The following is a 72,089-nucleotide window of genomic DNA, read 5'->3' as shown; positions in this document are numbered from 1 at the left end:
CACTCAGATTGTAGTAGTCACTCAAAATTTGGTGAAGTACGTATACCATATGAATTCCGTACTCTTACCTTAAATCTAAACCTGAGATGATCGAAAGTTATACAATATGATATGCGTGCAGTAGATTTTAAAGGCGTTAAAATAAGAAAGAAATCATCTAGGATGTGCGAAAATGATTGCCATAAAATTGATGAATTATGATTCTATCTACAGCTGTAATAGAATTCAAGACTTATGACTTAAAACTTTTCTCTATGATTATAACATTTGTTGTGCTTAAAAAATTAATTTTAACTTCTCGCGTCTACATATATGGCATAGATAATACTTCAACACAGTAAGATGGATTCCTAAGCTTGAGTCTCAAAAGTTTGAAACTTTTGCATTTCAGGTAAAATATTAGTAAGGCCTTAAAGAAATCATGTCCCAGTGTCATGTGGGGGGAGACAAAGAAAAATCTTAGCAAGGCATCATTACTGAACTTATGTTATAGATTTCAATATAGATTTAAACTTTTATTTTTAACTTATAATTTAAAAATTAAATTGAATTAATGGAAATAATTTTAAGCAATGATAAGTTTTTGTTTTGGTTTTTTTTTATTTTCATTTGGCCATACGTGAAAATAAATGTTAATCGAGTATTTCATTTTTGACATTAACAAACTAATTTTACCAAACAATTTGTAATTTTTAACAAACAATTTTAAAACAAAATTTGACGGAGAGACAACTTTTAAGGTTGATAATATAAACATTATTTATTAAGTAAAGTTGGTTACGAGTTGTTAAATGGAAATAGCCATTTGTATTAATTCTGATAACTGCTGAAATTCTTGGGTACAATCAGCGCTGTAATATGCCCAAAATCCTTTTATTTCATTCCTAATACAAGATTAAATCTACTAAGCAATCATATTTGATATATTGTTAATTATTTTTTTTCCAACTTCTACTATAATTTACACTCAATGTGATCGTAATACAAAACGAAGCATAAAATGGAATGCTCAGAAACAAGAATGAGTATAATTGAGTTAAGTAATGTGTGAGAATATCTTATTAGTAATGACGGACCCGATGCTGGTAAATAGAGCCAAGATATTGCTTATTACCGATGGTATGCCCAAGATATCATAATGGTTGTTGCCTTAGAATTTCTACGAAAGTATGCCAAACGTTTTCTCTCGTAGCTTCACTCATTAAATATCGTTCCCCGAATATGACGATTCGCGACCTTTTTCCGGTGTCTATGGCCATTTTTCCCAGTTTCTAAGAGTTTTCAACAGATGTCTCGTTGCCAGCTTTACATCTTGTCTGCGCGCCACTTTCCTCAACCGTATGGAGAGAGGCCAGGTCCTGGGGTGGGATAGCATGCGGCCTTGTTTTCGCGTCTCCTGTTTCTTGCATTCAATGAATACTTAAAAGAACCCCAGAAAAAAATCGTGGAAATGAAGAAATAAATTTTATCATCTATCGTTTTTTAATTTGGAGCGTTGTGTAGTACGGGAAGGAAAATTGGTACTTGATGTAATAGAATGAGAGTAGATTAGAGGCTTTTGAAATGTGGCTATGGAGTTGAGTGAAATAAAGATATAGGACAGAGAAGAAGTCTATTGACCAAGCTCAAAATTGGATGCGTTGATAGATGAGGCTACTAGAGAAAATCCGAAAAAGGCAGAAATAATGTGTGAAGGACATACTGAAAGGCAATGGCACGCTGAAGGTTATGATGAGAGGGTATTTCGGCAAATTGGTCCCAAGACAAAGGCAAGAGCTGTTAAGAACATTTCATTAGGAACCCTTGGAACACCCAGCGAACAGACCCGACTTAGATCCCAGGGATTTAATCTTTCCGGTTCCCTAAAACGTCATTTTTTTTTGAAAATGTTTTGAAAATGATGTTGCGGTAGTCCAAAAGGTTACTCGTTGGCTGCGACAGAAAAAAATACTGATTTTTCTGCTGGTTATCAAGGGGTTTTTGATAGATGGGATAGATGTTTGAATGTACCAAGTGAACTTGTAGAAAAGTGAAATGAACTTGAGGAAGTTACTTTTATTATTTTTGCCTTTATCCAGCTTTGCGAGTTATTTATTTACTAGCCCTCGTAGAAGGGAGACTGTTAGTTAAACCGAAAGGATAAGGAAGAGATTGTACTAGCTAAACAGTATGGATAATAGATAATATTGGAAAAACAATGTTCTCATAATACGAAAAATATAACCGCGTGGAAGCGTTCAAAACCTATTTTCTAAAGTAGAATAGCATAAATTAATGAGCTATTTATCAAATTCAATTACTTTCACAAAAATACACAGGTGAAACGCCATGATCGTAATGCCTCCGGTGCCTTATGATAACATCAGGGGAATCTTTAAAAAATTCTTTACGCGGTAAATATAAAGTATTTTGCATTATCCGGGTACATAATATGGTGTATAGTAACAGGAAAATATATTGTTCAAACTTTTCAACAAATTTAATGTACATGAAGTTTTCCGGGCAAATCTAACGATCAGATGCAGAACAGTAAATTTTACTTGAGGTTTTTTGTGCTTGTGAATTTTAGCTATACATTTAAAAATTATATCTATCTGAATGTTCCGCCACTTTTATTTACAGTAAAATGTGTAGTGCGTAATTAAAACTCGATCAATTTCACAAGACTTACGTAGGTATAAAGATATTTGAGCACTTTCGGATCGAATTTTCAAAATATTTCATGGAATAAAAACATACGCAATTCGTTTTCGAGAGAAAAAGAATTATTTGAGCATCAAATCTCTCAGGGAAAAGTCAAAGAGTAAGTATGTAAAGATTTTTTGTGAGGAGCATTCTCACTCACTTGGGTTAAAGTAACTCAAAGTTTATGTAATGTAAACATTTTGAAAATACCATCCTAACGCTCCTTAAAATGAAATTATGAAAAAGTAATAACTTAGGAAACCTTTTAAAAGGTAAATTTGGTACATATATGAAGTTACTAATCCTTCGTTTCACTTTTTTTTCAGATGCAAGGTCATTCAGAAAATTTTGTTGTATTTATTTGCTGATATTCTCCAAAGAATAATAATTTTAAATGTCCTAAAGGATAGAAAAAGCTTTCTACATACAAATATACGATGAAACGTTATTATTAATTTTTGCAGAAAATATAAAATAATAGAGCAATGTACTTTTTATCGATTAGAATGATATGATTTTTGAATTCAATTCTCCGTAAATTACACTCGTAGTTTGTTCATTAAAATATATTTTTTTGAATCGAACAGAGATCATATCAATGTGGCAAGGAAACTACCTATTGGATGATTGTATTTCTTAAAAATTCAAGACTCATTTCAAGTCTCATCTTGAAAATATTCTCAATAAATTTCAAGGAAACTTCCAAGAACGAAAGCACAGATTTTCTTCAAATCTACGGCATTTGAACTGGGGTATTTTCACCGTACTCCAAAGCAGCCAAAAGAACAAAGGTGTAAGCCAATGTTTTTCAATTCATAGCCACCTTGGTTAAAATGAGGATGAGAATTGAGGCTATTTATAGCGCGATATATAAAGTGCCCTTTCGTCTCACTGCCTCGCACATTTATGGGCTTCACGTTACTCGGTTACAATTCCAAATGTAACTTGGTGGCACTGGCGGGAGATGTGCAAAAAATGATGATTGTGTACAAGATAAAGAAAGAAAACTCTTAAATAATACCGTAAAAAGTCCCATTTTTCTTGCTCTCTAGCCTTCTCTAGAGAATTCACTGAATACGTCGTGCAAAATAATGCACTAAATTATGGTTCTAAAAAATTTGAGTAATTTCATGAAACTAGGAACCTGGAATACGTGGAAATTTAATTAATGTCATTTTAAAGCCCGGCTAGCTCAAGTCTGCGCAACTTGATTACCCAAAAAATTGTACGTCCTTTTATATTTCCTAGTATTTACATAATATCATGTGATGAGTCATTCGGTTCAAAAATAAAATGTGAGTCACCCTAATGAATTATTTTTTACGCCTAAAAAATATTTTACTCGACTCGACGAAATATACTATCTAAATAAAAAATCTATATTAACGTCTTGAAAGTTTCCCTACTTTAGTACATAATGAGGTAATGACTAAATCCAGAACATATTTCTCTTAGATCTTTTTCCAAGGTTAGAAATTGAATAAATGTACTGGAATATATGCAGGATAAAGTGATTCAATCAGTTTGAACTCAGAACTGGTTGCTTATATTCAAATAAGAGACAATTTTTAACATTCTTTTTCCAATTAAAACAAAAATATGATGATGATATAATCAATAGAGTTTGTTTTTATTGTTAGCACCCACGTGAAGCATTTGGTATCTCATAATTGAATTCTATGAATGGACATAGAAGGCTTCTTGATATTATCTGAAAGATTTTTTCATGGAAATTTTGAAAACAAATTCCCATTAAACTTAAGTAGGAAATATTTGTTTAAATTAGTTTTTAGAAATAATTTTCAATATTCAAAGGCAATAAATTTCCGTGTTTACCTGTGGCAATTATAATACTCACGCTTGATGCTAAAGTTACAATATAAAAAGAAGTCCCGTTATTTAAAAAGTGTTGGATATACTGGTCATGATATGTACAACTAAATCACTCCGCATTACTATTCTTTCGGGTTTTACTCGTGCATACACAGGGGTATCAATTCCCATTACATTTTCACTTTGGAACGAATGATTAATATTCAAATGGGCTTCAAATATTAACGATTTGGACATTCGAGATTTGATAGTTAGTGCGGGATTCTCCATGAATAAATGAAAGGGACTGGCATCATTAATGAACAATGAAGCATCGCCAACCTTTTGGATGGAATCGTCAGTAATTAGTTTTTTGCTATTATTTAAGACTCAAAATTTTCGTCATTTCCGTTTTTTACTGCGATCATAATTGAAAGCGCTCATTTTTTTTAACGGAACGCATCAGAGAGGAGGCATTCAAATCAAAGCCGAAATGCAGTTCACACTGACGAATGTATAAATTCTGTGTGAGGTACCCTGATTAAACATGTTCAAAAATGAATCAAAAAATAAACTACCATTATTCCAAGAGAAGCATTACCTACAAAACATACTGCTCTTTCTTTCACGTTAGAAAATGAAGAATCAATTATAAATCGTATTTCAAATGTACTTCACTCATGCATTACCACTAGCTAAACTAGATGGAGTAAATGACACAGTTTCAGGCTTCACACGGTGGAAATCCTTCATGGCGAAAGAAGACCCTTTGCTTTTCCACATGGAATTTTTTGAAAATATTTTTATTACGACTAGGTTCCGTTACAGAGTAACATCTGCAGGACTGGAGTAATGTTTTTACCAAATAAACTATATACACAATACTGGTAATCAACATAACAAACGTAGAATCGGTGAAATACTTAGGGGTAACGATAACTAGATCACCGAGGAATTGTAGATAAAAAGTTAAAATTCTTAAAAAGAATACTTTGGAAATGTAATGAGAGGGTTAACGAGCTTCATTACTTTACGTTAGTTAAGCCCCACCTAGAGTATGGTGCGAGTTTATGGGATTCTCGCAAGGTAGGCTTAATTTTGGAACTAGATCGAGTGCAACGTAGAGCGGCTATGTTTGCGAAAAGCTGTAATGAACAAGGGAGCAGGGTCACGAAACTATTGAAAGAATTAGGATGGGAGCCTCTTGATGACTCTGAGTTGAACTACAAGTTAAATTTATTGCGTAAATTTGGGGCAGGTTACTTATCAGAGTATGTTAAAGACATTACAGTCCCTGACTTACTATGGTAGGTCAGATCACGTACGTAAAATTAAGGAGATTGATAGTTAAACGGATAGATATAACATATCGTTTTTTTAATCGTACCAATAGAGTTCCTACTTGATATGGCAGCAGGCGCGAAGGAGATAATTACCATTGATAGGGTATTTATTTTATCTGCATGCTTTTTTTGGTAGACCTATATTTTAACACTATCCCCGCATGATTGAAATGTATGTATCCTGTTATTGAATATTTTTGCATGCAAGTGTCTTCTTTCTTGTGATAAACTGTGTTCGAGTGCATGATCAAACTGATATTTGTGTAGGGGTGTCATGATTGCGATTGTGCATGCATGGCTGCCGACCTAACACTCCCCGCCACACGTCCTTTCGGCGTTTGGGGTTATGTAGATGTAAATGTTTTAATTTCCTAATGCTTATCCTATCGTATCCTATTTTCATGATGTACATGATTTTAAAAAGTACATGAAACAGGCTAAGGCCATTCCATACAGCGACTGGTTCGTGCAGTTGCCTACACGGCAGTTGTTTGGGTATTTTATGCTCCGTGTCAAGAAAAAAACTACCGAATATACAACCGAAAAATATTGAATCATCTTTCCTAGGCACTTAAATAAAGAAAATTTACAGGTGAATTAAATCTGGAAACTACGAGACCCAGCGCACAGGAGGAAGGGATGGGACGGCCGATAGCAGTACGAGAGGCAGATCCACCGAGGTCGCAGAGTAAGCAAGATAGGAAAAGACGGCAGAGGATCGCTATTTTCACTCGTAAAAATTAAAAGATTTGGTAAAAGAAAACGAACGTTTGTTCTCATTAAAACAATGAAGGATACCACTGTAAACATGGCACGACCACTCTACGATTTTATTTTGACATTAGAAGTTTAATTTCCAAAAGGGAAACTACGTTCAAACAATTATCATCTCAGGTAAAAATGGGACTCTTCATGCTGGACATTCTAACATTAGAAGATAAGCGTGAATAAGATGGTAAGAATGAAAATTATATGAAATACGTATTACGTCCAGAATAGCCATCATTTTTAGGGAAATAGATGGCTGTATGGACCGTAAACTAATCTTGTTATACTCGCTTAAAATCTAGGATGCTGTACTGAAATATGTCTACTATGAAATAAAAATATACTGTAGAAAATTAATTTCTCAAAAAGATCCCAGTGTACGTTCTCAGTCATTGGGATTCAAATGCGTGCATGCAGACCTTACTCGAGTAAAACACATTGAATATGCAGTTTCGAATATATTAGAAATATTTCATAATCCCTATACTATTCCGGCATCATGGAATGTGATATCAAGTTGACAAGGTTGGAAATGTGATTCCTATAATGTAATTGGTAAGTGGTCTTTTGCTAGTTTGCCTCGTTTGGCTTTGAATTGACGCAGACTAGGAAAGGCTAAAGATGCCTAAGCCTCACCTTAAAATACAAATCCCGGCATTCTGAATACCTTATACGTTCTATCTTTCTTGATTTTGACCAACCTACTCATCCCTTTACCTTCCTATATAGCTGGCCAAACTTCCCCTCTCTCCTCGACAAACCTAAGCATTCCATTGCCAATCAAAATGCTCTCTATGCTCAATCAACGATCATCTTTCCTTCCTTATTTCGATTAAAGATAAAGTACATGCAGACTCATAGTCACAGTGGCTACCAAATGGAATTATTTGGCAACTATTCAGCTAGAGAAAATAATTCTTAACGTGCTTGGAGAATAAATTTGCTATTAAGGGGGTAATAATGCGATGTTGAGTGAAGAGGGTACTTGCTATGCGGAGAAAGAGTAATTGGAGGCAGATAAAACATTCGAAGGCCAAATAAATTATTAGAGTGATCTGAATTAAGTAGCATATTTTAATCGTTGATATTTTCCTCAAAATTTTCAACACTATCGTTATTACATTCTGAGGAATTTAATGCACAATATTTGATGGAACCTTAATTTGGTATGAAAAGACAAGTGCAGCTTTACCTTTAAATCTGAGTCAGTCCCTGTTAGTGATAACATATAGTAAGTTTCATGGCTTATCCATAATGTCTCGATTGTTGCATTTCCTTCCTGTATTTCTACAGATTTCTTTAACGCAGAAAAGCAATTTAGTACTAACACCCTAAAGGCAAAGTGCGAATTATATCATCCACGTAACTAAAATAATTTTGTAGTTTGATAACATATCAGAGTATAGAATGGTCTACATGAGTGGCAATAAACAAAGTCTATCAATATTCTATTAGTCAAACAAATAGTGCAAACGTTAAAAAAATCGAATGTATGGAAAAGGTCTCAAAACATTTAGTCAAAAACCATAGCACATACGGTGATTCGGCGATTGGCCAATACTATTTTCCTCACTTCATCAATGTTTTCGTCTGTTGACGTGCTCGGGCGTCCTGTACGCTCTTCGTCGTTCACATCTTCTCGACCCTCTGAGAACATTTTATATCACCGATAAACGTTGCTTCGGTCCAAGGTAGCTTCTCCATACGCCACAGTCAACATTTGGAATGCGTCCGCGCATTTAATTTCGTTTTTCGCACAAAATTTGATACAGATTCTTTGATCCATTTTTGGAACAGGGAAAAATCGAAGACAAGCCAAAACATGTCCGAGCAAAACAGCTGTCAACAATTAACTGACCATTCAAAATGGCCGAACTTTTCGGCATAAGTGATAGACATAAGCACCAACATAACGCCTCAAAAAATCGAAAATCAAATATACGTAACCCGCGAAACTTCAAAATTCGCAATACTTTTTGAACAGACCTCGTATTGTGCAATGTAGAGTAATCAAAAGAAAAACACGTTATACTCCTGTCTGGCGAGTAAAATTTATGTAACCTAGTCAAATATTCTCTAATTAGTTAACAATAATTCGCCCGCCATTACTTCCCAGGCCATTTTTTCTAAAGCGAACATAAGGCATCAATTTAAGACTGCTGCTTAAATACTACGGTTTAGATATGTAATGTATAGGTGGAACAACTAAGGATCTTTATTATCCAAATTAATAGTACCTTAAATAAGGGTGCGGGAAAATTGAAGGATGCAAAAAAATAGAATAGGTGTAATTACCTAACTTGGTAGAATTCACATCACCAGCGAACCGATGATCCAGGTTTAAAAGCCAGTTGAGAAAAATGAGTTACTGTTCAAGAATTGAAACACATTTTTGAACGACATATGAAGCGCATCTCTGGAAAAAATTAATTCTAACATAAATAAACATGGAGAATTACTGTTAGAAAACGCTTTGATTGAATAATTTTCTTATGTTTATTAAAAATGAGATTAAAAGTTAGAATATTACGATCGCTAATGCCAAAATATCACTGCCGCCATTGCTGAATGGAAGTTGGCTCTTTTCAAAAGTTTGGGGAAACGTGCTTCTCCGAACTCATATTGAGTCGGTTTTGGGTAAGATTAACGTTCGCTTTGGGATCAATTCGCATTTGGTGTGGTTTTGAGTATGGAATTGGAGGGGTCTTTGTCTCCGGTGTGCTAGTTGGTTTTGATTTATGTCCGAATTAATCCTGTTCATCTGCCTCCATTATGTGAAGCTAACTTAAGAAAATATCGATGGGTTTACCTTGTATACATATTTATAAACTTCACTTAAAAATTTGCTCCAGGTTACTTATCAATACATTCGTTAATCTTTGAATTGCGCTAAGGTACAGCGAAGAGAGTCCATTGTAGCACAAAAAGTTTCGGATAAATTTGTTTTATCACGCCTTTTTTCACTCCTGAACGGGGTAACAGTAAAAATGACAACACGTATGAGGATAAAGCACAAGTTAAAAGAGATTATATGGTTTTATCCTTTCACGCATTTCTTTTTTTGGTGATTTCATACTAATTCTTGCAATATCATTTTAACTTATCGGCTCATGCCAAGTCTCTATTTGACCCGTTAGAATATATCATAAAGTGATTTTTTTTACCTCTTATATAATTAGAAACTCATTGGTTCCTATCCAAGACTTTTTATATTCTTTCATTTTTTAAATTTTTCATTTCATTTAACAATGAAGTGCATATTATTATTTTTTAACTTTCAAAGTGAATTCCTTTTGTTCTTTCAGAACGAGTTAATTTGCTATAAGAATTTCTACTGTCAAATTTTATGCTAAAATAATGGAGGAACTATGCGGAATGGGAATAGTTTAAAAAATTCAAATTTTATGTATGTTATGGATATAAAATGATATTACATTTTGAATTGGTAATTTATTTTACTTAATACATAATACTTCACGAAGAAATGGATTTACAAAAAAATGCTAAATAGATAAATTCTAACTTAAATGTATCAAACAGTGGCGATCATGTTTTTATTTCCATAATATGTCGAATCACTATCTATGTTTGATATAATTTTGTTTTAATATTCTGATAGGAACAAATTCTATATTAGAGAAAGCTCATACTTGTTCAATTTACTTTCAATAAATATGAATTCATTTTGAGATAAGTGCTTCAATTGCTTGGGTAAAAAACTCTTTTAAAAACTAATTCCATTCAATTATCACCCGCGGTTTTCAACGCATAAAAGAAGGAAATGGGGAAAGAAGTATGAGAAGAACAGGAGATAGGAATGAAAAACGCAGGGAAATATGAAATTGGTCATTATTGGCGGATTAACAAGCTTTAGTTTTCCAGTCAGCCGAGGGATCATTGAATACAAGGAAATCAATTAGTAGGCATGGAAGTATAATCCTAGTAAACAAGAAAAAGTTAATGAGGTTTTAAGGGAAGATAAAAACTGATTTAAACATTAAAATAGGAGGTCATTAACTAGAGCAGGCGAAACAGTCTACCTTTCCTGGAATAGTTTTGGATCAACATGGGAAAAGCAATGGAGAGACATGAGGAGAAGAAGAATTACGTTCCTCTAAGCAGCTTTAATACGTAAGTGGGAATTGATGACTGGAACCTTGAGTAAGGGTGTTAAGAAAATGCATGCAAAACTTTTGAAATGGAGCGTGGTTGCGTACGGTGGGGAAACATGGCCGTTTGAGCAAGTTGATAGGTATTGATTTGAGGTCTTTGAGACGTGGATCTTTCAGTGGATGGAAAAAGTAAAATGGACATAAAGTAAATCAAACAAGGAAGCGCAAAGCTTAGTGGCGTGGGGGGGTGGTGGTGATAGAAGATTGTTGGGAGATATGCAAAGGTAGGCAGGAAAGGGGAATGCTGGGCATTTTGATGGGTGAAGGAATGTTGAAGACTAATACCGAGGGGATAAAGTGAGGCAAATAATATGTGGGGAAGGAAAAGGATTGACTCATTAGACGGATTTAAGAGAAGCAGAAAGTATGTGGGCTGGAAAAAAAATTTACTGGAGTGTGAGAAGTCAAGGCTTGTTTCGTTTTGCGAGGCTAAGAAGTATAGCTGTGAACAGCCAGTGTCTATCCAAAATCTACCATAAATGGCAGACTGGCATACAGTGAATAAGTCTTTTTAAAAATAATCTGGATTACATTTCGAGTATTATTTGATGGTTATTTAGGAGCTCACTGTTTCTCACTATAAATCTTTCCTTTACAATTAAAAACTGGAATTACCTCATTATTTACGTGTCCATCAGTTCCTTGAAAATGGAAGGAATTGCAAAATATATATCTTCGATTCCACCTGAAAATCAATATTAATGCAAATAAATTTTTCAGTTGACGGAAAAAGTATGCCAATAGGAGAAATATAAGTCCTTGAAATTTTGCTGAGAGAAATTCAACTTTGAATTAACTCTAGACCGAATGCTTTTTGACTAGTCTTAAACGCACAGTAAACTTACATAGTCTGTTATGAACGGTCAAACATGCAGCATTATTTATTTTTTTAAAGAGAACTTTTAAATGCGATTACCTTAACAGTGCAAAAATTCTGTTTCTACAATTACCCACAGCGAAACGTGAAAATGATATTTTTAAGCCGCCTTTGTCAACGTATTTATGACCAGTTTCCTGTAATTGAGTAGACACGGCAGTAATTACTCCCTTATTAAAGACCGTCGAAGGACATTCCCAAGGTGCAAATTATCATCAAAATGCCGTGAAAAAGTTTCAAGTGATCTTTATTTATATCTAAAAGAATAGCTCCACGAACGAAACGGAAGAAAAAAATAACATCGCTGACCCGCAAAATGATTCTTTTTGAGATGCGATATTACGGCATGGCTGCTGAAGGACTTGCGGCTGGAAAGAGAATACCTACGTCTCGGTCGTTACAATTTGGAGAGTAGATATGTATTAATTTTTTAAAACACGATGGTGAGTGTTTCCGTATTTTTTTAACGAGTGAATGCGTTCACCAGAGGTACATGTTCCTTTTGGGAAAATAAAATATAAAAAGAGACGGAGAATGAAGTTAGGAGGCGAAAGAAACGGCGTCTTTCGTGCAAATGCTCAAGGCACTCCGAAATCTCTAAGCAAAGCTAAGAGTTCAGAGGGGGGGTCGAGAACTCGAGGCTTAAACTGTGTAAAATAGGTGCACAAATTCCTCATGGATAAGGATTTTAACGATGAAATTTCCACCCGATAATTTAAAATTACAGTTCAAGTATGGGTGCCTCTTGTCCATGTTCTCCCCTCAACGCTAAAGAAAGTTTTGATTAATTCATGTAAAGCCTACATTTATTTTTTAATTAAAACTCTCTTCAAAGCCCTGCTTCATAAAATGGCAAATATAACTCAGGAGAAAAATTTCTGGTCTGCCTGATCAGAAAGTTTGACAAACATTGGTAGTGAGTGCAACACCCGTCAAAAGTAGGGAACACTAAGGGCTGTTTTTTTCGAATTTTACAGCTATTCAAATTTTTAACTCTATATTTGAAGTATTTTTTGTGATTGGGAAAAATAATCATATTTAATTTGCTTCAATTGCAAGCAACCATAGCTATAATAATGACTAACCAATCCACTCAAAAGGATAAGTGGAGTTATGGAGCTCATAAAACAGTTTCTAAATATTACCATCGGCTGAATGATACCAAGACTATAGCGCTTATTGCATTACGATACGTGGAATCAGACTTATTGACGAGTCATAAAAGCTTGAAAATAAAGTAAAGTGATTTACCAGGAATAAATCTATGCATGAAAAAATGTTATCTAATTTCACTTGCTCTAAAAAAATTGATTTTTAAGAATCGCTAGTTATCTTTCGTGTAATGATATCCAGGCATCAATTTAAAGTACAACAGTTATTATTTCTTATTAGTCATTAATAATTTGTTGATTCGAATTTCAAGCTTTTCAGGTTCAAAGTTCAAGCTGACGTAATATTCGTCGAAACATGAAAAACCAAAGAATACACATAATAGAATAATACCCACATTTAGGGAAAGTTATTACCAAAACCGATAACTATTAATATTAATAATAATTATTGAAATAGCCATGCAATTATTACTACCTAGGTAAAAATGTCCCTGGGGACGTCTTTCAAAAAAATATTTCAACACAGAATACTGACTTCATATTCATAAACGCAAAACGCCATTGTAACAGGAGAGCACCAGAGAGAGGGTGGTATGGGTACTTATTTTATCCATATGTGGTCAAAATTGTTTATATACTTAAAAGTAATGTTTCTTAAATTTGTTTCGCAAGTCGAAATTGGTATCGCATTATTATTAACTTTTCGAGAAACTTTTTGAAATTATTGTTAAATGAATTTATGGATAGAAGAAAAATTATACAACTATAGTATAACGTTAAATTATATCGGAAAAAAATATCAGCAGCAAAACGAAATATGATTCGAATGTGTTGATAATTCCTATGTTTTGCATTGGAAAATTGCAATTCACTTATTGTATCCTTTCGAAATGAGAAGATGGATAAAAATGAGTATAATTCAAAAATATGTATTAATTTCTTTTATGGGGACATATGTATATTGGGGACCGAGGTATTTTTAAATAGTGGCTAAATCAACGAATTTTTTCTTGTAATTATTTTACTCAAATCAGCATTATCAACCTGAATCCCAATCATATAAACATGTATACCCAAATCAGCATTATTAAGATAAAGAGAACGATAATTTGTATTCCATCCATTGAAATGTGATTTCCATATACCTTTTTAGGTTTTGTTAGATATGCGATGATTCATTGCAATAAAATACTTGACAAAATGCTTGCAATTTCTAATCTTAGGTAACAAGTTCAAAATAGTCTGAAACTAAAGTCATAGATGGAAATAATTGCTAGCCTACTTACGGGATAGAACAGAAATTATCCTAAAATACTGCGTAAGATTGGCTTGGAACTGGGAAATAAAAAATAGATAAATATTGAGGCACGTTTCAAACGATGTAGACAAGAAAGACTTATCAATGTGTGAGTATATATAGAAATATGTATATGTATATATATATATATATATATATATATATATATATATATATATATATATATATATATATATATATATATATATATATATATATACCGTGCTTCAACATCAAGAACGGACGATAACATCGACAAAATCAATGCCCTCATTCGTGAAGACCGTCGCAGAACCATTTAAACATACTCTTTTTTTTTACTTTGAAGGAAAATGTATTAATGAAAGGGGCTCATATGAATTATTAACTTTTATTAGGTTTAAGAAAAAATTAATCTAAAATTTTAAAAATAAATTTAATTATTGAAATAAATATTTTGCAGCAAATATTTCACACAAAAATACACTGTTATTGACATTAATTAAACAAACTTTACAAAACCTACGCAGAAAAATATGAAAAGCACCTAAAGATTGAGAAATCATCTTTCCAAGTCTCTTTCAGTATTTAATAAAGGGTAGGTTTATACACAGAAAGATTCAAGGACCGCTATTTTGAGAAAATTGATTCCAAAAATTTATACGGATAATCAACACTGACGCTGTTGCCATGTCAAATTTCGAATCGTATTTGTCAAAAGTAAAGGCGAATGTGCCGTATTATGGAAAACATTGTCGTTGTTTTCAGAAATATTGCTTCCAATCCTCTTGCAATTCCTATTCGTTTCATAACGGAGCAATAAACACGTCAAAGCCACCGATCAATGCCTGGTGAAATAGAAAGGATTAACAAAGCCTTGGAGAATCATTTATACCGCTGTTTCGACGGCAAGACTCGAGAGAAAGAATAGAGAACTCGGAAGAATTCGTTGGAATCTCATCCGTCTTTTCATCCTTGTTTTAAAGTATGATTCTGGGAACAATTATAATAAGAGTACGAGGCAAAAAGGACATACTCGTATTTTGGCCGTTTCAGGGTTGAAATTGGCTGAAGAAATAAGAAAGGAGGAGTTAATTATCAGAGAGGGGGAGGAAGGGGGGAGGAGGAGTTAAAAACGCCTAAACACGTGTATCCGGATTTTTTTTTTATGAATAAGTGCTGAAGTTAGCCCTTTATTTTTTTACGCTCTACTCTTCGCACCCTCGCTCTTCCTTAAAGGGGGTGTTGAAGAATCTTTTGTAGTCCATCTTCTCCCCGCTTTGCCACCATGACTCGTCCTGTATAGCAACCATTTCCAGCACTAGTATAAGAAGTCAAGTCAGACAACCCCAAAACCCAGCCCTAGCCCACTCTTTTACCCCATCACTTTCCCTCTCGCACACTCCCCTCTTCAACCTAAATTTCCTCTCTCCCTCTTTTCCATCCCTTTAGCCATAAAAAAACGTCTCTCCTCAGTAATATTTTTACGAGGCACAAAATTTTTATCATTCATTTTCATAAATCCGACGAGGCCCCCTCTTGATGGGCTGGGGGGATGGGTTAGTCTTATCAACGCTGCATATCGACCACCATACGTTCTTTACCCATGTACAGTATATATATATATATATTAATATAAGTATATATGTGGGTGTTCATACATATATATATATATATATATATATATATATATATATATATATATATACATATATAAATATTTTTGCACTCGTGATCTGCTCGATTCTGCCTTCTCCACCTCTCCTGTGTTTGTCTTTTATATGTTCTCCTATCCTCTTTTATTACATATACATATATATATATGTATATATATATATATATATATATATATATATATATATATATATATATATATATATATCGGAGAAGGCAGAATCGAGCAGATCACGAGTGCAAAAATATTTCCTTGAGCAGGATTTGAACCTAGGAACTTTCGACTTGCCGGCCCGATAATGTTACCATTTGAGCATGTATATATATATATGTATAAATATGTATATATATGTATATATACATATATATATATATATATATTAATATACGCACACACACAAACGAAATGATGGCAATGAGAGCACTCTCTCTTATCGCAAAGGAAAAAATGTGTGAATAAATAACCTGTGCCTTTCTTTTCCCGCAGAGACTTTCAAAAAAGAAGTTATTTCGATTACCCCCGACTGATCTCCCTAAATAAAAAATTATAAAAAGAAAACCCAAGGGTAGTTTTTATTTTACTCCTTTTTATTATCTAAGGCTCAAAGAGAAGGATAATTGGATTGAAAAGGTAACAGCTAGATAAGGGGCTGTTATTAAAGGACTTGTTGAATTACCTTTCACCATATTACAACACATGCCCTTCGGATTTAATTATTTTGAGCAGAATGCTTTTGTGTCTGAAAGGACTTGGGAAAATTCCTCGTTGTTATGGAGAAGCCTGAGGTATTTTATTCCTTTTTCCAGGGAAGAATTAATTTACACTTGTTCTTACTTGTTCGTTGGCTTTCTCCATATATGTAGAGTTAAATAAGAAAATAGTGTTTACATGGTTATATTTTTAAAAAATACGATTTGTTTAAAGAATTCTTTGCCTTTGCTCGAAGCAAGAGAGGGAACATTGGGACGTCATTTTTTCAACCACCTCCAAACATCTTTACCATTCTTTCATTGTTCATCTTTCGCGACTTACTCATTTCCGTCAACTACGCCAATGTATGCCTACACAAAGTATGTCGCTCATCAAGCAATGCATATTTCTTCGTCATAAATTTTTCCGACGCATCCAGCAGTAGACGACTTTTAGCGCCGCAAATCAACTACATGCAAGCTAGAGATCTCATAAACAAGATCGCTTCATCCGATCAACTTCAAAATCAAAAAATTGGTGGGGCTCCCAGGTGGACAAGCATTTCCAACTTTTTGTGCCCACCTGACCTCCGTCCTCCGTTCATAGTTTTCCTCACATGCACATTTCATCTTTGATAATTCAAAAGATGAAAAGGCATCACATATTGGCATAGATTCTCGAGGATCAGATTTCTGGCGTATTTAAACCAGAAATGGCTGAGAGAAAGATAAAAATATGCGAGCTATCGCTATCATGGGAAAAAATATGAATTCTCCCTGTATCATACTTTACGAGTATGGTTCTCGAGGCTCTAAGGATTCTTGGTAGTTTTTAGTAGAATCTAAGTATATTTTTTTCCATAGCTAGGTTGTTTAATGTCAATCGCCTTTGTAATGATGATCATTTTGGGGCTTTTGAGGGTCAGAGATCGGCTTTCAGTGGCTTCTATTTTAAAATTCCAAGCATTTTTCCTTGTAATGAAAGCCTAGACGCAACCATACCTAATCAACTTAAATAAAAATCCCTATTTACACAATGAATGACTTGTTCATAGCATAAAAAATTGTAGTTGTAGCATGGAAAATCCTTTTCTTTCTTTCACTGCTCCTTTTTTTGGTGAAAAAATTCAAAATATCAACTGGCAAATCTCGTTCAACTCATTAGCCACACCGTATCATTGTGCAACAATCTAGACACGTTTTCTGCCACTTAGAAAATAAGATAGTAAGCCTCATTTATACACTCTTACGTAAAGATTCATGTGCATCTACGCAAAACCTCGTAAGCTACCGAATGACGGGGTGGGTTAGAACACCAGCCATTTCAGACACAATGGAAGAAACGTTTGGGTTTACTAGGATTAATTTTTTGCTAGGTCCGTTTGGTCATAAATAATATAAAAACCATAAACACAGTAATCAACCCGAAGGTTGGTTTGGTAGGTGATGGTAGAGTTCACCCTCTTACTAAACCCGACGGGGTGTGAAATTCACACATCAGGGTAGGGGGGCTAGTTCCTTTCCCTGTGCCGGCTATGGTTTCCCCGGGAAGGTCTGGTACCCGAAAAATCACATAGCTTGGATGGAGCTGCAGGTGCCCTGAGAGGCTTGCCCGGGAATCGAACCCTGGCCCTCCGGCCCGTAGTCCGACGCTCTACCCTGGACTACCGCGACCCACTTATAAATAATATATTCATAGAAAAAATTTTTATTAGTGGTGTTATTTTCCAGGATGCCTTCTTCAATTTTTAACACAGTAGCCGCTCACTTCTAAGCATTTTTCGTAACGCTGTACCAGGTTCTTTGAGCCCTCATTATAAAAATTAGCCCCCTGGGAATCGAACCAGTTAACAACAGCGGTCGTGAGTTTCTCATCATAATCAAAGCGCTGTCCACTGTCTCAAGCGGAAGAAGAGAAAATTTATGCAAGGTCGGCATTGGGGATAAAGGTCCAGAAATGCCCAAATAATCAACATCATTTGCTCTTTGTGAGGGTCGGTTAGGATTTTGAGTACCCATATTGCAAATAATTTTTGATATCCGAGCTTTACCGTAACTATCATGTAAATCGTGTAAATGGTGAGTCCAACTACAATAATTTTATCAGCCAGAGCAGTAGTCGTAAATTGTTGATCAGATCGCAATTCTCGGTCCACTTGTTGAACAAATTCATCGGTCTGGAGACATGATCTGCCACTGCGCTCTTCATCATGCATCTTTGTGTGGCTATTTTTGAAGCCTTTTTATATATAACCTTTCCTTCATTATTTTCTGTAGGTCCATAAACTGGGCACAACTTCCGATGAATTTTGGCAGCTGCTTATTCTTTTGGAAGCAAAAATTGAATCACAGCTCGTACTTCCGAACTGGCGGCGCAACGATTTTAGCGTATATTATTATCTGCATTTACCGACTAGCAAATGAATTAAAAACTACTGAATCAAAATTTTATTTGTTTAAAAAATTGGTCAATCCAGCATGATGATAGGTGCATTGGAGATAGACATGTAGAAGACTTTTAAAATGTAGTTCAGAAGGATGGAAAAGGTAAAATTGACTCAAAGAAAAACAAACGAGGAAGTGTTAACCATATGAAACCACGTTCCATACCTAAGTTTTGACGAGCCGTGCCTCCATTTATGAACTACTATTATAAATATCATAGATAAGCCGGTGAAATAAAGCTTGATCATTATCCAAAAAATGACAAATTAAATGAACGCAGGCCTCTTTTCAAATTTTTCACAATTGTATTTTTTATATTTTAATTTATCATAGGCCCAATGTTATGCGCAGTGAAACGGGTACGAGGTGAAACACGGGGCGAACAGGCGATATGTAAATTTGAGTACAGAAAGGCATAATCATTCGATTACTAGGAAGAACCATTGTCATTTGATCATTCATTCTTGGCTTTATACGTTTTCTCAGAAATGCAAAGCCCATGGGACTTGAAAGAGCGAGAGAATAATCCCAACGAGCGTTGTGGTAGTCGATAGTCGATGTTTGCCATTCCACGAAAACTCTGCCTGATTGTAGTTCATCACTTTTTTCAGATTATTTTTCCCAAGTTGCGTTATGAAAAGGCTAAGTGCATAACGTATGATATTTACACGCAAATAGACTGGTCTTCCCAATTATGCAACCAGAAAATTCTTAGATTTATTAAATATATCTTTTCAATGGAAGTTGGTTGATTAACGGATCGCGTATAGTGTAGGGAAGCTAGATTTGCAAAACGTTTTTACTGTAACAAACTAAGTACTGTATCAAAATCATTAGAGGATCTAGGCTGGAAATTACTCTGGAGCTAAGGCTAAATTACAAACGAAAGCACTTGCACAAATTGGAAGGATTTCTCATCAGCAGTGATGTTCAAAATATATTATTATCTCCATCGTATTGCGTTAAGAGAGATCTTGTAAATTAAATTAGAGAGATTAAGTGTATAACAGATAGATTAAAGATGTTATTTTTCCCACGTACGATAAGGGTTCAGAATATCCCACAGCGCTAGGGGAGGGGAAAGTATTTTGCGTCAAAAGTAGTCTTTATAGGTGGCTTGCAGGGTGCTATGTAATATTAAAATAGAAATAATGGCAATAATAAAAAATAATACTAATGGCCACCCCTCACAAGTATATATAATTGCTCCCTCCAGGCGCAAAAAGGCTTGAATCATTATTCAATCCTTTTCCATGGAAATCATTAATGAAAGGTTGAAGTTCTTGTTACTAGTTAACGTTTCAGCATGTGCGTCTGCTATCATTATTGAGTTAGCGTTGACCTTCAATAAAACCGATTTAAACCACAGTTATTCCTCTCTAGTTTCCTTTGTTGCATACTACTTCTACAATTTTTCGTCCTCTGAGAGGTCCTTCTTTTGTAATTGTTTTAACGGTAAACTACCCTCCACTGATTGGTTTCGGATGCTGCTCAGAGTATATTTCCTGAAATTCTGGAAGAATTCTTCCATTAGTTATCGTAATCATGTTCTATTGTTTTTCATTCGGTTAATTGAAATTTGCGACCATTTGACTATCGTGGAAGTTTACCCTTAACCTCAGTGCTTTCTGCTGGCCAAAAACATTATATCACTTCCACACCTACCCACAGTTCCCCTCCTCTTCCATAATGAATAACTGCACCTGCCTCTTCCATTCTAATTGATCCAATTATAGGTTTAAAGTGAGGGTGAAATCAAGAATATTTTTGACCACTTTTTTCTATTGATGTATATATTTGAAATGAATTTGAAAGACAGAGGATTAATGTACATACCCGCAAAAATTAGTCGTTAACGACTAAAGGGAACTATGTACTATGTACATACACTTTAAGAAAAACTTGTGTTACCATTGAATCGGTCAATGTCAGTATTGACGTTGTGGAACTAATCCATTACGGAAAGAAAAATTTCGAAAAACTTCGTCAACCGCAAATACATAGCAACACATCGTAAGTACCTGAAGATGATACTATGCATTGAAACCTGGGTCATGCGATTAAAACTTTAAATAGAAGCTCATTCATCAATAACCTCACTAGGCAATGGGCCATTAATCAACACGTCATAGTAGAAATTACGGTACAAGGGAGCATATGCAAGTGGGATTCACAAGGAAGAAGAAGGGTTAAACACAGACCGCATAAAAAAAATTCTCAGCACTTTAATATAGGGTGCGTTCCAAAAGTAATGCAATTATTTAAAAAAGTAATTTATTGAACACAAAAAACTAACTTCTTCTAAGTACTGTCCTTGGGTCTCTATAAATATTTTCCAGAGACTCTGCCATAGCTGGTACGCGCCCTGGATGCCGTCTTCGGAGATCTCTCGCAAGGTCTTCCTCACGGCCGACTGGATCTCTTCAATGGATGAAAAAAGGGTTCCTTTCAGGGCTGTCTTAATCCGAGGGAGCAAAAAGAAGTCTGCTGGGGTGACGTCAGGACTATTGGGGGGGTGCGGCAGTCTTGACCCCTAGTGTTTTGCCAGGAACTCGCGGACTCGTAGCGCGTTGTGCCTAACACCTTGGGCACGAGCTTGACGCATACTTTCCTCATCGCTAAATCTTCAGTAAAAAATGCGAGACACAACAGTCGATGAATAGCTCAGTTCATTGGCAACTATCTTGATACTCAATCGACGGTCAGGAACTAACAATTGTCGAACACCATCCACATTGTTGTCGGTTTTGCTGGTTGATGGTCGCCCAGAGCGTTGTTCATTGTGAACCTCTTCCTTAAAGGCCTTTAACCACCTCGAAACTTGTGAGTAGGACAGAGCTGAGCCCCCGTAAGTCTCACGAATTCTTTTGATAACCTCCTGAAGAGATTTTTTCAGTTTAGCACAAAACTTAGTAATCGCGTAACGTTTCTCGATCGTCGATTCCATTTTTTTCGTGACACGGTCGGCGTGCAGAGGTTTTTTTCTATTACTGCATTACTTTTGTGACGCGCCTTATATTCCTAGTAATTTTAATACCCTTGCTATATTTTATTTCTTATAAATTAATTAAATAAGGAAGGCAAAAAACGAAGGGGTGCAGTCTGGGTCAGAGAAAGGTATAGGAAATTTGGAATCTCTTATCTTTGAGTGAACGAAATATTAAAATCCCTTCAATCAGTCTTTCCCGTAATCCTATTTCCTCCAGCATTTTCCTATCTATATTGTACCACTCTATCTAACACCTCCTTGTTCATCTTTATTATTACGGCAATACATTCCCATTCCCGGCAACGCTCAAATCTAGGAATTTCTACCTAGGGACTCAATATAAGATTTATACAAAGGTTTTTAGAACATTTTCGTTTTGCTTTGATGGTGTGAATCTTTCTCAGCGTCGAAGGTTTTGGAGTTTTCTCAGATAACGAACTCTTTGACTCTCGAATTACGGGTGGAAAAGGAGGGCTCTGGATTGTAGGAAGAAATCTCTGCTATGCGGGTCATCCCCCTATGAAGGTGCTAAGCGAAGAATTAATGACTTTCCGAATGTAGGAGGTAATTTGAGAGCTTGGAATTCGTCCTTTTGGCGAGGGCTTTCTGTGCTCCTAAGTTTTCCAGCTGATTCGTGTTCCCCCTTGTGTGCCAAGGATGCTCCTGAATCGTATCTAAGGTAAACTGAACCTAATACTGTTTTTTCCGTTAGCTTTTTTCATTGCCATAATCGGATGAATGTAACTCCCGGATGATGAATTTGAAGCCCTTACGCTGAGAGGTGAAAAATGCATTTATTTTGGAATAAATTGAGTAAAGAAGAATTGCGGTGACGGAAAAATACGGTGGAGACTGGAAATTCTAGGAATGTGTAAACGGATATAATTCTTCAGTACATTGATGGCATTTTGTTCCTCACTCCTGTAAACCACACCAGAAAGTTTTTGGTAAAATCCTCAAAAATGGAAATCACACATAAAAATATGCAATGGATGAGGATAAAACGCTTTAATTTATCCATTTCAGTTTTAAAAGTACTACCAGTTTTAAAATGACTAACTACTAGTTTTAAAATAATCGTAATGAATCTTATTTATTTATCTAACCTTGAATCATGTTCTGTCAGAGAAGTTTGCCGCATTTTTCCGCAGGTCAACGGAGATTAAAGCGTTTTCAAATCATTGAAACTTAACTTGCTCTATATTCTGCTTTGTAATTGATTGACTGAGAGGTCTGTGATGAGGACGCCTTATCTCTTAACAATGATGTAGGTAACATTTTCAGAATATTCAGACCAAAGGTCTCAATAGTATACTTAACTAAATAAAATTAAAATTTACGTTGTCACTTCTCTCACAAGGAAATACGTCTCCGGCAATTACTTAATATATGCTTATAGCTACGTATTTATGTTACCATGAACTTTCCTACCGTAAGATCTTTGAGAGAAAATATCTTGTCCATGGCAGGTAGGCATTTGGGCAACTAATCTCGTGTATTCACCTCCCCTGTAAAAAATTGACCTATTCACCATAAATTAATCACATCCATTTACATGAACTTTTTTTTTAGAAATTGTCATGGAATTTAATGTTTTATTCTCGTTACCTGGTTTAAATAACATAATAGTTTTGTGCTATCGAGGTGTTACTTTCCCATGTCCACTAATAACATCCATTTTCTACGGACAACTCTTTACATAGCAATATGTTTCACATATTTCTCTGCTACTACTAAACCACTAAACTACATATGGTCCTTTATGTACTTACATACTTATAACAATTATTTTTCAATATAACTCATTCATCGACAACCTCACCAGGCAATGGACGATTAATCAACACGTCATAGGAGAAAAGTCCACTTATCTAACAATGGTAGGAAAGGGAACGCATCTGCATTTCCTATTGTACTTTCCTTTTTATATAATGTCATATCGATATATAGGAAAATCTATTGCCCTAAGTTTTAGTCTTACTGAAGCAAACTTGGGGCATAGTAGGCAGGATTAAGTGTGGACTACTGTGGAGTGCAATTTCTCTCTAGGATGCATTTCCTACCATTTCTAACTAAACTAATCTCTAAGGTTTCGCATTACACTGGTGATTAATTATAATGTGCCGTAATATGAGTATTTGAAGAAAAGTAAAATGCTTTCCATAGATTTTACCAACTGATCTTAAAGGAGCACCTTTGGGTATCGCAAGCGACCACAGCAGTTAACACTTGCTTAGATGCTAATAAAGTTTTTTTGTAAAAAAATATGTTCAGCTGTATCATGAGTTCCTTTATATATTATTGTTTATTTCAACACCTGATAGGCATGAGTGCTTATATAATAGATTCAACATAATGGAAAACTTACGCATAAAACTATGACGATAACTAATGGAACAAAATATTACTTCAGCTGAGTAAAAGTAGAATGTAAAAACGTTTTAAGGCTGCTCAGTACTTGATCTGGAAACGCAGCTGCAGGTTTTTCTCCGTAACACAATTGCGGGTTTTCAATACAAATTAATTCCGCACTTTTATAATTGCGCATTACCAAAAGCATGATTGGTGCACTTATACACTCACCATAAAAACCAGAAGTTTGTTTTTAAAAATATTAACATTTTTTCCAATAAGCTAATATTTTGATGGCGAAGCAAAGTGTCGCAATGAAATTGATATTTCCTGTATTCACTAGCAAAATCAATCCTTCATCTATTCATATCATCGTGTGCAGTAAAACTATGATTTAGTACGGCAGTAAATGTTATTTTATACCTTGCTTTGCGCTGTAACAATTTAATAAGAGAAAAACGTCTTACTTACGATTTCCGCCAACTCAAGACTCAGGTCCTCCCCAACTCCTTCAACTTCTTTACAAGGTAGCGCTCCCCTTTGACCGAGTCTTCGTTTATTAACTGTCATCCTGAGTGATGTAGGAAGCTTAGGAAGCTGTCGAGTTGTTTACGGTTTCGGAAGAGATATACTCAATTTGTACCTGGATTTCGGCTAAGTTGGTGGTTGCATTGCAGTCGATACGGTTCCCGCTACGAAAAGAAAAAATTGAGTATAATTAAATCAATATATTAAGGATCGATGTATAGTAAGTGTCGTGGCACTTTCCGATGTCCATATTTAAAAATAAAAGGCTAAACTTAATTAGTTTTTGAGCGATATCACCAACGAAAAATACGGCAGAATATTATTCTCATCACGTCTGTTGTAGGCCAGGTAGCGGAATTAACAAAAAAGGCTCCCAATATGTTATACAAAATATTTAAAATTTTAAAGTTATGTTTATGGATAGTAATATTTATCGAAGGGAATTGGTAATGTATTTAGAGAAGAATACCCCATCAGAAATTGAGAAATGCACCATGTTTATCAAAACATGCCAATAATGTAGTGTCTTACCTATAGATTCAGTCAGATTGTGTTTTATGAGCTCCGCAAATACACAAATTGGAGTTAAGCTTTTAAAATATTAATTCGAAAAATGAATCAAAAATCTATCTATCTAATTCTAATCTGACTAGTTTTAAATGCAAAAAAAGCAATCATGATTAGTAAATGCTTCAAGGTAGATAAAAGTTTTAAACTTGATAAAAGAGTGGTAACGAATACCTCTATAGGCATCTTGGATTTATGGAAATGTTGCATAAACATTCCGAAGTCTTGTTACAAATAGAAACAAAGAATATTAAAAGCAAAATAACGACAAAAGGGTACACATTCGTTCAATTAAAATCCGAGGGATTTTTCGTGCATTAGATGATCTACCTGAAAAACCGCAGACGGCAGAAAGTATGGCCCCTTACATTGATGTGTGAATTGCACATGTCACGAGGCTTAGTATCAAACCAAAAATATAGTGGACTACTGCGAATAATCAAACACCCATTTCATTTCCTGCAGTACCTACGTTAAAACCAATCCTCAGATGCCTTTAAATCAAATTCGACCGCGCCCTTATCCGCTGAAATCTTCCGAAATTACCCGTATTTTGAGTGGTGATGAATAAAACCATAGTGTACCAAGTGAGTACAAAATTAAACCCACTGCAGTACAATAACTGAAATGATCATTTCAGCAATTAAACATTTTTGAGAAGATAGCTCGTTATGAAATGTTGACAGGGAGAAAAACTAATTAAGGCAATTCTTACAGTTGTCTTAACAAGGGGTGGATAAAGAGAATGATGGCGTCCCAAACCCACCCAAAAAGTAACCTTGAGAGGAACCACGAGTATACACCAGTTAAAAACCAATGTAGCATTAGAAAGTCTGGAATTGCTCCAATAGTAGTGGTAGTATTTAGGGGAGACGACCGACAGCTGAGGTCATATGCGCCATTAGGGATGTACAGGAATGGATGAAGGGTGGAGAGAAACCCGGCGTCGGCATTAGCCTACTGTTCACAAAAGGCGCAAAGGGGTCCGCAGTTTAACGTCCCATCCGACGGACGGTTTACTCACTCAAAGTGCCCTCCACAAAGCACCTCAGGTAGGGATCGAGATACCTCTGAAAAATATTCAAAACCGCCGGGATTTGAACCCGGGCCCTCTGGGTAGGAAGCAAGTACGTTAGCCCCCGCACCATCTCGATCCCTCCTCCAATAACAAATTATTATTTTATTATTATTATAATTTTAGATATCGCGTGATGATGAACTCATTCACCAGCCTATCTCATTAACCATAACACTTTGCTGAAAATAAAGGGAGGATGTGAAATTGGTTGAAAATGCGGTTAAGATATACCTGGAGTGACTCTGCATAGCTAATAAATTAAATAACGACACAGAAGCAAGGCATACAGCAAAAAAACGTAAATAGAGAGCAAAATAAGGTGAACGCGATGAATTTTTAGTTGGTAAGTTGGTGTAAAATGTTTTATGCACTTCAACAGTTTGAACGCGAAATATAAAATATATACTAATCTACAAATTAGTTGTCCAAATGCTTCAATTTATGTTATTTAAGCAGGGTATTGCTAATTCAATATAAAAAGAAAGAGTCGAAAACAACCAAATTCGAATCGACACTTTGCTTGTGTCTAAAATCATCGTCTCCTTTGAAGATGGAGACTTAAAGTCTTCCAAGGAGGATCTCCGACTCGAACCACTAGTATAGCCACCCTCCGAAGTTTTCCTACCCGGTGAGATCCATGAGATTGCATACATATTTGAAAACTTGGGAGTTCATGGGATCTACATCAACAACATCTTCTGACGCACCAATGATTCATATGTAACCTCGAAACACAACTCCTGAGGCTAATATTACGGATAATATTCCTGCATAAACATACCCCTCAAGTTTAATGGTAGGATTATGGGAATATCGTTCATCTTGTACAGTTTCTCGTTCATGGAATCCGCGGGCGGCAACACGCAGCCGTAGCAATTTGGCGCATTCATGTTTTGGCCCGTTTGGCTCTTTGGCCCTTAAGTACACGTATCTTGGGGTATTTTGTCCGAAGAAACTCCCGAGGGAGACAGAAAATAAAGAAGTAATACAGATTAGTTTTCGTTTCAAGGGACTCTTGATGTGGAAAACAAAAGGTACATGGGAAGACTCATATCGTATTCACGGTTACAAAAATCATTAGACTATTAGTATTCCTGCTCTTTTGACTGAGATCAGTAAAATAAAACTAACTAACAGTAGGAATTAGATATTATAAAATTGTTTGCTGGAAAACACTTATCGAATCGGAAGTGTGGCAAGGAAGGTTTCTGAGAACATGTGCCGGTATCAGTGAGGAAGCTTCTTCTCTGGAATTCTTGTATAGTATATTCGAATTCGTGGTAACTGAGCATTTTAATAACTATGATACCGAAACCGCATGCGTCTAATTGTATAACCTAATACCTGATAGAAGGAAAATGCCATGAATCGAGACATCATCCAAATTCTATAGCATTAAATTAGCATTAAATCAAAACGTAATTACTATTATGGGATTTAAATATTTCACCAAAGAAATAACTTCTCGGAAAGATAATTGTAAAACTTCTCTGAGTTCGGTTTATACGAAGAACCAATTAAATAGCATAGTGATGTCCTCAGTTGCTAAAAGTAAATTTAGCAACTGAGGATGACACATATAAGATTATTAACAAAATAGATATGAAACCAATGGCGCATGATGGTATTAGAATAATGGACCTGAAAAGGTGCCCCAATATGATACCAGTATTAAAAAATATTGTAAATTATTCAATATGCAATGCTACAACCCGAAATGATTTTTAAAAAAGCTGTCATAAGACCTATTTACAATGGAGGATCTCATTAAGACTTGAATAATTATCGCCCAATATCAATACTGACCACTATTGGAAAGTAATCATGGAAAGGTTTATGGCGCACAAATTACTGAATTTCCTAGATAGGTATGAAATAATATCAAAATATCTATTTGGTTTCCAAAGAAATGAAGGACCCACCCAAGCCATTGAACTAGTTGTGAACAGTATCAGAGATGAAATAGATAGAAGGCTACCCACGGTAATAATATTTATAGATCTTAGAAAAGTTTTTGATTCAGTAGATCATAATATATTGTTAAAAAATTATACTGTAAAGTAGTTCGTTGGCCCACCCACCTTTGATTTTCTAATAATTTAAAAGATAAAAAGTTTGTCACTGAAATAAATAATGTATGTTGCGAAGATAATGATATAGAATCAGGCGTGCCACAAGGATCTATTTTTAGTCCTCTACTATTAACAATATAAATAAATGACATATTCAAGTGCTCTTTCTGTGAGTTGATATTTTATGCTGATGTTGCAGTACTCATATCAAAGTATAGGGAACTAAAAGCAGCAATTGAGGGCATGAAACTTCACTTAAATAATATCAGTAAATGGGTACATGATTATAATGTTATTAGTGAGACAAAATCCAAAGTTACCTTGTGAAACACAAAACCTCTGATATCATATACATATATTCAATTACAGATTCATTCACTTTACTGCCTACATTACCCCACCTATAACTGTAATTGCTTCATGCTGGAATAAGTAAATATAATTACTTGGGGGTAATCATTGATCAAAATATTAACTTTGGTGAACATATTTTAAAGTTAATAACAAATTAAATTACATCCCTCGTCAAGTTTACTACATTACTAGTTTTGTAAGTTTGAATGTCATCAAGATGGTATACTTTGCACTGGTTGAGTGTATTTTAAGATATCCATTAACCGTCCGGGGATCCACTGGTTCTACAAAAATTAATATACTAGAAAATAAACAGCTAAAAAGCCTAAAGAAAATGTCAGAGGCTGGATCAAAAAATACAAATACTCTAGATGGAATAAATAACTTTCAAGAATTAGAAATTCTGCCTGTAGACTGGCTGCATAGAAATTTATTTATCCTTTAAACGTATTCATACTTCCGTCATTTGAGTGAATCATGAAGGGAAAAGGAAAACAAGCAATGGCTTTTAATTTTGATTTAAGTATTACCATTATGTTCGTGATTCAACTTGATATACGTAATAATATTAAACGCAGAGTTTAAAAAACAATTTAAGCATTTTGTTTGAATTAAAATCATAAAAACATACTTTACAACTATCCTAGTACAATGTGCAAGCAATAGAATTTGAACCGATACTAGAATAAGAGCAGACCGTTCCAATAGGGAAAATGCACGTATTAGCCAGAATATTTCTTGGTATTTAGATGCTATGAAAAATTGCTCTTAAAAAACTGCATTCCTAACTTTTGAATTATTTACATGGCGAAGGAACCTACTCACAATGCCGAACAGGGATACCGTGCCAATCGAAAGATTAATTATGGAATATTAATTGATTTCTCATCCACTAAAATTAATGTTACGATTTTTAATTTTAATATGCTACCTTCCCTGCGCTGAATGATTTGTGCATTTCAAACCTAATTAATGTGGGATTCCCAAAATTTCAATTGGACTAATATATTCAAATAATAGACTCGTATGGTTGGATCCGATTGCTCTTGTGACAATGATTTCTTAATGACCATTCATTTCAGATGATACCATCGCCTGCGTACCAGTATTGAAAGATAATTTGCCAAATTATCAATTTACTCAAAAAAAAACTATCGCCAATGAAATAATAAAATTCAACCGTTGAAAATTTTGAAAATTATGAATGGTTATACTTAGGCAATAATATTCGTAAGTGGAGGATCGGGTGCTTTCAGTGGACCCTACGGTTAGAATAGGTTTAGATGAACCCGACCAACATAGCGCTGTAAAAATTAAATTAGTGTATTGCCCAAGTTAATACATCCATCATCTCTTTCACGATCTAATCGTATTATGAGGAAATTATAACGGATATTGAACATCCTCTTTATCAAACTCTGACTAAGCCACGCAACACATTTTTCAGTTATTTCTTTGTAAGCTAACGAGAATTTTAAATATTTTATGTGCACTCGCAAAATTCCGTGCCTGCCTTAAATGATTTAGCAAGTTTTAGTTTGCTTTTCGTGTCACCATATTTGTGTGGCCTGCTTTTGTTCCAAAAATTTCCATTCAATTTTGTTGTTCTTTCACGCAAATTCCAACCATTTTCTGTCCTCCATAACTGAATCCTTTTTATTTCCCTTCTCAAAAATTCATTCATTTTAAACCGCTTTAATTCCGGCGTACTTCTATTCCTCAAGAATAGGCATGTGGAAGTTCTGACTATACCTTCTTTTGATATATCTTTTAGCAACTAGCTACAAAACATTGGTGTCATCAAACAAAAAGGTAAAACAAGAGGAAAATTATTCTATAATCAATTGAGAAAAATTATATTGCAATATCATTATTACTCTTGGATTCTGATCCGTTGTTATTGGATGATATGTTCAATAAAAAATAATATACTGAAGTCCTATCGGAATGACTTCGGTCCCACTTAAATGTGAAAATATAGTCACCCAGAACCTTTTACGAGCAATGGAGAAAGTACTTCACACTATAAATGCTTATAAATATTCAAAAGTCAGCACGTACATTTGAAAACCTTGATATACTATTATAATTTTTAAATCTATCCACTATTTACGTATTGAGGTAAATCAGTTAAGACATATTTAATTTTTACTAATATTTTGACCTGCGGCGTATCTTAAAAAGAAAGTATAAAATTAATTAATAAAACAAGAAGAGGACCAAATTCATTACTCGAGCGTTTTCAGAGAAATCGGTATAGTAGTTAGGGTATTTTTGAGATGCCCAGCGAAACAAAAAATATATTGCAGAATAAATGAAACTACTGACCAAACTTCGTTTGTTGACTGCAACCTTACATTCTCCCGTTGCCATGACTCCCATGTGCCTAGATAAATCTCCTTACATCCTCATTAGATTATTCGTAATCCCTTCACGTCAATCCATTTCGGGATAAGTACTGCCAAGAAAGCCTGGTTGGCATTAGATTGAGAAAGAAAACACACAGTATTACAGATTTATTCTACACTATCATTGAACTCTCTTATATCACATTCATGAATTGATCAATTCATGCTTATTTGTTACTGAAATTTCCATTATTCCACGCTTTGTTATTCTTTTTGGTAGTAATAACTCATGCGATGTAAACACAATTGATACCATCGAACGCATAGGACTTAGTATTTTAGAGTTATAATATTATAGTAATACTTAGAGAAACTGAAATGCTTCAACTGGAATAATCCACCTATGTAGGAAGTAGCATAATATGAGAAGATAAAATTACATACAAAGAAGCGGTGCGTAATAAACTGTTGTAGATTTCACCGCATGGAAAAGAAACATGAATGGCTGTAAAATCAAATACACTAATATTAAAAGCTTCGAAGCCTGGAGTTGGAAATGAATGAGGAAAATGAAAAGCATATATTAAAAAAAGAAATGAGGTGTAGGGAAGAGCTGTGGAGAAGTAAAACTAAATAGAGACCCAGATATATTTAGCCGATGTGTACACATATGCACGTATTTCAATGAACATTATGAAATGGAGTCATGAAAGAGAATCACTGTTATAATAAAGGGCAGGGACATCAACAAAATCCAAGTTGATTAAATACGAAACCTGTATGAGTTCTTCTTTTTGTTGCTGCATCTTTATAATTTTAAGTGATAATTTTGATATTATATTAAGGGATCAAATTATGAGGGATTATATAAAGGATTTTATATTATCATTCGCGTGGATACTAACAGTAAATGGACGCGTTAAATCAACAAATTAGGCGATGCATCTCATCCAACTGCGATTCTATTTGCTCAAACTTATTATTATCATGAAAATAACCACAATAATCAACCCAAGGGTTTGTTTAATAAGCGAGTGTAGATCTTACATACTACATATTAACCCCAACGTCGCATGGAATTAAGAGATCAGGGTAGGGAGAGGCAGTTCCTTTACATTTGGCACCTGTGGTATCTCAGGAAGAACTGCTGCTCGAAAGCTCATAGGGTGGAGCTGAAGGTATCAAATAACATAGCCGGAAATAGAACCCAGGCCTTCCTGTCATCAGCCCAGCGGTCTAACCATCGGACCGCACCAATGATTGCATGTTGATTTATATATAATTTTATAAACGTAACCATTTAACAAAAAAATGATTGCTTGTATATTAAGAAGAATTTGGAAGTGCTTTTCAACAAAATCTTGAGTTTTGTGGAAGCCAAATGATTAACAAGAAGCTGACTTGGTGATGGTAACGTAAAGTATAATGAATTTTACAAATGATCGATCAAACCATTACTATTTTATCATGGTCGTCACATTTAGTCAGCATTGGTTTGATTTGACTGATATCGCAAAAATCTCTCCCAAACTCCGAATCGTCTCTAGCAATGCAATTGTTAGCCATGAGTTCTTAGAGCAGGAACTTCATGGCAAAGAGGTTTGATTGATAAACTCGTATCTTTATTCAAACCGTCGCCACCACAACACATTGCTTAGGCGAGCGTAGGAATAAAATCTGCAACGTATGCGTGTGCCTCGTGGATATCCCATCCCTTCCCCCTCAATTCTCGAGCCAGGATAAAAGAGAAGAATTTTCCCCATCCCACGCTCCATTCTCCTCGACGGAGAGCAGCAAGACACAGAAATATCGCCGCAATCCCGAGGCGCAAAGCGGGTCCCGCTTTTCTTTTTCTTTTTATTTTTCAAATCCAGGCGCGGGAAAAATTGGCCGCCTGATTGTGCGCCCTCCATATAACGGGAAAGTATTATTACCTCGCGGATTGTGGAAGAAGAGAACTGGCTGAGGAGACTCAAAAAGAAAGAAAAATGAAGATTGTGGCATGAAGAGAATCCGGATTATATATTTTCACCCCTCCCAAACTCAGCGTCTCCGAGGGCTACCATTCAAACAGAAACAATCGCACAGTAACGAGAGGGAGACACAGAACAATTTATTTGAGCCACTCGCACATGTCTTCCTGCTCAGTTGCGGCCAACTTGAGAGGGATTTATTTTTTAATCGAGCAATGTGAACTTTTATGTTTCTTTGTTTGAAAAATTGAAAAAATTTTGCTTTCCTGACATTAAAGGTGGCTCTACCAGATGAAGAAATGACGGCTTTAGGAACTTTTTATTATTATTAAAATTTACATGTGCAGATAGACAATGTCAGGAGGCACACAAATCCCAAGTAATCACAAGAGATAATAAATAAAATCAGTCAGTAAAAAAAGTACACATGAAGGAAACTTCCAAACACAAAACAAGAAAATTCCTATCTCATTAGCATCAATCAATCAGTAAGAAAAAAAATTAGGCTGTTACATACAATTTTACACCACACATCAATCAAATTATTACATACTAAATTGCTTATATTTTTTCGTAAAAGCATTCACTCTGTTAGGAAAGGGCTCGAATAGTTTTTCAGGCAAGGTGTTCCAATCAACAATTGCTTTATTCAGAAAATAATTTTTTTTTGTATTCTTATGACTTACTTCTCCCCTTTGTGATTTGCAGTGGTGCCGTAATGGCTGAATATAATTGACTCTGTTGCGCAGCGTATGTTATGTGCATTTATTGCCAAAAATTCTCGATGCGTGGAGATTTACGACTGAAATATTGCATCACATTCACACCACAAGTTTTATCGGATGCTAATTTCACTTTCCTCAGGAATGTCACATCAATTTGTACAGTTTAACGTTTGAATAGAGGGTCCATAATATCAGATTATATGAGTGATCAATTGCATTCCGCTATGCGTTTCTCGATTTAACTAATGCTTGATAAGCATATGATATTAATTCATCGCTTGATTTTTCCTACTGAGAATGTAGTCTAGAGCCGAGGATGTTTAAATTAGGAACAATTAAATGCTGTCTACCTTAAACATGTTCACTAAGAGATTAATTCTCACTAGAGTATGATTCACTTAATTCTTCTACTGATATTAGCCATACTGCTTCTTCATTTCTCTCTAAAATACTACACATTCATTAAATGACAATGTATAATGATTTCTTATTTAATCAAATTTAGTCAGATTTATTCACTTTTAGCTAATGACCTCATACTTACGTAAATATGTAACTTGTTTTTACTAATGCTCTTGAATATTATTAATTTTTCTTATGATTTTGCTACAGCCATCATCTCTTCTTTCGCATCTTTTATTCCGTCTACACATGGCTATAATTTCTAAATGGCTAGCTTAAGTTTGGAAAGAAGCAATTATGTCTTAACCATCTCCCAACTATTTTAATTTTTACTGGTATTGGTAACCGGTATTTCTGACTTAAAATTTTCTTGTGATTTTAATGAAAGATCACTGGTTGATATCCGACCTGAAAGACGATAAAACAAGGGAGAGAGGTTTATACTTCGTAAGTAACGAGAGTAAGCAGTATGGGGAAAATCAATGTACCCAGAAAAATTTAATGAAGTACTGGGAGGAGATCTAGTCTAGAGAAGAGAGTTTTGGGGGAAGTACCTGGGGAATGCCTCAGGGTGAGATTGAAGGAAAAACTGAAGTCCAGTGGGAAGAACGAAGGTATATTAAGAAAAATAGCTTGGATGTTTTGGATGGCACAAAGACGGCATACAATGAGATGATGAAAATTATAACTGATTTAGACTGAGATAAAAAAGTTACCAGTCCATGATTATGCGATAACGCTAGTATAACCCTTAAATGGTATATTACAATGAAAAGTGAAGAGTCAGGCGTGATGCTGTGGAATCGAGACTGTGGTTTCGATACACTGTATCATCATCAGGTGACCTGATGATGATACAGTGTAACCATGGTCGGAAATAAAGTTTTAACTGTGGAAAATTGCAACGAAGTTTTTTTTTATGGTATATTACAAGTATGACAATGTTTCGTTGAACCTTTAATGAGTTTCTTTCATGAATATCATAAAGGCTATCATGGCTTTCTTAAATATAAGTAACTAAAATCTATTATAACGAAGGTATAACATATTACATACGGTCTTTTCCTTATCACTATGTCCATGTTAAGGAATATTTATATGTACACACATATATAAAATCACATTATTCTAGATATAAGGAAAAGGGATAGAAATATACATCTAGGACGAACACAGGGAGAAATTGGTGGCATAAACCCCCGGCAATGTTCCCTTGTCTTTCGTGAAAAAAGTACTTCAATCAATCTGTTCGGCACTTAATATCTCTCATTTAATGGACATGATCTCTCCTACCGCAGTACGATGGGGCTAATAATACATTTTCAACATTACTGCTCAAGAGACCTTCTTCCAATTTATGCAAGAGCTTCCATCTATAATTTAACCTTCGCTCCGTGAGTGATTCCCAGCCTATCTGCTCTAATATGCTGGATACAGTGCTAAGTTTATCATAAAAACATGTTGCAAATCTAGCTCCTCTACGCTGTACGCGAGTAGCTTCGGCAATTAATCTAACTTCGTGACGATCCCATACACTTGCCGCATATTCCAAGTGAGGCCTAACCGGCGAAAGGTGACATTTCACTTTGACCTTTTCATCACATTTTCCTAGTATTCTTCTCACCGATTCTAAATTTTTGTTAGCTTGTCCACATATTTGCCTTATGTGTTTCACCCAGGAGAGATCGTGAGTGAAGGTAACGCCTAGATATACAATTGAGTCTACACATTCCATTTCGGTGTTCCCGATGCAATAGGCGTTCGGTTGGGAATTTCTCTTTTTCGAAAAAAATTTATGACTACGCACTTTTTCAAGTTAAATTTCAATTGCCAATAGTCGCACCAAATTAATATCCGTTCATCTTTTTGCCTTAATAATGAATGGAAAAATTCAGTTTATTTACTAAGCTTGCATGAATTCACTAAGTTAAAAATATATTATTATTCTTTTAAAGATTTAATGCAAGCAGCGCATGAGGCTACAATGTGATGAACCACAGTAACCGGGAGTCAATCTACGCTGAGAGATAATCAGTACAGTATTTCTCTGTGACATTCGATGCTAAAGACGATGTTCATACTTGATAATGTAAATTGAAGCTATCCCTTTCGGCGTTTGCACGATTTTAGTCTATTTACCTGGGTAGCATACTTTGGTATAGAATTTGAAATGTCAGGGTGGGCGTTTACACATCGACAAAAATATTAGTTGATGAAGAACATCCGGGTCACGCAGGTAAACGAAATTTTAATACCCCAGCAAACAGACGAGAATGTACGACACCCACGTTTATTGGCTGCCAACGGTCGGAAATGAAAGACGGAACAGCTCCTGTGGCTTAAATTGGCACCCTCAGACGGAAGCATGTTTAACGTGAATGTACGGAATATCTACCGATATATCTCAGATACACGCGCCCCAAACGAACGCCACCCGAGTAGATGTAGTGGAGGGTCGGCTGGCCTGGTAAGCGTTTGGATCCCCGAATGATCGCACGGCTTCGATAGTGGATCGTGGGGAGAGAAGCAAGCGGGCAAGTCGGTCGGAGAGGACTCGTGGAGAAGATGCGGCCGTAAGTTAATTTGGCGAGAAGGAAAAAGGGAGGAACGCGGAACCGGGGGAGAAATCTTAATTATATTTCCCCTCGGGGAGGAAGAGGATGGGGCGGAGTAGAAAGTTGCACTAGAGTTCCCCCCTCTCCATACCTCACTCCATCTCCGAAGAGGTATAAAAAAAAGAAGCAAAGAGCAAAAGTTTCGGACTCGTTATCCTCCTGTGTCTCGGGTACACACTAATGCAGGGGGATAAATTAATACAATAAGGCGGTTAGTTATGTGAGGGTGGTTTCGGACGGGGAGGAATTTCACTCGGGCGATTTTATTAATGCGAATTTCCCCGCAGACGAGAAAAAATCGGCAGCGCGTCCACCTCAGGCTCACGTCCAGGGTAATGAACTTAGCTGTAAGAGCTAGGCTTCCCCCCTCCTCCATCCTCGTGGAGCAATAAGGGATCGTGGCCCGAGGCGGTGCAGACCCTGATGCAGGATTCTTCCGCCGGTTATTGTTCGTTTTAAGCCCGATGCGCCTTCGAGGTAGAGAGAGAAAGAGAAAGACAGAGAGAGAGAGGAGACTGAGAAAGGAAAATAAATAAGTAAACCTGAAAATTTTGCGGTAAATGAACTCAATGAGTTTCAGAAATTTTTCTTACTTAATTATGGGTACCCGTTTCCGGGACTAAGGAAAGTGGACGTGACTACGAAACGGAACAGAGATCGTAAAATTCCAGTGATTCAGATAGATTTTTTTATTCGGTAAACTCTGACAGTAATTTGGGACTGCGTCAAGAGTTTCCTATATGATTTCTTTTGAGATAAAAATTTTCACCGCGCAGGCTAATATCTCAATTTTGAGGAATTTGGCAAATCCAAGAGCATTTCCATTTTAGGAATGCCTATAGAGAGAGTTTAAGTATTGTATGGATGAATGTATGCCAAGATTTGGTTAAGGTTATGTGGAATAATTTCTTGTACTGCTAATTCAACTATTACCATCGAAATGGATTTCAAGGACCCGAGGTTATACCAGAGTTTAATCTTATAATCGTTGAGCCGTACAATATATATTCTTTAGAAAGATCAACGGTCATACGGGTTGGGTGACGATTTGAAAGATTCAATTATTATTTTTCAAAGAAACTGTTGCATATGAAATGAAAAATTCCTTGCACAAAGCAATATATTATCACGAAATGAATGGTCACGTTCATGAGGAACAAATAAAGAAAAATATAATATTGAATGATGCATCGTATTGAACTATGTAGGTCCCCAGTTTTAGTAATAATGGTTAGCGTATTTTAATAGGAATTGATTTCTGCGCATCCGTACCGGAGTTATGTTGGAACTGATACTAAAACTACTAGCGAATATTTTAGAGATTACAATTTCACTGCATAAGTCACCATTATCTAATTATTTAAATTAAGTTTTAAATTACTGACGAATTTTTGTTAGTGCAATGATTACTTGGAAACGGTCATATACTGAATCAAAGCCTTGATTATGAATTAAAATTATGCACAATTTTCCCAATTGAGATCATGTAGCAGGGATTTCTCGAAATCAGCCCGTATTTTTTTCCGCTGAAAAACCCCAGAAACTATGCTTTAAAGCCGAGAGCTCTTCTTCATTTAGGGCCTGAATGTATATCTAACGAAATCACCATATTGCCTTTAATTAAAATCAACCTTCCGCATTCCTTTGGTGTTTGCTTTAATTTTGTGTGAGGGTCGCTTGGTTTCGAAGGCGAAATCATTTCACACCTTGGGGGCTTCCGGAGAGTTGCTAATGGCACATCTACATTACGGCTCAAGGCAGAGAGAGCCCCAAATCGTCCCTCTCTAAGGAATATATTTTGATTAGCGATCGGTAAACATTGGCAAATTTTATTCAAGGTTATCGCTCTGCATTCGATCTTTTTGAAATGGATGGCGATCCGTTAAAACAAAGTGAGCTTAGCGCAAAATCAAATAAGTGAATTTCGGTGTTTGACTTCGTAATTTCAGGACTAATTTGGGCGGATAAAATTTCTCGCAGGGAGAAGAGCTCGTCCGCTGGGCTTTTTGTCTGCTCTTCTATCACGTTGATGAATCTAAAATTTTCGATTCATTAGCAATTAATTGGCCACAAAGGAAGAAAAAAAACTTGAATCCAATGACGATTCTGTTGAATTGTCAACTTTGCAAATACTTTCGTCAGAATTCTGAGTAGCTGATTCATGGTTCATCTCCCCTGTATTTGAGAAATATTTGAATAAAATTCTATTATCTAAAATCAATCATTAATGCCAAAATGAATTATGAATAGCATGATCGCTTACGTGTGGTGAGCTTAAAAGTCTGTAACTCATTTTCCTACTATGTATTCATTTTAGGAAATAACTTGCATTTATGACCTAAGTTTAAAAACTATTTTTATGTAATTATACTACCGTAAATACCACGACTATAATGTTTAAATTAAATAAGTTCAACGTTTAAGGTCACTCCTAGGAAATGAAGCACCAGTAACCATTATTCTTAATCTATGACTAGAAAGTAGAAGATATCGTAAAATGACTTCGCTCTTGATGATTTAATGACCCAGTCGCCTGTGCACTCACTCGGTAAGACCAATAACTCGACTCCTGCTCAAAATGAACTATGGAAGCTTTCAATAGAGCCATAAAGTATAAGTTTAATTCTTAGTCTCGACTAAACTGAGTATTGAGGACTGCATCTCTATTCTGAGTATACATAGTTCAAAAGTACAAAATATTATGTTCCGTTATTTCATAAAAATTTCATAGGAAGTTTCAATAGCGTCACAAATAGTTCAGAATACAGCTTTATCATGGAATAGAATCAAAGTTGCATAAAAGTGTTCATTTTTTCTATAAATGCAATATTATATTAATAAATTCTGTTATTAGTCGTTAAATCAAAGGACTCTATGATCTTTGCTGGCGACATCTTTTGTCTTGTTTATTCTTTGATAGTAGATAAACAGAAGGTATTGAGGCACAACGGCTTTATAAATTTGCACTCTTTGCGTAAGTACAAGAAGTTCATAGGATCAAAGAAATTCTCATCAAAAGCTTATTCCTGAGAGCAAAAACTCGCCTATGCAACTTCGTGACACAAGTTCTGAGATCACCTCGGGGGCTACAGCCTTCCAAGGTGAATTTCAAATTTTGTTCTTTTAAGCGTGCTTCGCAACGCAGTACGTACAAAAGAAAATGTTTTCCATTTGAATTTAAACTTTTTTTCTTAACCTAAATCAAAGGCTGCTGAAAAAATTACTCTTTGAATCCAATATGTTTTCAAATGGCACAAAGGGTGCCAGAATGTTAGGTATTTTTTTCTTAACCGTATGTCAGAGATAGTCGAGCAAATACTGGCTTGTCAGCTAAGTTAACCTCTTTTATTAAAGAAGTTAGATGAAAACTGACGTTTCACCGCATTAGATTTTTACCTAATTCCAAGATCACATCAAGCACGACGGTTTGCGAATCCCAAAATTTTCTATCTACGAGTACTATATAATATGCTAATATTTTTCTAGAAATATTCCAACATTATCCATACTAAAAGGAAATACTTGTAGTTTTCCACAGATTTTATTATATGGTACAACGCGTAATAATACACCTGACACAATAGAGTTCCAACATTATGTTCAATTAAATTTCTGTGCTCATTTTATCTGCAAATCGAAAAAAATATCAATTTAAAGAAAAGATAATTTTAATGATTTGAATTTTCTCAGCAACTAGGTAATGGTTGAACTTCTGAACAAGTTACCCAAAAATACATGCGATACCGGGGGAGAATCTTTGAGATTAATGCCGACTGTCCATCAGCAGAAATTGTTACTTTCGAAGCTTCGATCATATTGCCACGGTCTTATGTAGCATATTTTTGTGCTCTTTTATTGGCAAAAGATTTATCAGCGTAAAAAACATTTCACTTTCCATTTTACACCTACCCTTTGAATAGTTGCAGATCCCCTGCAACGCTTTAATAGCATTGAGCTCAGCTACAGACTTTTCAAAGTTTTTCATTAAATCTTTCACGCTGCAATAATACCTCCTTGGATATCACCCTTTCTGACTTGCTTTCATCCCTTCAATGTACCAGAAGTACACTCTTCTCTAAATAACACCATGATTAAAAGAACAGTTAAGGAGTCGGGAGATGTCTTGTATGGTTTCTTTATGGCAATTATAGCAGTTATGGAAAAAAATTGTAACTAAGGCACGAACGAGCGATGCTGTGCTTTTTCCAGTTCCATGCACTACATATCGAAGCAAAGGGGACAAGGGGAAGAAAGAGAGAATTATCAGAAGATGGAGATTATAGGTGTGTCAATGGAGGCGAGAAATGTGGGGTGAGCAGAATAATAGCATTTAAGTCAGACCGTTTTGAAAAAGCTGAGATGAAAGAAAATAATTTATATTTATCACATGCACGACCCTTCGTGGTGAAATTTAGAAAGAAAATAACTGTGAATATGTTTCGCCGAAATTTGTGACCATATTCTATATTTTTTTAATTTCAGTCATTAATTTTTTTTATTATTGGCATGATTTTCAAAAAAGTATGGAATAACTGTAGGTGGCGCCAATTTGGAGTGCACATGTTCTTAATTCAGAATATCCTCGATTTAATTTACAAAAATTATAATAAGCTTAAATTAAAAAATAACCGACCTTTTACTTTTTTATTGAATGTAACGTCTTCATACCAATGTATCACTGTACACAACAATTGACAATTCTTGATTGTGTAACCACGGCCATTAAATGTTTAAGTGAAAATTGATGAATCTTCTATTAATCCACCCCTGATTTTTTTAATAATGTATTTGAAATTAAAAAATCGTACGAAAATTTTGAAATTCGAAATTTCATTATTCATTTGCAGGTAACGATAACTTTCTTTCTCGTTTTGGTCTCATTAAGTTGCAACACTCTGATATCATTATATTTAAATGTCCATGCACTCTTAAACCAGCTTATGGAACCAAAATCCTACCCCATTATTTAAATGAAATTATTAATGGAATAAAATTCATTCGAAACTTTCATTGGATCTATAATAACGAAAAAATTATAAAACAGCATGCTCCTGGAATTCACCCGAGTTTTTCATTCCGCCATAAAGAATTTATCTCAATTTGGGAATGGGCATTTTCAGGTACTTGAAAATCCCTTTCACGAGAGACTTTATATGTAATTTCCTTATTCCTTAATAAGGAAAGAACGATATTATTCTTTACATGAATGCATTTATGAGGACAATGTGAAATAATAGGTTGTTACTATTACATCGGAATTAGATGATAAAACACGACCGACAAATCTTCTGAGCCACGTTAGTACAGTTTTGTTCCATCAAAAGAGTGTCTAGTTGATTTTTGAGTGAAAAGAATCATAATAGGCGCTTTTACTAATTAGGGATCATTTTGGTTACAACTCGGCTATCTTGTACCCGATGTAAGGATTCCATTTCTGTAAAATAAGGACCGAAAAACATCGTTTGATTCAACACGAATGCATTTTAACGCACGGAAAACGTCTCTCTGTTATTGGAAAACTCATATGAGTACGCCTTGGGGCAGGATTTTTTGATCATTGCTTCTGTGTATTTAGCATAAACAAACAGTAATATAATAGGGTAAATTCTATAGCAACATTTATACAAATACATCCTACGGTCAACAATAAAAAGAATTAAGATAACTATAGAGACTATCTATTATGAGTAACTGGGGAAAAAGAAATGAGCACCAGTATGCTGTAAAGAATATTATAAGTGAATTGGGGAGAAGTTATTAATAGAAGAAAAATGGGAACATATGAAAAAAATATGTGAAAAGATGAAATCGAAAATATTAGAGCAGTAAATAGAAAAACAAAACAATGGAATACAGACGACTTAGTTAGGAAGATACACAAGAGAAGGAAAGAAAAGCATTTAAACACAAAACTGAGTAAAAGAGAATAGAAGAATAATAAACTGAGGCTGGAAACTAATATGGTGGAATTAATGTGATGGAAAACAGTGCAAATATATGGGAAGTTTTCAAGGGTAAAAATGATGCCAGATAGGAAGGTGCAGTATTAAGAAGTAAGAAGGAAATATCTGTCCAAATACTCGAAGATAAGTTAGATAATTTATAATTGAATAATTGGTATTTTTGAATAGAGATGGAGAAAATACCCGCAATAACCATTCGGTAAAGACATAAGGATAGCAAGTTGAGGGATAAGATTAGGATGTAAATAGGGATAGCTTAGGCCTAGGCATACTTAATGACAAGATAAAAAGGGCATTGTGGGAATTGAAATCAAATGAGAACGTGGGGGTTAATAGCCATCCTGCGGAACGACGTAACGGTCGAGGAAAACGTCAAAGAAAAAATTTTAACGAACTAAAATTCGCTTATGAGGGGGAAAATTTGGCTGAAAGATTTTGTCAGATCATTGCTAGTTCCTATCCCAAAAAAGGGAAAGGCAGCCAAATGTGAGAATTATAACAGATTAATTTTAATTTCGAAGACATGCCCTTAAATGCCATTTAATATTCTAAAGGGTTAATAGACTAAAATACATTTGAATATAGAATTATAATTTGACACTTGCAAATTTATTATGCTCAATTTATTAAATATGCAAAATATTACAAATGATGCGCCGGTTTTTACTAAGTCGGCAAACCCTGCGCGGAGGTTTCTACCAACTGCTGCTTATTTTTGTAACTATGCCATAAATTATTGTATTTTTACAACTATTCCAGTATGTGCACCATAAATATACCACCATCTGTGCCTGACCACATAGCATGAGACACACATTTAGCAATGACGTAAATAATTAGCGTATGGTAACCTGGGAGAAAATGTGGATGAAATAGGGAAGTAAGATGAGAAAGTGATAAACAAGGTTTGTATAAAAAGTATCGGTAACAATTGCTTCCTGACAGATCATCCGTCAATTTTTTTAATTTTTTTGCGCAAGATCGCAGATCGTATTAGAATTGATATGATGACAGTGCACCATATTATCACTGGAATTTTGGCGATTCGAAAGATCTGCGCTAAACTCGTCCTAAAGGTCTTGACGGTCGATTATTATCACAGTCGAGTGTCTGCTTGCAAAGACCTTCTGTAATGACATCACGACGATTTCCCAACCCCATTATAGTCCCAACTTGGCACCAGCAGACTATTTTCTATTCCCAAAAGTGAAATCCTCGCACAAAGGATGCCGCCTTGTGCCGTAAAAGAAGCTTGCACGCGTACTCTTAAGGACCTACCGGAATCCGCCAACCAGGGAGCCTACGAGTCGTAGAAAAGCCGCTGGCAAAAGGGTGTCGACGCTCAAGGGATATACTTTGAAGAATTCCAAGGCATTATAGCAATATCTAAAATACATTTATTTTGCCGAAACTTTTCCCGATGCTTTTAATATAAACCATGTATAGAGGCTGTTATCATTATGAAAAGAAAGACTTACTAAGAGGTAGTGAGCAAATTTAAGGAGAATAAGTAGACGGACTCTGTAAAAGAAAGATTGGAAGATCACAAAAGGGTTAAATGACGTTGATAAGAAGAGATTAGGTCCAATCGTACTTGACAGCGAGTTAGAAAGAGTAATGGAGTAATTGGAAATCTGAATGAGTTCGTGGAGATAGATACGCGAAGTCCAAAAGGAACAGCTTTAAGGTTTAGGAAGCTGATGAAGAAAGAGCTTTGAAGGAATAATTCATACTTTTAATGTCAATAATGGAAGAGAACATACTACCAGGATAGAGTACATCCGGGGTGAGTTTATTTTTTTGTTTCGAAGATTTCAATGAGGCATTTGATGTAATAAATTAGATGGATTTAACAAATGCAAAAGGTAAGATATGAGTAAACCGGAGGGATAGACAACTTATCCATAACGGGAAGAAATAGGATGGGCATGGTGGACAAATGAAGGGAGATAGATTTTGTGAGGAATTGAAAAAAAAATATTTATTTTACTATGCAATGATTAGTGCTGTGAAGTGGAAGTCATCTGTTTAAGTATAAGGCTAAAACAGTTAGTGATATGACTATATGCCAGTGAATCGTAAGTTAATAAATGTTATCGTCCAGTAAGTGATCAGAAACGGTGTTAGTCATATTTATTCTCCTTGTCTATGGAAAAGTAGCTGGTAATGAGTTCTTATCATTTGATATCAAATTTAAGTTTGTTTACATAAGCTATAAAGTTAGCTTTATTTTATTTCATTAATAAGATCACATGGAAAACTTCTCACTAAATATTTTATATATTTACCAAATAAAATTTTTGTTAAGGCCAATTCAATACTCACCTCTCTTTGGATTTATTTTCAGTACCAGTAAAATTCTGAAATTAAGAAAACAAGAAATTAATTTAGTCCAGCTTGCTCCTTCCTTCCTTTTTTTCTTACATAACATTTTCTATCTGACTATCTAGTACGTTTTGCTGGACCAATATCACGTCATCTAAGTTAAATTTTCTATTCATAACTAAGATCACCGGACTATTAATTTTAACAGAGGGCTCTTTCCAATTAATTCACGCGACTTCTGTGTAAACTCTTTAGGTTCGATTAATATTGATCCTGACTTACCTTTTAGGCCAGTATTTTTTGTTTATGATTGATTTATCCATATTCATCCACAGGACACTCACGTCTGTCTGCATTTTTAATTTCTCCATATCCTCTTAATATGCACTTCAACACGACTCTTAGTGATTTAATTTACCTATCGTACCGTATTATCACATTTTCATTCCTTTCTTTTTCATAACTCTGAATTCATGTTCATGCATTACCCATTATCATCTACTATCTTAATATTCTTTCATATAATTCATGTAAGCTAATCCTTTAATTCTTTCTGAATATTCATTCTCCATTGTGTCTTCTGCAGCTTTCATTGTATAAAGGATTGCAAAATATATGAATATTATCATTTTTCTTAATTCATTTTTCCTCCTTTTAGAAATAGAATGTTCCTACAAAGAGAAATTTTTAACAGGTAAGAGACCGCTGAGTGGCAAAATGTGACCATAGTTGTCCAAGTACCCAAGATGATTAAATACTATTATCTAGTAATATTATAACCTGCTCACGCTCTTCCCATCAATTTCCTTCTCTACCACTTCCTTCGACGTAAAATAGAATTTCATCTCCAAGTTTCTTGTTTAACTTCCTTCTGCATACAAAGATTTTTAATTTCAATTCCTGAACATGCATCCAGCTTTAATAATTGAGAACATTATGATGCTCTTTCAAAATTTGCATCTGACCATGGAACAATTATAAACCCAAGCTCAGGGTCTCATCATCGTTTAAAATAGCCTTCTTACCTAGTAGTAGTAATATACAAGTATGACCCAGTAATTTTTAGGTACATGTCTAGTTAAAACACCTCAGTAGCTTATCAAAAGCAATTAGTTCGTGCTGAATCCTTTCTCGCAAAAAATCCACTACTTTCTTCCTGCGGCCATTTCAGTTCATAAGTTTACTCTTCTACTTCTTTCTTATTAAGATACCTGCTTACGCACACTGCATTTGAAACTAACTTCTTCATCTATTGCTTTGTTCCGGGTACTTTTTTAGTTCAATTACTCCCTTTGGTAGTTGTGCAACCTATATTATACCCACCCCTCATGGCTGTGAGGGGTGGGTATGATATAGGAATATTCACACCAAATTAATAACTAATTATGTTCGATTTAATTCCATCTCTGCTAGTGGATTTCATTACTCACATTTTTTATGTCATTACACCATATACTTATTCTCAGGTTTTTCAGAAGTATAATTAAACAGAAAAAGGGGAAAACAACTCATACATTTTCTTTTGTGACATTAATTCAGATAATATGAATTGAATTCACGGTGAACTTTTAGTCTTTTATTTGACATGCCCAATAATTTGAATTATATGCGAATTTGCATAATAAAACCATATTGTTACAATAATACTTAAAATATTCGTGGTACTAAGTATGGCCGCTCATACATTCCAATAAACATATGACAATATACAATTTAAATTTTTAATTTATTGAGAAATCAGTAAAATTCAATAGAACGATAAAAACGGGTGATTCAGTTTTTCCCAGTCTCTCATTCGATTGAACAATCTCTTAGTAAATTGAATAAAATCAATTTAAAATTTACATTTATATTTCTAGATCTGAAAATTAATTTTTATGCATGACGGGAAATCACCGACGGCGTTTATCAAATAGGAGGAAATATGAAAATCATGACCTTGCGGCTCGGACGTAAAGATTTATAATTTCAGTAACGATTATAGATAGGAGAATAATCATTATCACCTTCATCTTCTAAAGACGAAGCCTTGTCATTGCAGCCATTGGTCTCTCTCCATTGGCGTTCTTTTCAGTTCATTGCAGCTTGTTACTCCCATAGTACTTTTATATCCTCGGTAGTGGATAATGACTGTAGCATCATTAGAAGAGAGACGATTCAATGCCAGGTTAAAACTACTAAATATATTCAGATTCGCATGTTTCAGCAACGAAGTCTCGCAAATTATTCGTACTCCAACATACATTGAACGCTTGGATCATGTGCATAAAAATCGGGAAATAGGTGCCAGAAATAGCAGACTCAAGGACTCCTTTTTCCCACGGACAATACGGGATAGCAACTGCAGGGTTATAGATAGCAAAAATTCCACTTGCGACCCTGAGCGTCCAGGGAATAATTAGTTCTACTTAAATGCATGCCCTTTCACTAACCTCGGGTGTGTTGTTGTCAAATCCCTTACCGTATGACCGAATTAGAATGCCATTAAGTAGTGTAGTGCTCTTTACAGTATTGCTTAATCTGCTCTGTCCGTATTTAAGTTTTCTTCCAACCCTCGTTCCTCTCGGCGGGGGGAATCTCTCCCGTTACCTGCAGAGTTTGGGTTACATTCCCTTCCTTTATCATTGGGGAGGAGAGCGTTTTACGTTGCATGTTCATGTGGTAGTGGAATTTCGCCTTCTTACTTTTCATATTCTGGCTTATGCGTTGTTGGATGGATTTCATGCTGCATCCTGGGGTGCAATTGTTTGTTGGGTTATGGTATATGTATTTGCATCAGTGTTGGCTGAAGGTATTTTTGCATGATTGTGTTCTCCACTGTGGTTGTACTTTGCATGTATGTGTTGATTTTACATGCGGTTTTATTCCTTGTTACGGGTGGTGACCTAACACCCCCCGCCACACGCCCTTGCGGCGGCTTGCGGGGTATTATGTAGATGTAGCATAAATAGTTTACTTCTGTTGTTTGTTTACAATAGTCAGTTTAATAAAGTGAATTAATAATGTCATTCAAATTTGATATGCGCATCTCATTGAACGCAAATCCTGATGACGTGAGTCGGGGAAAGCGGCTTAGATTTAATTTGTATTTCAATCCGAAAATTGGATCATTGTAACTATCCTATCTTCCCAATCTAATACTAATTCCATTTGCGCCCCATTAACTCCCCTCCCTCGCATCCATCTTAGTTTCCTCTGTTCTGTTTCCGCTTGAGTGCCCTTTCCCTATTTAATCACACCCTGGTGCTAACTCTCTTCGCTACGGAACCCTCGTAAGTCACGTGACACACACGCAAATGGGATCCGTCCCACAGAATTCCACTTGGACGGAAAGTCAAGTTTAGCTTCAGTAACGGTCAAATCAAGATCAATTCATATGCAAATGAGACGCACTATTCCTCTTAGTCTCTGTTCCATCACTATAACAGACATAAATGTATACAAATTTCCATTGCACATTTCTATAACAGTTGTGCATTGGGTTTTCTGGTGTCGAGCATCGGGAGAGACATCATCAGTCGGGAATTATAAATTATTGAATGGCCCCTATAAAAGGAAAGTCAAACGAACAAAACATCTTTCTATCAACTAACTATTTATGGGTGATTAACCTAAGTATTGTCGTAATCGAGCAAAGGCGAAGAGAAGCTGAGCATATCAGCTGGGGTAAGGTTTTCTCTTATCTCATTGGGTGATCTAATCGGATAATGCCGCGTGGGATTATTATGACGTGTGCCGTATGAACCTATTTAACTACACTTCCCGGCTTCGCAGCTCCAATCCTCCAACTTATCGTTACTTCTAATCCTTGAGATCACTGAGCGTAAGGTTTTTAGTGCCTTCACATCCGCTTCCGACTTCCTGCCTTTCATGATTCCTTCCTTTCCTCTAAGCTCTCGCTCGCCACCAGTGATCTCACTCCTGCGCTCCGTCACGTCCACCTCTCTCTTTATCTCCCTCCTTCCCTTCCGCACTTATCTCTCGCCGATTATTCTTTTCCTTTGCCCCAATATGGACTCCTTTCTATCGATCTCAATGCCCTTTTTATTCTTTTTTCAAGCAAACATTTACTGATTATTGAAACATTTTGGGTGATAAACTGAAACTATCATGCATCGTCCTGGTTTAAAAAAAAAATCTAAATCACAAAACCAACAAATCTTTTGCGAATTCATTCCAATCTTAACACTTGATAAGTAATCTCCTCCTGAATTCATGACCTCTGGAATGTCTATCTCTTCCTCCCTTTTCTGGTGACCCAACATTTTCCTGTGTCCTTTTTCCTTTCAACATCTTACTTACCCCTAAAGCCTCCCCCAGCTACACTTCCCGTCTTCTTCGGAATCCTGCCACAGGCTTCCTCTTTTCCTCTGTAGTAACTGACAAGCACAATTTACTTTCTTTGCCGGAGCAAGTCATCCGTGCAGCTGTACGACTAAATTTCCGTATTAAAGACCTTTAATATGTTTTATGTTTCATCATCGCGCTGTCGTCAGTTTGCACGTGATTTTCGGATGCTTTGGGGTAATGCGATTTGATTTTGCCACGCAATATGAACACTTAATTTAGAAAAACTGATTGACTTTTAAATATAAATTTTAAAGGAATACTTCTAAACCATCAAATTTCTCAGGCAGGCAGTTTTTAGAATAAATGATGCATTTATCATTTCAGTAAATTTGCCGAGGTTATCGAAGAATTTTGCAGCAGCTGTTTACACTGCGCGAAGCGTCCGCTCTGCTGTCGGCATAAGTCATAATACACTAGTGCGTTTTAAAATTATGTCATATCTAAAGAAAGAATTCAGAAATTCGTAATTTTTACCCCTCATTGAAGTAAATATAATAATTTCTTCATTGCTAGGCCTCATTTAGAATATGCTGCTGCTATATGGGATCCTCACGGAGTTGGATTGATTACCGAAATGGATCGCGTGTAGCGTAGAGGAACTAGATTTGCAAAACGTTATTATGACAAACTTAGTAGCGTATCCAAAATATTAGAGGAGCTAGATTGGGAATCACTCAAGGGGCTAAGGGTAAGTTACAGATCACACCTCTTACATTATTTGGAAGGATCTCTTTAGCGATGATGTGGAAAATGTATTACTACCCCAATATTACTAAGGTAGGCGAGATGTCACTTAAAGTAGGGAGATTAAGTGTATAAAAGATGGATTTAAGATGTAATTTCTTCCACGAACGATAAGGGATCAAAATAACATTGCTCGACCGCGGTAGGGTCATTCATGTTCGGGTAAAATTATTCTGATGTGTGTTCACCCTCTGCCACTCACCTAGAGGTGACTTGCAGGGTGCTGGGGTGCTGATACATCAACTAGTCTTTTTTGCTTTCGATTGTTCATCTAGAGGGTTGGGATGGTGCGGTGGTTAATGCACTGTTTCGCTTCGTCTTTCATTTTTCATTTCATTTGTCTTTCATTCCGAGGACTCGGGTTTTAATCTCAGAGGTGACAGGATTTTCAATTGTATCTCGAGCTCTACTTATGGTGCTATAAAACTCTTCGAGTGGAGCACGCCGTCCGCCAGATGGTACGTTATATTGTGTGACCCCTTGGGCCTTCTGTTAGCAGTAGGGGAATGCCCACGCTGGAAATCTTTCGACCCCTCCTTTATTATCTATATAACCTAACCCTACCAATCACTCACGTATCCCCAATTGCGTAAATGATTTTATCCGTCGGTCGACTCCCCTAATAAATATAATCATTACCTCTCTAACCTCTTCATCTCCAAATCAAAAAAAAATCACCAATCTACCCACACAAAAATACCAGGCTTAACGTTAAACTCACTTTCAAACTTCGGTAATCTTTTCTCAACGCATTTCCTCGTGTTTGAGCCCCCGTCATCAAATCTCTTCTCTTTGATGTCAATTTTGACATCTAAAGGCTATTTATTTATTCCAGGAGGAGATTAATGTTTACACTAGCAAAGCGGCAATATTTCTCGGTATTTTACTTGTAATCATCGGACCAAAAGTTTAAGCTGAGTAACAATACCTTCGACTTATACTAAACTTTTCTGAATATCGTATTGTAATATACCATAAATTTCATTGTAAATCCGTTCCACAACATCACACCAGAGTAATAACATTTTATTTAGCAAGAACACGTGACATATTTATAGTTAACATGAATAGACATGAGGAATAAAGTTTAATATAAAAATTCGGGGGATTTTCGGCAAAATTGAAAAGCTAGGTGGGATGTACAAATACTAAAATGTGATTGAAATCATGTTTTTTATCGCAAAAAAACGGAAAATGGATACCCAAAATACAAACAAAATAAAACAAAGGGTACACATGAAAGGGGATAGTGGGGGAGAAGGTATACCAATTGCGAAAGATAGTGCTCCTCTCAGTGAGACCTTGGCTACTAGACTTAAAAAACTCATTTCAATGGGAATAAAATATGTCGTTTAGAAGAGGTATGACGGCTTGCAATGTTCGGAGGAGTTAAACTTCAAGGAAATACTTTTGGGAAAATATCCATCCACTGCTACAGCAGCTACTACATAAGAACAGAGAAGTTGAATGATCATTCGCCAAAACCAGGCGTATATTCAGATTTGAACGGATTGGTTAAACAAACGATCCTAGGTAGAACGATAAATGAGCTTTACACTTTAATATAAATATTAAATTTTGAGCTTCATTTTTCATCCTGCCTTGGTCTATATAATTTATCATTCGATCTTTACCTCCAACAACGATGCACCTAACGAAACATTTGCCCCGGTTTTTCAGGCCCTCTCTACTTCTCCCTTCATTCTGTCTCTTACGCTCTTCGCTTCACCAACCCCTTACTAATACGTAACTCAGCGTCATACATTTTGAAATTTCCTACTTTGATATCGATAATGGTTTAATTCATAATGCAGGAGAGAAATATATCATGGCAGTTTTTGAAAAATATTGTGAGATTATAATAAAATTATAGCGATTACGTAAGTGTAAATATTACTTTACAACTAATTTATTTATTTAATTTAAATATACAACTAATAGTTACATTTTTTAACTCCAACGATTACAGGTTGAAAGAGTCTTACAATTAATTATTAGCAAGAGGAATTTTGTCATTTATATAGAGTTAATCGATATCACTGCTTATCGCCTCTGCAGTCACCCGCTTAAAACACTGGATCAGTTTGAATGAATCATGGGCAAAGTAGGTGTTAGCTTCTCATTGAGAGTCGGACAGGATATCATCCCAAACTCAACACTCAGTCAAACTGTCGAGCAGGGTCAAATTCAAGCGAAGATGACTGTCGGAAACCATGGCCGCCCCATAGAGAAATATTTTTGATTTTAACAAAACCTAAAATAAATATTATATACCCGACGCTACTTTGATTGCACTTCGTCTTGAAAAAAATAAAACTATCCACTGCAAGATGTACTATGGTATCTAAATTAGAGCCGTTATTTTAATATAAAAATTATTTTTAATTTCCTATGCAGAATAAAATGCAATAAAATGTAATTATATGTGTTCAATGCGAAAATTGACCCCACTAGTTTCTAGATCCGCTACTGCTGTCAAAGTAATCCCTTTAGGTTTATATAATATGTAAATCTTGTGCTGGCAAGAGTAATGAAATGAAACTCGTGATTTCATATATCATAAAACCAATATCGAAAAAGTATGCTGTTATATCATACTACCTATCTCCATGTGGCACTCAAGGTTTTTGGGCCCCGCACGCTTGTTTCGTGGCCTCGAGCGCCCTGACAGCTGAGGGCCCATCGCGTTTGTCCCACGCGGTCGGAGAATTCCTCGTGTGTGCTTTGCTGATCGTGTGTTCCCTGCGCATGTGTGCACCTCGGATAGAGAACCTGAAAAATCGACGAGGAAAGCGGTAGTTTTCCGGCAAAAATTAAAAAAAAATACGCAAGAGACGGAAAACGAAATAAAAACGCATGAAACGACGCTAGATAAAAACAACGGATGGAGCGATTGAAGTGGGTTACCAAAAAAATTTCCTGGAAATATGGAAAGGAAAATAAAAAGAAAAAAAAATTTAGAAGTGCATTTATTTATTTTTTTTTAAATTCATCTCCTCCCGACGTAACTAAACCGTGCGACGATCTGGGTCTAAAATCTTCATCCTTGTCGTTTTCTGTCGACGGGGACGGCTTTCGCCTCTTTGAAAAAAAACACGGAGAAAAACAGTCCGCCTGTGCCATCCTCTAACGTATCTGGTTCAATTTTTTTTTCACTCGGTTGGAAAGAGGGCAAAGCGAACAGGCCGTTCAATTTTTTTTTCCACTCTCCTAACCCTCTCCTTCAATCCATCCTCGTTCCCTTTCGTACCCTTTTTCTCTTCCGGGGGGGGGGGGACCCTCTCCCTCAGCGGCCACCCCATTTTATCCCGGTTCTTTCCCATCACTCCCCTCCCACATCTCTCTCTCTCTCTCTCACCTTCCCCCCACGCAGCGGCTCCCCCCCCCCTGCACCTCCTTCGTGACCGCTCATGCCGCTTGAATTATTAAACGGCTTTTCCGGGGTGACAAAAAAAAAGAAAGTAGTTTGGCGCCCGTCGTTTCTTTTCTTTTTTTCCCTCTCTTCTTTTATATATATATATATTTTTTTCTACTTTATTCGCGCGCATTTATTTGTTTCGTCGTCACCATTCACGCCCGTTCCGTCGCTCGTCGATACGTCCGAATCCATAAACTCATTTCTTTTTTTTTATACTCGTTTCTACCCTTTCAGCCTCTCCCCTCTTAAATTCCGTTGAGGGGTGGGAGGTTGAATTTCCTCTCCCTCCCCTATCTCTTCCGGAAAAAAATGCATCGGAACTGCATCGCTTATGGATGCGGCGAGCGCGCCTATTATTTATTTACTTTGGGTAAAATTGGTCGCCCGCTACTTTTTATTTTGTAGAACCGACAGCGGCACCGGCAGCCGGCGACAGGTTTTCGGAAATTTGTACCCCTCCCGTCTCTCCAACGGAGTAAGCGCGTTGATATTTCACATTTTAAAAAGGGTTTACGTACGAAAAAATAGCCAATAAAAATTGAGGATTGGGGGTTTTCAGGGAAAGCAATGGATTGGGGCGACGTCAACATAATTCAATAGCTGGCAATTATTTTTCTGCAAAAATGGGTCACGAAAAGGGTCGGAAAATAATAATGTCACCAAAAATCGATTTTTCTCCGCAAGTACGATCACTTCGATCTGATATACCTGATGCGCAGAGAAATGCACTAAGGGTGAGAATTCCATGCGTTTTCAAATAAATAGATAAAAAAGAGTGAAACATTAGGGTTTTTGACATGAAGTTATCAATTAATACAAGAAGGATTAACGAAAGCCCGTTGTCGTTACATGGGCCATTTATTTTATTCCTATTTTAGAAACATTAGAATTCAAAATCCTAAATTTTGTCCGTTTTTCATTGATCAGAACACGTTTCGCATCCTTCACGAAGAGCAACCGATGAAATACAGGGTTCGTCCGGAAAATAAGTGTACTGATTTTTTCCCGCCGCTCCAGGCGCGCCCAGCACCGCTCTGACGGGCTGCGATTGCAGAGGGGTATGTTGGCAAGCGACGCTGAAAAAGGCAGTCGGCTCTGAGCTGTGGTGTAGTGAGGAGCTCTGTTAACGCAAACCTCCACGCTCGACCCATGTCACGGAACGCGATGCCGAAGTTTTTGGAGCAGCGTTATTCCATCAAATTTGCGGTAAAGCTTAGGAAATCGTCTACCGAAACTGTCGGTATGATTAACCAGGCTTACGGGGAGTCAGCCATGTCCAGAAACATGATCTTTCGGTGGCACAAGATGTTCGTGGAGGGCAGAGAAGAGGTCGACGACGAACCACGGCCTGGACGCCCATCAACGACACTCACCGACGAAAATGTACGAAAAGTTCGCGATGTACTGAACTCTGATCGTCGTCTTAGTGTTCGGATGACAGCAGAGCAGTGTAATGTGCCAAAAACAATAGTGCACGAGATTAAAAATATCTGGCGAGCGATCAAAAACATCTGGCGGCTGCATCACGACAATGCGCCGTCTCACACCGCGCTTGTCGTGTCGGACTTCTTGGCCAAGCACGGCGTGGCAACGCTGCCGCACCCGCCCTACAGCCCGGACTTGGCACGACCGGACTTCTTTCTGTTCCCGAAGATAAAGAGGAGTTTGAAAGGAACGCGATACGGAACTTTGGACGCCGTCAAAGAGGCCGTGACGACGTGTCTTCGAGAGTTTCCCGATGATGCCTTCGCGGGAGCGTTCCAGGAATGGGAACGCCGCTGGAACAAGTGTATCGACTCACAAGGGTCCTATTTTGAGGAATATTAGCTTAAGATATGTAAAAGTCTAATAAATTTTTTTTTCCTGAGCTCAGTACACTTATTTTCCGGACGAACCCTGTAAATGTGTTATTCTAAAATTGCTCGCGAACACATTAAGGCTACCACAAAGAATGGTCGATGAATAGGAATTATACCATATTGTCTCTTCCCAATAGGCTTCATCATTCCTCTGCCAATTTTTCTGACATCATTTCATCATGCCTGCAAAAATAAAAGGAAATCCGTTTGCATTTTACTTTAATATTTTCAATAGAATTAGACGTCATCTCCATTTCACGAACTCGAACGATATAATCGCATTTTCTTGGATCCCCTTTCACGAGGTCCAATTTATTTTACAGAATATTTTTAAAATAATCTGTTACAAAATAAATGGAATGGAAATAACGTCACAACTGTGATGATATTTAAATCCAATTGAATATTTTGACGATTTTTTATACCTACTTTCTCGTTTATAACCTCACTTGAAGATATAATGGCTGTTGCTGTTTTAATGCTGTTGCTTGGAATAATACATCGATCAGAACTCACTTTAGCACATCGTCCCTGGCAATGCACGAATTCTGGTCACTACTAAAGTGGGTCTGATTGCCACTTACATGATACATTTCAAGTAGGGATATTAATGTCGATCACCTATGTGGAACATACTTTCGAACAATGAAGCAATAAATAAGCTTATAAACAGATCACTAGCCATACACTGATGGCCGATGTGGCAATTATTCTCACGAAAGATACCCTCAAAGTAAAGCTTCCGTCGTTGGGATTTTGATGAAATAACCAATTTAAAAGCCAAAATGTTCAATAAAATCTCTCATAACGCAGTCTAGTCACCTTTATTCGTACGGGTGGTATCATCTCATGCATCTGATATCTCTGTCCCATTTTTCATGTTCACATTTTCGTTTCAAATATCCACCGTGAAAGAGATCTGTGATTATCGCTTGGCCAATTGATTTGATATAGATAAATGGAAGATAATGAGAGTTTGGTTGAGGGATACTACTGTGAGTAGAAAACCTAGAATTAAAACAATAATTGTTGTATCTTCTATACCTATCGTATATCTTATACACGAGTATCGTATATATCTTATACCTGTATGTATCTTCTATGTACATGTATTGTGATTTGTCTGTTTAAATTATGAAAATATATATTAATTTGAAATACAATCAAAGAAATAATCTGCATTACTTCGGAGGGACTCGAAAATGCTTATCCTGGGATAGTTAGGTTTTGACGTCGTAACCCAAATTAATCTCTGTGTTTGTAAAGAAAAGTCAGGAGATTGATAGGAGCGTAAGTCAAAACTATGACTTTGTCGAGTATCAGTTACTTTTAGCTATGACTTTACAACCATCAAAATATTTTTCTTTGGTAATGTTAAGATAAAATATCTGCATTTTATATTTTCAAACACGATGGCAGCATTTCTTCAACTTTAAAATTCGGGAACAATATCTCAAAAAAATAAATTGTTATTATATGCATTAAATGATACTCACCAAAACCTTCTAGAATTATAAATTTTACGAAAATATGTTCAAAAAACTACAAAGGTATTTATTTTGTTTTCACTCAGTACACAACCCTAACTCAATGTGTAGGATAAAGGAGATTTTTCATAAAATTATGAAATATTTCCAAAACGATTAGTTTTTTGGAAAAATAAATGATATAACAGTAGGCGCATACAACTAATGCTATGATTTGGCAACCAGTACCTTTCTAATTGAATATCATAATCTGAAAGAATAACTGATAGTAGCATTTTTCCACTTGATAAACGTGGAAAAGTGGAAAATTTATCGAGTGGAAAAGTGCTTCGATCAGTTATTCATTATGTTCGACTTCCACCACATCACGCCTGAATCTATTCAATTTGTTAATAATCTTAAAATTTTGCTATTCATGGAAAGGAGTTTGGTGCTCGTGAGCTACTGCCTTTCATCTTAGCCAGTAGTGGCATAAAAAAATAATCTCTGTTCTGCGAGCGAAATAGCTTTACATTCTCTCTATAGAACTATCTCAGAGTCACGCCAATTTGGCTGAGTAGTACATTCACAATAGAAAATTTTCACAAACTAAATTAAAATGGAAATCCTCCAAGATATGAGGAAATCGTTGACCCGATTAAGGTTTTCAATGTTCTGATTACCTCATTATGATATTTTGAGCATTGAGTTTAATTTTCTTAGTTTTTCTTTCGACAACCAAGACATTGTTATAAGCATATTAATCAAAGATTTGATATAGACCGTTTCTCTGACCCCGTGGTGATCCAATTATTTCGTGTTCTATCCTACCGTGCTAAAAGTGCTGGGGGGCTACAATTAGGTTTAACAAGCAAAACGTTTTGTGATAATGCAGTGCGTTGCAGAGACAGTGCGTTCTGCAAGTTCCACTACTAAGGAAGACTCCTGGAAAGACTGACATCAGTAGTAATATGTTGCAATTGCACAAAATGACGAATAACAAACAGCTGTCCGCGTCGTTAACTTAATTAGACTATCCTTGATAGGTACGTTAATATATTAGAGAGACACTATAGATATAGAGAGATACATTGATTCTAAGCTTTCATAAATATTTATTGAAGATAAATTAAAACATGTTATTGCACATTAATATTAGCTAATTAAAATGTTTGGCTTATTTATAAAGTTAAAGCAAACAAACCATTTCCCTCATGAGTAAAACTATTATAATCAAAATTGATAAAAACAATAAAATTGAACTAAAGTGGTCACCTTATTTTAGTATTTGTTATATCACCTTGTAATCAATGAAAAACAAATCATTAAAATATTTTTTAAATTCTATGGAGAAATTCCGAAACGTGGCATTAATTGCAGTTTCCATGGTTTGAAATGCAAATACAGAAGAGGTGAAAATCGTTTTGTAGCGGAAAGGGTGAAATATTTGTCAGTAAATTAAACGCTTAAAGAGATTAAACAATAATAGTCATTTGCTCCAATGATTTAACGCCACCGCACGTCCAAATTTAATAACGAGCTAACTGTTTCAACTATTACTTCTATGAATATAACGAAGTACTTTGTTGGAGTAGTAGTAGTAGTTTTGAGGGGAGGCGACCGACAGCTAAGGTCATTTGCGCCATAGGGGATGGATAGGAAAGGATGAAGGGTGGAGAGAAACCCGGCGTCGGCATTAGCCTACTCTTTACGAAAGGCGCCAAGGGGTCCGCGGCTTAACGTCCCATCCGACGGACGGCGTACTCACTCAAAGTGCCCTCCACAAAGCACCTCAAGTAGGGATCGAGATACCTCTGAAAAATATTCAACACCGCCGGGATTTGAACCCGCGCCCTCAGGGTGGGAAGCCAGTACGTTAGCCCCCGCACCATCTCGATCCCACTTTGTTGGAGAATTCATTTAAGCTCACAGCAGAAACTCTGAGAAACCGATTTTACCCAAACTACAATTGATGCGGTTATCATTATGGACATTGCGTAACGATCAGCTAATATCAGCGCCTTAATTACAAATTGTTGCCATTAATTGGAAGTAACAAATGCTTAATTTTATTGCTATGAAATATCCTTAAAAGAAATTGACCTTATTATTAAAACGTTGGGTATTGTTGTACTTCCAAATATCAGGAACATAAAATTGAAACTAGTCCTTGCCCTTATATGATGGGTTTACGAAAACCATTAAATTACCTGTAGTCATTCGTAATGTAATTTATCTTCTTAAATTTACTGTTGATTACAATCAATCTCAACTTTACGAAAATGGAGGATAGATTCACAAATCAGTTGAAATTGAATTATGAAAATATTGAATGCAAAAACTATTCCAAAATTTTAACTGAATTGATATTTCTCTTCACAAATCTATTCAAAATTTTCTCTTCCCCAATTTATTTAGAATGACAATGGTTGTATATGATAAGTTTATATTTGTACAAGCTTGTAGATGGTAATTCCTTATAAGCTTTTATAGATAGTTATGACGAGTTTTAGTACCCTTCTCCCAAGCGTAATTATAGTTATTGTTGGTAAACCTAACTGTCCATTTATAATCGTTATTTAATTAACTTGGATAAGTCACCAGTAAGACATTAAATTCGCTTATTATTACATTTCTTATGAAATGAGTACAGAGGAAGATATATTTTGCTGAGAAAGATTTTGAGAAAATTTAAATTATGGATACTCTATGAACTACGTCTGTTATTCTCCCACCGTTCCCTTTCAGTGGCAGTAATGGAATTTTCCGCTGTTGAATTTGCTCTTCTTTCATTAAAAATAAGCACGTCTACCTCTCTCATTAATGTTTGCTCCAGACAATTGCTTTTTTTTTAATTTTACATAACTAATGTACATATCCTATTCTTGAGTCACTCCTTGATATTAACTGAAGTGGATCAATTTCCTTTTTTGGTAATAGCCCAACAGCGAATGAATATGTGTTATAAGCCTATTCCTGTTAGCAATCGTCAGAGGAGCAAAACGAGACACATTACCATATATTTTTTTCTTTGGTTTTTCCTATATTTTATTTTCTCTTTTTTCACTTCTATCTGTGGTCTTTAATTAAATATATAAACATATGTACACTCAGATATGAACAAAATATGACTGATAAACAATAATTATACGTTAAATGATGAGAAATTCTGTGGAATTGATTGTTTTAACTGATTGATCATACCCAAATGGGCATCATTAAATTGCTACAGACTATTTCTTCTAAATGAGGTAGTAATATATGGTTTACTTGTAGAAAACATTAAAATATAGTATTTAAATACAGGGTTCGTCCGCAAAATAAGTGTACTGATTTTTTCCCGCCGCTCCAGGCGCGCCCAGCACCGCTCTGACGGGCTGCGATTGGAGGGGGGTATGTTGGCAAGCGACGCTGAAAAAGGCAGTCGGCTCTGAGCTGTGGTGTAGTGAGGAGCTCTGTTAACGCGAACCTCCACGCTCGACCCACGTCACGGAACGCGATGCCGAAGTTTTTGGAGCAGCGTTATTCCATCAAATTTGCGGTAAAGCTTGGGAAATCGTCTACCGAAACTGTCGGTATGATTAACCAGTCTTACGGGGAGTCAGCCATGTCCAGAAACATGATCTTTCGGTGGCACAAGATGTTCGTGGAGGGTAGAGAAGAGGTCGACGAAGAACCACGGCCTGAACGCCCATCAACGACACTCACCGACGAAAATGTGCGAAAAGTTCGCGATGTACTGAACTCTGATCGTCGTCTTAGTGTTCGGATGATAGCAGAGCAGTGTAATGTGCCAAAAACAATAGTGCACGAGATTATTAGGGAGCAATTACAGATGCGAAAAATTTGTGCAAAGTTGGTGCCGAAAGTGCTCAGTGATGATCAAAGACTCAATCGTTTGGAAATCACGACACAACTTGCGGATCACTGCAAAAATGATCCACATTTTTTAGAGAACGTTGTTTCGGGTGACGAGACGTGGATCTTTGAGTACGACCCGGAGTCGAAGAGACAAAGTGCGGAGTAGCACACCCCATCATCACCCCGTCAAAAGAAAGCTCGCATGAGCAAATCTCGGATCAAGGCGATGCTCATTGTCTTTTTTGACAAAAGGGGAGTCGTCCACTACGAATTTGTACCTGAACGACAAACTGTAAATGCTGCATTTTACGTCCAAGTGCTCGACAGGCTTCGAAAACGAGTCGCCCGCGTCCGGCCAGCGATCAAAAACATCTGGCGGCTGCATCACGACAATGCGCCGTCTCACACCGCGCTTGTCGTGTCGGACTTCTTGGCCAAGCACGGCGTGGCAACGCTGCCGCACCCGCCCTACAGCCCGGACTTGGCACCACCGGACTTCTTTCTGTTCCCGAAGATAAAGAGGAGTTTGAAATGAACGCGATACGGGACTTTGGACGCCGTCAAAGAGGCCGTGACGACGTGTCTTCGAGAGGTCCCCGATGATGCCTTCGCGGGAGCGTTCCAGGAATGGGAACGCCGCTGGAATAAGTGTATCGACTCACAAGGGTCCTATTTTGAGGAATATTAGCTTAAGATATGTAAAGGTCTAATAAATTTTTTTTCCTGAGCTCAGTACACTTATTTTCCGGACGAACCCTGTACGTGCAGGCAGCCACACAAATGTAGTATAATGAGCAGAAATGCTTTACAGGCTTCTGAAATAATCTGATGGCAAATGATTTATCTACTATTACTTAGCACATCACCAAATATAACTTCCCTCAAAACATTATGACCCCTAGGAAGGACAATGCCTTTTGGGTCATTGCAGCAGATTACAAGGAATAGCATAAACTTGAAGTTGAATGTATCTCCTAACTGCGGGTACACAAAAACTGTCACACATACCAACAATAGACGGCAATAGAGTTAATTATTTCACCTATGTCAAAAGGACAATGATTATAGAAGCAAGAAGAATATTTTTATTGGTAGATTTCCGAAGCAAATAAAGAAAATGTCTTCATCCTCTTGCGAAATTATTTGCTATTAAATAAAATGTATGTAATTTGGTAGTTGAAAATATTAAACCTTGATGGTTAATAAAGCACTGTTAGTTAGCAGATCAAGTCTAATGTACATGGTGTGTGAAAAAATATGACAAAATTATTTGCTTAATGATATAAAATTGATAAAAATGGAATGAAAACCTGGAAATGATTTTTTTGACTTATTAATGTGGTTCATCTGGGGTTTTGAATGTTCCATTTTACAGACAGGTAAACGTTAACGGTGAAATATGATAAAATTAGATCATTTAGGAGAACGATAGAAAGATGGCCTCTAGGGATTGCTAATAAAATTTGAGTGTCGAGCTTTAAGGGGTGTAGAGGACGGTTGCATGGAAAGCGAAGGATAACAGAAGGAAATAAGGGAAGAGACGGAATGACATACAATTAAAAATGATCCAATAAGCGTAACATAAGGCCATGTCCAGTTATAGAGAGTTATAAATTGATAGTATGTTCAATTTTCAGATGCGTGACTATACCTATCGTGGTAAATAAACCTATAGATAAACAGCTTCGACTATTTTAGTCCTATAAACTCTCTTTACTTGTGCACACAATTTCGCCTCTTTCATTGAAAATTAATAAAATCTCCCCCCGTTGATGTGAAACGTACGTATGTTGCTTCATGTTTAAATTTAACAAGTAACATAACAAGAAGTCTCCAATTTATCACATCAAAAATAGTTTACCAGACCACTGAATATTTTTTCCATTTCAAGTTTCGGTTTCCTCCACTGGCTTTTGCACGCCTACAGCCCAAACGGTACGTCTCAACTCATTTATACCCTCGAATGGATTTTACGGGTGAAGAGGGCCAGAGAAGCACCTCGTTACGGATCGGTGGGTATTGTGATCCTGTGAGAGGATACTTCAAACGAGATGGGAACGATCACACATCGCACAGTATGGGTTTCAGAGAATTTCTGAATCTCCCACGCCGAAAATTACATTCACATCCACGATACGAGCCACCCCAAGGGTGTGTATGTCAAGGGGTGCTAAGACACGACGGTGAGTCATGGAGTAATTACAGGAATACATGGTATGACCGCAAAAGGAATAGCAAGTCAATTAGCACCTTAGGTTACAACTGTTGGGTACGTCCCGCGTAAGTTTTGGTGTGACCGCGAATCGTGTGAGGGATGAGCAAGTACTTTAGTCAGTAACTGATGGAGTCTTACTCCTGTATCCATATTCGGGATATCTAAACTCACGAAGTCACTCCCTGGGAATTCAAAAAATTGAAAATACAATATGTTTCTGTATTTTTTTCAAACTGTTTTTTGAGAAAAGTAGAGGGGAGGAAATTCTAAGTAGAAAAAGTTTCCTTGACCGGGGATCAAACCAAGGGCCTTCAACTTTCAGGGCCGATGCTCAAAAAAACCATTCTCATTGATAGCCACTTCCACTGAAATATGGCAGTTTGAACTATTCTAACCCTACGAAAACAATAAGACAGCATTTTTTGCTTATACGGTCAGCAATTAACAGTATAGTTATGCTTAACTGTTCAAAAAAGTAATTCTGATGGATCTTGGTATCAGCCCTGAGCCCACCGGTTCAGTTTCAAACCGTTGCTACTTTTTCCGTTTTGTTATTGCTTCGTTCGAGCCAGTTCTACAGAGACGCTTGACTATTATCGGATTTAGCATTCTTTTCACTTATTCACATGTCGGTATCATACCCCAGATGTTTTCAGTTGGTGGAAGTGTTTACATTAAAATTCTTGGAATACTAAAAATCACTGTATTTATTATTCATACTAGCAATTGCTTAGAAGATATGTTAATTAAAAGCAATGAAAAACTGTTTGCAAACATTATCAGGTGCTCGCTATGCAAAAGATCTGTTTGCTGCTACTAAGAATCTGATCACCCTGGCAAATGCCAGAAGAAAAATGAAATGCAGAATGCAGAATTTATAGATAAAATAGAAGTACGAAATATATAGAAATAAATTTGAAGTACTGTGGGTTGACCACTGACTGGAGAACCCAGGTTCAATACCGGCCTATGCCTCTGGGCACCCTTGGCTTCACCCAACTGTGTGGTTTTTCGGGTATTTAGACCCTCGTAGGCAACCACAGGCGGCACAAGGAAAGGAACTGGCTCCTGACCCCGATCCTGATACGTGACTTTAACATGACACTGAGCTGATTAGTAGCAGAGCTCTGTCATAAGCTATCTAACCAGCTATTAATTCGATAACTAGGGCTATTTTATGTTACAGTGAAATAAGAAAAAGAACAAATCTAAAAGAAATCCAATATTAGAAATTCAAATTTACCACCCGAAAGGGGAAAATATTTATTGAAAAAACTAGAAAAATTATTAAGAATCATTAGGTGTTACAAAAATTATCAATAATAAAACAATAACTTTCAAAACAATTTGACTTTAGCTGGAATGCAATATAAAACGTTTGGACGATTTATTAGAATAAAACAGTTTCTGTCGTCACTTGGTGGAAATTCTTCATATTGAAATTAAATTTGAAACACTTCGCTTTTCCGCATAAAAAACATTTAATTACGACCTAGGTTTCGTTATGGTAAAACATCATCAGGTTATACTGATGATGTTATACCATAACGAAACCTAGGTCGTAAATAAATGCTTTTTATGTGGAAAAGCGAAGTGTTTCAAATTTGCTTTATTAGAAGGTAACCACTGCGTGAAGCTCTCACTTTAATTAAAAGAGATAATGCAATACTTGTATATATTATATATCAATCATTCGGACTCATTTCTGGACGCGATCATCTCTTTAACTATCAGCCATCTACGCCCAAAATAGAGTGTTTCTATGACTAAGGAAATAAGGGGAACATAAATATCTAATTTGAAGGAAATCGGTTGTGCATGAATCTGGCTATCCTCTTGTCAGACCACTATGCTGCCAAGGAAGTCCAATAATTAATTGGATCTCCGACGTTTTATGTTAAAAAAAATTCTCGATCCTTTGGCCTAGAGATGGCGCTCAGGAGTTACTGCACCAACCATCAGAAGAAAACACAAGAGGTAATAATTAAAAGGTAAAGCAATACACTAATACTACAAATCAAGGAAAATTGAAGCTGAAAATATTTTTAATATCCCTGTGTAACAACCATAATTTTCACGGGAAGGGAGAAAATAGAGCACGGGTAAAGATCTAGAAGCCACTGTAGAAACGGGGTAGAAGAGGGGGAGTTGATGGAAAGGACAAGTAGCCTATGGTGGGCAATGTTGAAGCCAATGTCAGTAATGCTTTTGGAGCAAAATGTTCCATAGCCATAAGGGTTTCACATTTGGATCGATTGAAAATAAATTGCACGCGTGGATTTGTGGATAGTGCAGAATTTAGATAGGGGTTTAGTGGCGTTTAAGAATTTAGATAGATTGACGGGTAGCTCAAAGTGATGGAGGGTATTTGGATATTAGGATAGCTATTGCTTTGTGGTTGCTCAGAACTGGGAAAAGATCTTTAAGGAAATAATTGAGGCACTGAATGTCTGGGAAATAAGTGGCAAATTTAGTTGGGAAGTTCAGCTTATTAATTTCTGAAAGTTGACGAAGGTGGAAATTTCTGTAGTCTTTGATTAAGCTTTGCACTTGGCCCCGCCGAAATACTTGAGCCATAAACACCATTCCTACCCTCAATTCAAAACTTATTAATTCTTTCCCATCTTACACTGCACTGCATAATGCACTCCCAGAATAGAATAGAAATCAACTGAATTTCAATCTTTGCCCCTTGTCCTATATTTTACGATGCACCATACCCTTTTAAATATATTATTATTAGGTAATCTACCGGTTAGGGTAGGTTTTTGGATGGACACAGCTACTAAATAAATATTTTGACTCCTAACAAAACACGAAATCCAGGATCCTACTCTACATCAGGTCCCTCTTCATCTCTGAGTACTTTCTTCCTCCCTTCATCCCGTCCAATATCCCTATCCTGTTTCTTCCCTTTCCACGTTTGCCTAAAATTCTCCCCTCTATTAAAGTCTTCAACATCACACTGCCGGTCAATACCCCCTTCATCGTATTCACCGTCAATACCCCTCGTAAAAATTTTGATATGGAGCGTAGCTATGTACGGCGCGGAAACGTGGTCATTGAAGCAGGAGGAAAGACGTAGACTTGAGGCTTTTGTAATGTGGGTGTGAAGAAGAATGGAAAAGGTGAAATTGACAGGGAAGAAAATAAAAGAGGAAGTATTTGGTATGGTAGGCGAAGAGAGGGGTTTGTTGGGAGAAATCCTATGGAGGCAGGAAAAGTGGATGAAGGGGGTATTGACCGGCAGTAGGATGTTGAAGACTGTAATAGAGCGGAGAATGTTAAGCAAATGGGGAAAGGAAAGGAGTAGGATAGGGATGTTGGACGGGATGAAGGGAGGAAGAAAGTACTCAGACATGAAGAGGGACATGGTATAGAGTAGGATGCTGGATTTCGTGTTTTGTTCGGATTCACAAAATGTTTTATGTAGTGGCTGTGTCCATCCAAAAACCTACCTTAACCGGTAGATTACCTAATAATAATATAGACATATATATATTTATTTATATACATTTATTTATTTATCTCTGTCGTATTGCCATATTCATGTGTCATAGCATGGAAATGCATAGTAAAGGAATCTCTTCTCATTCTTAAAATGCTTAGGTACTCCTTAATCTTCCCTCCTTTTAAATAAGATACATTTTCCTTTCTATTCATCCAGCTCCTGAGATCACCTTAGTGACACAAACTCCGTTCTTACCCCATCTCATATCGGGGAACCTTTCCTTATCACTCTGCGCTCCCATCGCGCCCCTCCTCAGATGCCGCAACTCTCACCCCACGCCATCCTTTTCCTTTTTCGTCCCAATGGTGAGAGAGGGAGAGAATGAATCTGCTTCTCTCCCTCTCCCACCCACCCTCCATCGCGACGCAAAGAGACACCATTGGGATTCCTCAAAGCGGGGGGCTGTCCTTATTTGCGCCCCCAGGTCTTCCTCCACAGAGGGCGAGGTAGATTCGCATTCAATCCACTCCCCTGCTGCTCTGAGAGCAAGGGAGGCTCCCTCCCGCCCGCGCTCCTCCCTCTGCGCATCTCCACCTTTTCTCCCACCACACACGAGGACACACACTCACACACCCTGCCATGCCCCGTCCCTTAGTAAACTCTCTCGACCCCTTCACATCACCACCATACACGCCAGGTGACACGGCGGCTTCGTTAGGTAAGCTATAAGGTTAATCCACCAAGGGCGAAATTCCTCGTCCGCACACGCAAAAGGAAAATCACCGCCAGCAACAGTATACACGTTTGATTCGAGTGTCAGCGTGTGCTGTGATTCATGTTACGTAACCGTGCAGGAATGATTCGGAAAAAAAGCATTCTCGAAGCTAGCTCACTGCTATTTTTATGCATCACTATCATTCATTCGAGTTCACATCCGTAATCCAAAAGAAAGGGGATGCATTGAGAATAATCTCACAGTTTTTTACTTATTTACAAAGAGTTCAATTTTTCTAAGCGTTAGTCTTAGGTAAATGGAACAGGTTACTAATATATAATCGTTATGGTTTCAAGTATTAGATCATCAAAGATAAAATAGATCAATTCAGAATTTATTTAGTCCCTTTCAATAGATTTTTACGCATAGGTCTTCGAACGAGATGCATAAGACGAAAATCGTATTCAAATGGAAAAATATATCAAAGTACCCATTTTTAACTACTTATTTTATACCACATATTTCGTATGCGTCTGTAATTTGTTATGTTTCGTCCGATGCTATAATATCATTTTATTTATATTGCTAGATGGGAAGGGAAATGAATTTTAAAATCCAGGGTGGATACAATGATTTGAAAGGAAATGCTAGGTAGAATAAACATTTTTTTCTCAAGGGATACACCTTAAATTTGGTTGAGATATACTTCTCATTAATCGACGAATGCTTATTTGTTTTTGAGAACGAGTGACAAAAGAAAGTGGGCATAAAATTTAATGAAAATAATCGTGATAGCTATATTTTAAATGTTAAATTTATATAATTGAGAATATTTTGATACACAAGGCCTTTACCGAATAATTTACCTCAGTAATTCAGCATTTGGGTCCGTAAATATATATATATATATATATATATATATATATATATATATATATATATATATATATATATATATATAAGAAAACTGTGGAATAATTTCAAAAAAAGGTTTTCTACTGACCTTTGGTAAGGTTGAGAAAGTCCATAAAAATAAGTACGTATCATATTGGGGCTTCGGTGCACTTCCTTTTTATAAATGGTAGACTTCTGAGCTCTCTTCTGCTTGCCCCACTCAACGTGTAAATCAGAGTTCAGCACTTCTCGAATCCTTCATATCAGAATCGTAACCATAATTAATTAACTCGTAAATGCTTATCAGTCTTTTGAAACTCTTGTCCATTGGTTTCATGGCATAGCATAGTTTGCATTTTTCGAGTGCAATGAGCAGTAAAAGCTGCTGTTTTGAATGTACTTGCGCCCGCAAAACACTCATCGCGAACTTAGAACAATGAATTTTCATAGCCGTCGTGCGTCATAGTCGTCGTTGCGCACGAAATGAATAAAGGTTATTGCATTCGAAACTCAGCGTTTGTTTGACAATTTCCGGCATAACTACTATTCAGTGAAGCTTGAGACTCAAAACCCAGAAATTGGTAGAGAGGGGAACATTTATGAATGGAGATGGTCAGTCATAAGGCTAAAAACAGCCACTGATATCCACTGATCCCACTGGTTGGTGTTATCAAAATTGTTTCTAGAGACGAAATATTTGCGCACCTCATGGTATTATTATTTTTTTCATAATAGTAGCCTGGAGACCCCGGTGGAAACTAGGAATTTTATTTTGCTGTTTTATTCTGTCACCATAGACTGGCAGCAGTTTTCTCCGTACATCTGCCTTGAAATGGGAGGAAAATAGGAGGGATTTTAAATCTCTTCCACCCGCAGTCGAACATATTGTCCCGACTTCCCGATGGAGTCTAAGAAGTCCAGGGTTTTTCACTAAATACTGACCCCTACTTACTCTTTCTCATTCATTAAGGGACACAACCGGTCATTTAGAATACACTTTGGGAGGCTGAGGATCATATCACATTATGGATTAAAACAGAACTTAAAGATCGTGGGTTGATGAACGCATTTGAGTTTAGTATGGATGTTGGAGAGGTCGCACACCCGCCGTGATGATACAGCTCATGAAATTACTTCTACTTCAGCATTATTTGACTATTTTGATTTTTTGCACTGATATTGCAATATATACTATTATGCTCTGTCCGAAGATGTCAGATTACCGACGTATCCCAGGGTTTAATAAAGTTATTCATGCTTAAACGTACCTTATCGTACCGTCTTCTATCGTCAATTACTTCGCTGTTATAAAAAAATGTCATCATTTCTTCATCAAAAAAGACCAATAATGTAATGCAAACTGCAAATATGCTTTTGAAACTCGCAAAATACCTAAAAAAATACAATTAATCTTTTCAGGAAGGCTTACTATAATATTACATATATAATCAGGGTTTCAAGACAAAAATATGATTATTATAGAAACTCAGTGAAGTTGGTACGTAAATTAAGGGTTGGATTCTGTACAAAAGCCCAATTGCCTTTGTGTGTGTATTTTGGATACAAGACAGGGAAGCGTCTCGTTCAATTTGTACTCAGGCCTACTCTTGTGTTTGAAGTCTGTGAAACAGGCCTCATCTGTGCAATCCAAATGCAATTAAGTCACTGCGCTACACGGCTCACTGCGAGGCGCGATTGTCTTCGGGAGAAGGCCGTCGGAATCCGCTGAGGCTCCCTGCAAGGCCGCATGTGCATCCGTCGTCCGCGGGTGACAGCCCCGCTCCGAAGGCGAACCCCCTCTCGCCCACACATCACGCTTTCCGACGCCAATACCCGGGAGCACATGGGCCACGCGCGCAATTGGGTCTCAACGCAGGGTGTTGTTCTCTGCGATGGGGGTGACTTCGTCTCGGCCCATGTTTTGAAATGAGGAGGAACTCCAGCCAGAATTGCTGAAGCCTTGTGTAATTGCCCCATTAGATTCTCAGGTGTCAGTCTAACCAACGGCCTTGACTTTAGCAATGCATATGAAAATCGCACCACGAGACGCTTTTGTGTAACCAGGCTTCCATATCGCTGGAAAGTATTTAGGAATGTAGCACTCCATATTTTAGTGGTCCATATACATTAATTACACGTGGATCACAGTAAGATTCAGTTCATGAGCTCCGCTAAATGAAGATAAAATTTCCGAATTTGACGAAAGTCACCATAAAAAATTAATAAAACATATGCATTAAGGATTTAAAAATGCTATGACTGTTTCTTATTTGTGCCATCATTCCTTGTTTAAATCCACCATTTCATATACGTATGTCCGATGTTATGCTGTACAATGTATGCATTATATTTAATGTGAACATTTTTTTCGGATTCAAATTGGAAGCCCAAAAATATACTCTAGCGAAAACATATGTCTACAACTCCTTCTGCGATATGACTCAGTGCTTTCTTATTGCATATACGAGAGCACGAACGCTTCTATACAGCAATCGTAGCAAAGTATTGAATAATTATTTTATCATGCCATAAGTTTTCTATTTTGTTTCAACCAGTTTATGCTTGGATTACTTTTCCTTACATTAAAAACGGTACATATGAGCGAAAAAAATAATGTTTTACCTCGCTCTTACGAGGCAAAACAATTTTTTAAATTCTAGATGGGTGTGGGGGTACAAATACAGATCTTCTTCAGTACGCTCATTATTTGACGATACTTGCACGCTGGATGATATTTTTTATTTTTATTCGATTGATTTATATTGAACAATAACATAAAATATTAATCGAATTACCGAAGGACTGTCGAAATAAATTTGATTAAAACCATTACGCAGAGGAATTTCATGCTTTTGATAGTAATATAGAGCGATGACGCGGAAAAATAATGCTGTATAAATTGCACCACTGTATTTCCGTCAATGTTTTCCATGATTTCCCAAAGGCAATTCGCCAGAGTTAAGAGAAGAGAGTCGAAGACAGAATCGATCCGGCGACTTTCGCGAAATCCGATAGGTTCGAAATCTCCCTTTCTAGTTAACTAGCAACAATCTCCTTACCTACCAGTAATGTACAATGACTAAATTCTGCAGTTCGTGGCCTTGTCATAAAGAGAAGATTTGCGGGCGACTGTATTTCATACGTTATTCGTGAAAAATAATTTTTTTAATTGGAATTTTGACACAAGTGAGATTACAATAACTGATTAACGGTTCTTTAGTGAATAAGGAAAGAAGGGATTTTTTTGTGCGCCGACTCCATGTCGATAATTTCCAGATTTCTTTCTCTTCGGCTGAAGACTTTGTCAGGTTAAATTAAGACGATGTTTCAAGAAGGAAAGGGGAACCGCACAGTTTTAAAAACGTTGCGATAATATGAGAGAAACTTTTCTTTAAACTGGCAAAAATTGGGATGAATTGAGGTTGGGTTAGAAAAGGATAGGTATGTATAGATTGTTGTAAAGAAACAAATAAACTCATAACGAGCTTGAATGAAGCACGGAAACGACAAATCCACTCCTTAATGTGTCAAATTTGGGCGATAATATATTTTTGTTCACAAATAGCCCGAAAAATAACTTTCAGTTTCATGCTCTATGAGTTTTAACATATAGCACTTGACTATCCCATTTTATTAGTAATCCAATGTTCATTTAAATGCCAAAATTTGGCCACTTCGTGACATTTCACTTGTAGTTAAAAATTTGAAAAGAAATCTCTGTCAATTAATTAATTTATATTCCGAGGGCTGTTCAATAGATATTGTTATGAATTTTATTTAAACGATTTGCAGCAAAAGAATTCTTCGTTGTATTTTTAGCGTTATTTTCAATTTATATACGGTATGAGTTACATTGATTTGAGTACAATATAGCGTCAGTGGCATCTATGCAATTTGAAAGATGTTCAGTTTGCCTAAAGCTGCGGTGTTACACTTTTCGCCGCGTTCAAATTTAGATTCGCTAAAACACA

This window comes from Hetaerina americana, unplaced genomic scaffold (genome assembly GCF_022747635.1).
Source record: "Hetaerina americana unplaced genomic scaffold, ioHetAmer1.1.p SCAF_9, whole genome shotgun sequence".
In the NCBI taxonomy this organism is placed as follows: Eukaryota; Metazoa; Arthropoda; class Insecta; order Odonata; family Calopterygidae; genus Hetaerina; species Hetaerina americana.
The sequence above is the reverse complement of the archived record's forward strand: the minus strand, read 5'-3'. Positions refer to the sequence as shown.